Below are 72,089 nucleotides of genomic sequence, written 5' to 3'. Positions count from 1 at the left end.
TATTAGATTTTTTAAACATTCCTGTTTATTTTAAGTTTTTTCATCCATTTACATGATTTTTTCGCTCCATGCGCTCCACTATTTTAGACCATGAGTACTTGTACTATTATCTATTCTGTGCCATGAGGTTATTAAAATAATATACTACGTAGGTACTTACTACTTAGACACTCTGCGTCTGCAGTATGTCCACACATAGGTACCTACTTAGATAAAATAAAAAATGTGAAAGTGTGAGTTTGCTGTATGATGCGCACTATGCACTATGCACTATGCACTATGATCACGCCCGCGTCACCCCGACCCTGAGTCCTGACACGTTTGTTTCTATCCGCGCGCTATCAGAATGGGATGCGACCTTGATGCGTCCTTGCCTGAGAGTTAAGACGCGCGCGAACAGCACACAGCTGCAGTTCTATTCTCGAGCAAACATCAAAACAGCCGTAATCGCATCGGCTGTTGCAGCCGTGAGATCAACATCGGTATTCACTTGCTTATGTGCAATTCTTGTATATATAAGTATGTATATATTTACAATTGGAATCTCGGAATCGGCTCCAACGATTTTCATGAAATTTAGTATATAGGGGGTTTCGGGGGCGATAAATCGATCTAGCTAGGAATAATTTTTAGAAAATGTCTTTTTATTCGTGTTTTATTGATAATCGATAAACTGAAAAATATGACTCTTCCTGACATCTATTGGCGAATAATAATACTATTTTGTGAGCAACTAATTGCTTTAACGACACAACAATAGCTATTCCAGCAGATGGCGTTGTTAAGTAACACGAAGACAATGAGTGTTTGCTATACCGAGCAAAGCTCGGTCATCCAGGTACTTATTATAATACAAAAATTATGTATAATTAAGGATTTTGTGAAATTTTAAATGCCTAGCAGCTAGCTGTTACCATTATTGATTACGAGCAAAAAAGGCCAAAAAAAGATAGACTTTACACGGGGGAGAGCCATGCTTCGGCACGAATGGGCCGGCTCGACCGGAGAAATACCACGTTCTCACAGAAAACCGGCGTGAAACAGCGCTTGCGCTGTGTTTCGCCGAGTGAGTGAGTTTACCGGTGGCCCAATCCCCTACCCCATTCCCTTCCCTACCCTCCCCTATTCCCTTCCCTACCCTCCCCTATTACCCTATTCCCTCTTAAAAGGCCGGCAACGCACTTGCAGCTGAAGAGCTGTAAGCACCAGAAGTGGTGCTGCGAGTGTCCATGGGCGACGGAAGTTGCTTTCCATTAGGTGACCCGTTTGCTCGTTTGCCCCCTTATTTCATAAAAAAAAGACAGACAGACAGACAGACAGACGGACGGACGGACGGACGGACGGAAGTACAGAGCAGTTGTTTGGAAAAAAATTAAAGTTGCGGAACCTAATTTTTTTTCTTTTTTTTTTCCCCATCCCACCTCTCCCACACCCACCGCCCACGGCCTGCCAGCACGCAGATTATCAGAAAAGGTTGTTCAGGGAAATAGCTAACGGAGTTTTAATACAGCTGAAGCCACATGACCGATTTGGTCGCCGGCTCTCCGTCGACAATAGGTGGAGTTCAGAGTTCAGTCACGACGGGTGGCGCGCGGCGGGCAGCGCGGCATCCGCCAGTCTTTCTGAATAATATGGAATACCTACCTATGCAAGTTACAAAACAATTTCTGAGCTTCTTATGACATTGGCTGCTTATATTCATAGTAGAAGTCAAGTCGGGTCACCTCACTCACTAAATACCTACATTTTTATGGACCCAAGTAAGGACCCCCTTTTTTCCACGCAAGCGTAGACTCCTGTCGGGCCCCCGCGGACCCCTAGGGGGTCCACCTCGACCACTTTGGGAATTAATGGTCTAGACAAATGATTTTTTTATACAATACTAGCGACCCGCCCCGGCTTCGCACGGGTATAAAATATATATTACCTAATAGCTGTCACTCACTGAAATAACGATTAAAATCGATTCAGTAGTTTTGATTTATATTCATTACTACCCATGGGCCGCCCGTGGCCCGCATTAATGGCCGGCCGGCGCGGCGGTACCGCCGCAAAAGCTACGTCTCGCAATTTTAAATCTGTAATAACTAATAAGTAATATCTTCAAAAATACTGTTACGTGCTAGGGTTCGAGGATTTGGAGAGAAAGACCTGGTGACTCTCTTGAAGACTTTATTAACACTGCACTAAACACTAGGTCACAACACTTAGCACTAAGTCCAAACACAAATCACTAGGTCCAATCACTAAGCACTATCACTGTCCTAGGTCGTAGCCAAGTCGCAGGTTTCACTGGTTCACTCACTATTGATCACTTGCGTTCACTCCGAAATCGCCTTGATGATTGCTCGAACCGAACTAACTTGCCGGGCCTGCCTGCGGCTCTTTTTATATGGCGAGACGAATTCCAGAAATTTCCCGATTCACGTAAACAAGTAAACAACCGTGGGAAATTTCTAGGAGGCTCGGGCATGTACCACAATAAAACTGCCGTCCTTGCGATAAGTGCAGTAAGTTGAATTTAATTTAGACCTTATGGACTCAGTCGTAAGGTCTAAATTCAAACACGCTAACAAATAAAGGGTAAACACGTAAACAAACATTGGACCTTTTTAGAAGGTTCGAGTATGTACTTGCGCACCACGTGTCCGTATACCATGTACCGTAACACTACTCCCCTCTTAGAGATGCTCGTCCCGAGCATCATTGTTACTGCCATGGTAACGCGCCACGCTGTTCCTACGACTACTCCTGGTCTGTGGTCCCTTTACAGCAGCGCAAGTAATACATCTGTGGCACCAATCCTGCACATCATCTCTCCAATGCAACCAGAAGAATCGTTCTCGCACTTTCCTTAGCATCCTCTTGACGCCTAGATGACTCCCTGATACGCCCTCATGTATCTCGCGGAGAACATCTGGTACTCTTGCCCTTGGGACAATTATCTGAAAATAGAACTCTCTGCCGTTAGCCTTCTGCCATTTCCGGTAGAGTAGTCCGTCCTGAAGTATCAGACTGTCCCATTGCTCCCAGTACGCCTTAGTGACAGCGCCAGTGGGTGCAACCTCACTCCAGATTGGTTTTATGTCACCCCGTTTCTTCCATGTGATGATGTGCCGAAGGTCGTCATCTCTTTCTTGAGCCTTTCTCATAGCTTCATTCACCATGTGCCCCAAATTACTTGTTCTCTTTGTTCCGCTCCGTGCCTGGGAGGTAACAGTTACCGGGGCTTTCTCCGCGTCATCCAGTACTCGCCCCTTAGTTCTGGATTCTATTCGTTCCCCATGATTCCGGGTAGGGGACGAAACCGCTTGCTTCTTCAACTCCTCCATTTGTTCCTCGATCCTTTTTATCCTTGCCATCTGGGTCTTCTTCTGCGGACAGTTTAGCTGAAGATGGCCCCTCTCACCACACTTATAGCACATGGCTTCAAGTCTTTTCCTCGTAGAAGCCTTAACTTCCTTGACTTCTTCAGAGACCTTGTGGATCTTATGGGTCTGCCGTATGTCATGGCGCACAGCCTCGACTTCCAAAGCATGCGCTAATGCTTCCTTTAGCGAGGTATGGTGACCAAGTCTTACTGCAGCCCTGACCTCCAAGTCTTTGATTCCGTCGACAAATCCTTGAACAATATTTGTGTCGACCATCTTGGTGTCGGCTCCTGGATATGCCTTCCTGACGAGTTTTTCAATTTCCAACGCCCATTGTTGAAGTCCTTCTCCTGAACGTTGGACTCTGTCACGCAGTTGGGCACGGAACACGTGCTCCAGGTGTCGCTCCCCGTATCTGGATTCCAGTGCCTCCATCAGGTCTTGGAAACCATTTCCCGTATGTGGCAGTGCCTCCAGAACTGACACAGCTTGCCCTCTGAGTGCAACAGTGAGAGCGGTCAAACATTGCTCCTCCGTCCATCCGTTTGCGGTAGCAACAGTCTGAAATTGCCGACGATAAGCGTTCCAAGAAGTAGTGCCGTCGTACGGTGGCACCTTTACTCTTGGTCCTTGCGCCACACCAGTGACTCCACTAGACACCGCAACTCCCGTAGTTTCTAGGCGCACTACTACTCTCTTCTGTAGTTCTGTGAATCCGGTTTTCAAATTTTCCACAACCGTCTCTAACCCAGTAACTCGTTCTTTCATTACGTCGACGTCTTTACGAAGCTTATTCACCGTGTCACTAACATCCTTTATAGCCAAAAGCGCTTTTTCTTGGAGGTCCTTTTGTTGCTCTTGTGACTCCTGCAACGCGCTGAGCTTACGGTCTTGTGCCTCTTGCAAAGCACCGAGCTTGCGGTCTTGTGCCTCTTGTAAAGCGCCGAACTTGCGGTCTTGTGACTCTTGTAAAGCGCCGAACTTGCGGTCTTGTGATTCTTGCAGAGCCTGAATTAACTCAATTAGGCTTTGTAATTGGGGAGCCACTTGAGGGGCCGCAGAAGCTACGGGCGATGCTTGGTGGCTGGAGCCAGTAGGCAGGGGTTGAGCAGACGGAGCTCGGTGGGCGGAGCGAGTGGGCGTGGCCTGAGTGGGCGTGGCCTGGTGGGCGGAGCCAGTGGGCGTGGCCATGCCCAAAGTGGGCGGAGCCTGAGGGGCGTGGCCAATGGGCGTGTCCCGGTGGGCGGAGCCAGTGGGCGTGGCTTCAGCCAAAGTGGGCGGAGCCTGGTGGGCGTGGCCAGTGGGCGGAGCCATGTGGGCGGGGCCAGTGGGTGGGGCCTGTCCCTCAGTGGGCGGAGCTTGGTCCCCAGTGGGTGTGGCCTCCGCAACTCCTCTCTCGGAGTCAATGGCAGCAGCTCGCTGCGCCCTTGTCCTGACACTCCCCTTGAAGTCCTCTCTCGGAGTCAATGGCATCTCCAAATCGCACTTCTGACACCAGTTGTTACGTGCTAGGGTTCGAGGATTTGGAGAGAAAGACCTGGTGACTCTCTTGAAGACTTTATTAACACTGCACTAAACACTAGGTCACAACACTTAGCACTAAGTCCAAACACAAATCACTAGGTCCAATCACTAAGCACTATCACTGTCCTAGGTCGTAGCCAAGTTGCAGGTTTCACTGGTTCACTCACTATTGATCACTTGCGTTCACTCCGAAATCGCCTTGATGATTGCTCGAACCGAACTAACTTGCCGGGCCTGCCTGCGGCTCTTTTTATATGGCGAGACGAATTCCAGAAATTTCCCGATTCACGTAAACAAGTAAACAACCGTGGGAAATTTCTAGGAGGCTCGGGCATGTACCACAATAAAACTGCCGTCCTTGCGATAAGTGCAGTAAGTTGAATTTAATTTAGACCTTATGGACTCAGTCATAAGGTCTAAATTCAAACACGCTAACAAATAAAGGGTAAACACGTAAACAAACATTGGACCTTTTTAGAAGGTTCGAGTATGTACTTGCGCACCACGTGTCCGTATACCATGTACCGTAACAATACTCATTTAAATCATATGCTTTAAAGGGCCATCTAGATCTATATTCAATCATCAATGTATTTAAAGTATTTCATTGAATAAGGATTAATGTCGTATTGGTTAAAATCGCTTTGCAAATTAGCCATTATTTGTAGTAAAAAGTAAATGACAAAAAATTGTTATTGTGGGATATCCATAAGAGATAGACATACGCCATCGCGGAGTTTTCTGTAGACCTTTTCAGTGTGTACAATACTTAGTAAGTACATTATTTTGATTAATCTCGTAGGGTTCGTTGCGTTTGCAATGTGAGCGGAAAAAAATGCAATTATTTATGACATCACATTAGAAACCTCAAAAATAACAGTATTTCTCCACTATTTAATGATTGTTATTATACTATAAACCTTCCTCTTTAATCACTCTATCTACTAAAGAAAACCGCATCAAAATCCGTTGCGTAGTATTAAAGACTAAAGGGAACAAAGGGACATGAGGATTGAGGACAGAAAAAGCGACTTTGTTTTATACTATGTAGTGATTGGGATCTGATAAAGCTATGCGGTATGCCTCTACGTTCGATTTTTTCTACTAATGAGTAAATAAAAAAATTTGACCCTTCAAAAATCGCAAAAAATTGATGCCCCTTACCCCGCCAATCAACCGACCATAAAACGAAAGATCCTTAAGATAAAATTAAAACGTATCTAGGCAAAGACTCACTCTTCCTGCCTACCTAGCATACGCCAACAAGATATCTCACTCTACCTACATGTTTTCTCGATGTTTGATGGTTTGTGTCTTCATCTCTATTCACCCTAGCATGACAAACATTTTTTCTCGCGTAGATCTATCATCGAAATAACACATTTTTATACAGTTTGGTCGAGATAATGTCGAGATTTTGACATTATGAGACGAGTAACTACTCGTCTCATAATGTCAAAATTTAATTATCTCGAGAGTGAGATATCTTGTTGGCGTATGCTAGGTAGGCAGAAGATATTAAAAAAAACTTGAGAGGTGTCAAGGGACACCCGAATGGAACGAAGTTATTTCTTATGTTCAAAAAACCTGTATACATTACGCTCTATAGCTGTATACACTCAAAAATATATAAAAAACGCCATCTATTGACGGCCAGGAATACTAACAACGCGTCGCTGTTTATTCTCAAAAACGCCATCTAGTTGACGCACAGGAATACTATCAACGCCCTCTGCTGCCGGCATAGTAGGGGCAGTTCCTACTATGCAGGTACTAATAAAAAAGTGTCGAGGTCAAAATATATCGTTCTGTCTAGCCTCCTTTCGCAACGCCGAACGCGCCATAAGGAACTTCCTTTCAAAAATTAGATAGGCTCTATTTTGATCAGATCAGATCAGAGGACTACGTTACTTCGATTTACTGTATCTGTCTCTATCACAATACACGTGCCGGCGCAGGGTGAAGCGTGATGGCAATAGTTTCTTCGTTTAAATTCTACTGCACCCGCGTTCCCTTGTAGTTTATTTCGGTGGAGCACGTGTTATTCCAGATGCAGATGTAATAACAGTCGCCATCGGTAATTGACTACATATTATATGACTGTACTGTATAGTGTTAGATGTTGCTATTAGCCGTGCCAGCCCTTCCCAAACTCATTAATGGCGTCTTGTTTTTGTCGACGGGAGTGTTCGTAAAATAGCTAGTAATTATGCTAGTATGCAGAATGCTACATTTCTCGCCGCGGTATACCTTAGCTTAGGCTCGATTTACACCGGCGCGGAATGGAAACATCCATTTTACTTCATGACGGGGGAATTCGCTGGAATGCTCGAGCTTTCCCACGAATTCCCGCGTCATGACGTCCCGTCGTTTAGTCTGTCTCTTTTAATTGACTAGTTTACGCCACTTCCCGCGGATTCCACAGACGGCACCGGCGAATTCACGAGAATTCCGAGGAAAAGGCGTGCCCAATTTTTTGGCTCGTATTTAATTTTGACGACCTCTGTGGCTCAGTTGGTGGCGCGTTGGTAGCGCAAGCCGGGGGTCGCGGGTTCGAATGCCACCGGCGCGCGATGGTACAAAAAGTTTTCAAAGTTCCTGGGTCTTGGATGTGTATTAATTATGTGTATTATTAAACCTCTATTTATGTACATAATCTTCATTACTTTGAAGTCGGTACCAGTCTTAAATATTAAAAATATTTTGGCCAAAAAACTCAGCATTCTTAGCTGGTACCGTCTTCAAATTAATGAAGATTGTGTACAGAATTAATGGTTGAGGTTTAGGGTCAATTTATACTAGCGCAGAGTCGAAGCGCATCGAAGCCAATTATTAAAACTGAATATAACAAATTCAACCTTAAATAATTAATTATACACTTTCCTTGCACTTATTCCACTTTATTTTAATATATTTATTACAAAATTGTTAAATACACGACCGGTTTCGAAAAAATCATCATCAAATTCAACCTTAACACCAAAGCGACGCACTTTATTACTTCTGAGAATTTACTCGTAACACGTTCTCTGCCGGTAGTACAAACGAGAAAAATTAAAAAAAAAATTGTCGAAATATAATTATGTATTAGGTCAAGACTTAAACTATGATATCATTTAGCATTCGATAGGGTGCAGGGTTCCTGAGATATAATAAAAAGCCCCTTGAGGTCACATGTGACCTACGCGGCGCTGTAGTACGGAAAAGTACTCCGGTCACGTCTCCGGGCACCGCACCCTTCAGTCACCGTTGTGTTGTCGCGAATTTTCCTGGTTTTTGGTGACGAACCATGGATTTACCCAATTTAGATATTGAGATGGAAGACTTGAATATATCACTAGAAGACATACTTAATATTGAGCTACTTGAAGCTGTTTTTTTTAATGAAACAAGGAATTTAAACCTTTATGTCTAATATGTTTCTACAAACGTCATCGATATGCAAAAGTTTATTGCAACAATGTTTTTTAATTTTTTTAGGGTTCCGTACCCAAAGGATAAAAACGGGACCCTATTACTGAGACTTCGAAGTCTGTCCGTCTGTCTATCCGTCTGCCCGTCCGTTTGTCTGTTTGTCTGTTTGTCTCCAGGCCGTAACTCAATAATCGCTATAGCTACACTTCTGAAATTTTCACAGATTATGTATTTCTGTTGCCGCTATAACAGCAAATACTAAAAATAAAATAAAATTAATACTTAAGGGGGCTCCCATACAAGAAACGAATTTTTTTTGACCTTTTTGGCTCGTAATCAATAATGGCAATAGGCACTTGAAATTTTCACAACATACTTAATTTTATATGTAGTGTAATAATTAATAATAAAATTAAAATAAAATAAATATTTTAGTGCGACTCCCATACAAAAACACAATTTTTCGCCTATTTTTTCTCTATAACCGTACAGAACCCTTCGTGCGCGAGTCCAACTGGCACTTGGCCGATTATTATTTAAAACCAACTTAATATACAACATAATACTGATTAAAAGATAAGTGAAACCGTTAATAAAAAATAAATAAAAAAATAAAAATCATTTATTTTCAGACCATTGATCCATAGTGTTAGTAACAATTTGACTTAAAAACTATGTTAGTAGTACACTTATATAATTCACAATTTAATAAATAAAATTATATAGAATTAAGTCTATGATTGACAAGTTCATTGAGACTTCATAACATGAAGTTCAATAAACCTGCCCACCAAGACTGAATCTAGGCTTTCACTAACCATCCTCATACCATTATTGGTATGAGGTTAATACCATTATTGATAAATGAACAAGAAGTCATAGAAACAGTTATTTTTTCCAGTCCTTTGCGTTTCTGCATTAGAATTTTCCCATACAATGAACATAGGTGAATACCATGTTAGAGTATTGCTCTACAGCGCAGCGCCGCACCGGTCACATACTACAGAAAAATGTGCGATAATGTGTCCTATGGCCTACGAGTTCGTTTCAAAAACAGGTCTGCTCTGAGGTCACCGGTGCCCTACGCGGCGGCTTGATACAGGTATGGGTCCGGTTACCGGTGACCTACGCGGCAGAGAACGTGTTAAAAAGGCGCGCGCATCCGCGCGAATTTGCGTCGATGCACCCGACCAACGCTGATTGGCCTCGCAGAAGTAATGTATGCGTTACGCTCTGGAGTTAAGGTTGAGTTTTCTGTGTTCAGTTTTTGGGAATTCGCTTCGCTGCGCTTCGACTCTGCGCTAGTATAAATTGACCCTTAGGAGAATTACGCATAAGGCACTTTAAAGAGTAAGAATTATTATTTAATACTAATAATAATTGTTTTTACCCTGGAAGTCGGTTTTATATTTTACCTATTGCATTGCGGTTATCGGCTCAGCCCATGCACCCGACGCGGACGCGACGGGAAGCGCGAAGCGCGAGCGCAATTATAGATAAGGATTGCACGCGCGCGTTATCGCACGAGTCACTCGCCAGTCGCCTGACATTGAACAATCAGCTGCCTATAATATTATTATTATGCCGACCATAAAGTTAATATACCTAGCGGAATAGAGAAACAAAGGCCTGAGCAAGAGAGATGGCACTATCAGTGACACTGCGTGTGCACTATCGATGTTACACACAGATGAAACCAATTTAGGTTTCGTTTGACAGCTCGAGATTGTTGCTCTATTCCGCTAGGTAATTAACATTATGATGCCAATTGCCAACGAAACGAAAAACGAAAATAAATACAGAGTTATAGGATGCTGTTAAGCATTGGTGTGTCATCCCACATCGGACTAGTTTTGAATAATCGGCGTTTTAAGTTTTTTTGGAATAAACTTTATTTTCTGCTTATTTTAAGCAAAAAAATGTTATTGTGCGGTATATTTTTTTTTGTTGAAATGCGTAGATTATGATTATGAAAAAAGAAATTCATTTTACATTCGTTTTTAAGAGAAAAAGTATAAAAATGGTTAATGCTATATTGCTATAGGGCTTATTACATATAACAATAATGTCCTATTATATAAAATTACCTCGTCACGCCCACACCGCTGAACCGATTTTTCCGAAATTTGGTATGGAGATACTTTGAGTCCCTGAAAAGGACATAGGATCCTTTTTATTCCGAAAAAATGTACGGTTCATAGGCATTCAATAAAAATTATTTCTGCTTATACCGCTACATGGATTTCAATGATATTAGGTATGTAGGTACGTTCTGTGTCGGGAAAGGACATAAAATACTTTACATCCGGGAAAAAGGTACGGTACCCGTATGATAAACAAAAATGATTTGCGCCTAAAAACGTCCAAAATCACTTTTCCAAGGGTGATTTTGGACGTTTTTGGAAAGCCACTAACACTTTAAATGTTAAATCTGGTCTCCCTGTGAGCGTCGATGGTATTAATGACCCCAAAGGTATTGCAAATCTTTTTAAAAATAAATTTAATATTAAGTCTCGTTTTGGCCAGTCATTAGGATCACTCGATGCTGGACCATCGCGAACAGGCCACCTTGTCACGCATATTAAGGCAAGGGCTATTGAGTCCATAACAAAATCAATGAAAAAAGGTAAGTCGCCTGGGCACGATGGTCTCAGCATTGAGCATCTAAAGCACGCTGGTTTTCATCTACCTAGGGTATTGGCATTGCTATTTAATTTGTGTTTAGTTCATTCTTACCTGCTCGATGAGATGCTGAAAACTATTGTAGTGCCAATAGTCAAAAATAGGACGGGGGACATATCGGATGGAACTAATTATAGGCCAATATCCCTTGCGACTGTCATAGCCAAAGTATTTGACAGTGTGCAGCTTAATTCTCGGTTGGACTCTTTTCTTAAATTACATTACGGACAACATAGCTTTAGGCGTGGACTGTCAACAGAGAGCGCCATCCTGAGCTTGAAGCACACTGTCAGATACTACACTGACAGGCGTACTCCTGTGTATGCCTGTTTCCTGGATTTATCGAAGGCATTTGACCTGGTTGCTTATAATCTCCTATGGAATAAGCTAGAAAAGACGGGCTTACCGACAGATTTATTGGATGTCTTTAAATACTGGTACGGCAGTCAAGTTAACTTTGTTAGATGGGCGGATGAGCTTTCTGAGCCTTACAAAATGGAGTGTGGGGTGAGGCAGGGGGGGTTAACCTCGCCAAACCTCTTCAACCTGTACGTAAATGAGTTGATCGAGGAGCTCAGCAGGACACATATTGGTTGTCACATTGGCCACGTAGGTATGTGTAAATAATGTAAGTTACGCAGATGAAATGGTGCTGCTGGCCCCCTCGGTAAGCGCGCTCAGGAAACTTTTAAAAATCTGCGAATCATATGCAAATATCCATGGACTTATGTATAATGTCGCAAAGAGTGAATACATGGTGTTTAAAGCTGGTAAATGGTAATAAGTGTCCAAATATCATACCTCCAATAAATCTATACGATAAGCCTCTAAAAAGGGTTAAGCAATTTAAATATCTGGGTCATTATGTGACTGAAGATTTAAAAGATGATGTTGACATGGAGAGGGAACGCAGGGCGCTTTCGGTAAGAGCGAATATGTTGGCACGCAGGTTTGCTCGATGCTCAATTGCAGTTAAAGTAACGCTTTTTAAAGCATATTGCACATCATTTTACTCGAGCAGTCTGTGGGTCAAGTACACGCAAAAATCATACAGTGCCTTGCGGGTCCAGTATGCCTTCAGAGCACTGTTAAAGTTGCCTCGTTTTTGCTCACGCGGACGTAGATAGCTTTAGCGCCATCTTACGCAAAAAAGCGGCGTCATTGTTATATCGCATAAGAGGCAGCAGTGACGGTCTTCTGAAGGAGATAGCAGATGGCGGGAGCTGTCCGTTTATTTGCAACTTAATTAATATTACGAAGTCCTTAGTTAAATATGAGTACTAACACAACTAGAATATAAGACTATAAGTACTAACATTTTATTTTTAATATTTAATGGATCTTGTTGTCCGAAAATAAACATTTTTATTTTTATATAGTTCAAACTTGGGCCCGTTATTATTTTTAATTTTTGTGAATGATTTGATGAGTTTAATAAAAAGCGAATGCCTTGCATACGCAGACGATATCAAAATATTTTGACGCATTTTAGATTTCTCTGACTGCGAGGCCCTTTAGTCTGATATCAATGCAATAGCAAATTGGTGCGATGAAAATCTTATGGTTTTAAATATTAAAAAATGGGCCGGCTCGACCGGAGAAATACCACGTTCTCACAGAAAACCGGCGTGAAACAGCGCTTGCGCTGTGTTTCGCCGAGTGAGTGAGTTTACCGGAGGCCCAATCCTACCCTATTCCCTTCCCTACCTTCCCCTATTCCCTTCCCTTCCCTTCCCTACCCTCCCCTATTAACCTATTCCCTCTTAAAAGGCCGGCAACGCACTTGCAGCTCTTCTGATGCTGCGAGTGTCCATGGGCGACGGAAGTTGATTTCCATCAGGTGACCCATTGGCTCGTTTTCCCCCTTATTTCATAAAAAAAAAAGGTAATAACGTTCTCCAAGAGCAGCAAAAAACCTCATCAAATTTAATTACGTCATTAGAGGCGTAGATGTTGACAGAGTAAAGTTTGTACGTGATCTCGGCGTTACGTTTGACTCTGTTTGACTCTGTTCTATCATTCAGGTAACACTACGATTACATGTGGAGTAAGGCTAACCGTACACTGTCATTAATTTGTTCTGCGTTACACCAGACCATTCAAGCAACCGCAAACTTTACTAATGTTGTACTATTCCCTGGTAAGGTCTATATTGGAGTACTGCTCATCTGTGGTCTCCAATTTATAACACTCACAAAGACCGTATAGAATCGATACAAAGGAGGTTTGTCAGATCACTGTGTTCGAAATACGATCTAAGACGCAAATTACCAGACCAGACAGCGACTCACGCACTTCCACACGATAAGCCTTGAAACTAGAAGACTAATCAGTGATTTATGTACCTACGTTACATGAAATAGTTAAAGGTAACTTCGATTCTGAATTGTTAAGCCAATTACACTTGAAAATTCCCACGCGATCTGTACGCACTCCGAAAGTATTTGATGTTCTTTTTAATAATAACAATGTGTCTATGAATAGTCCACTAATCAGAATGTGCAACCAATATAACACAATATGTCCTGAGGTAGATGTGTTTTTTAGTAACATTAATGGGTTTCGAAAAGATCTGTATAAATTATTATAAACATTAACAACTTTTGCTTGTCTTTTTAGGGTTTTGTTTGTTCTATCCTGCTTGATTTTTTCCTAATTTTTTCTTGTGTTAAAAAGTGTTAGGTAGCATGTAGCAATAATTATGTATGTAATAAAATATTCAGTTATATAGAGTTGTCATACAGTTACAATTGGACTGCAGATTTCTATAAGTTGTAGTGTTTAAAAATATGTTATGCTAGTTATAGTCTGTAGCCTGTTACTGTATTTAATAAATAAAATAAAATAAAAAAAATTAAAGTGTATGCTTGAACCAATCTATGTACAAATTTTGGAAGCTTAAATCACTCTCCTCTGTTGGCAAAATAGGAATCCCTTATAAAAGTCGACCAATTGTGTTATTTTTTATTTTATTTTATTTAGGAAAACAAACAGTACAAATTTACATATTATAAAATTTCTAGGAAAGTTACAATAGACCATTTACATGTTTTCACATGTATGATTCTAAGAAAAAATAAAACTTATAGACAAATGATAGAAAATAAACAAACATAATAATAATTAACAAGCTGATGCTCAAAGTCTGCTTATATAATACAATATTAGGTATGTATATTTGACAAATATTTAAACTTAAAACAAGTAATGAGTTAAATTATTTTTTTTGTCTTTGAATTATGCTATGGGTAATTCAAAGACAAAGACATGATGAATACTGACAATGAACTTTAATTTCTTAGCTTTAGTCATTGCTGAGAAAAATCGATATCGCTACAGCCAAATTATCAAGGCGTCACCTTAACCTTAACTATTTTTGTCCTAAATCTTCATTATTTTGAAGTCGGTACCAGATAACTTAATAATTGTGAGTTCTACCGTCTACGACAGAATATCTGATTTTTTTGAGACTGGTAGTAGCTGGTAGCAGGTAGTAGGTACAATGCTGCGATGCGCGATGCTGTGAAAAACGCATACTTACTTAATTAACTATACAATATATATATATTCTAAACAGCAATGATGACGAAAGGCGTACTAGAACGTCGTAGGTACTTAGGTGACCTGGGTGTTCTTAGTAGATAAGGGTAGATGAGTTTGTAATTCTGTGAAACTATCTTGCGATAAAATACAGAGATAAGGGTAAGCGTGTGCATAATTCTATGAATCTATCTTGCAATAAAATACAGAGATAAAAGTAAGCGTGTGCATAATTCTATGAATCTATCTTGCAATAAAATACAGAGATAAGGCTAAGCGTGTACATAATTCTATGAATCTATCTTGCGATAAAATACAATGTAGTTCGTATAAACACCTAGGTTATCAAATCGCTGAATTCTGTCCGTAGTGGTCTAATCAAATAAAATCAAAATAATTTATTCACGTAGGTCACACTGCACGCACAGTAACACTTATGAACGTCAAAATAAATAGTTTATACCATATACATTAACAGCCATCTTTAAAACTACGCAACGGATTTCGCTGCGGTTTTCTTTAATAGATAGAGTGATTAAAGAGGAAAGTTTATCTTATCTATACTAATATTATAAAGCGGAAGAGTTTGTTAGTTTGTTTGTTTGTTTGAACGCACTAATCTCAGGAACTACTGGTCCGATTTGAAAAATTTTTTTTACTGTTAGATAGCCCATTTATTGAGGAAGGCTATATGCTATATTTTATCACGGTAAGACTAATAGGAGCGAAGAAATAGAGGAAAATGTGGAAAAAACGAGGGGAAATTATTTGAAAGGGCTTACTTGAACGCGCTAATCTCAGGAACTACTGGTCCGATTTGAAAAATTCTTTCAGTGTTAGATAGCTCATTAATTGAGAAAGGCTAAAAGCTATATTTTATCACGCTACGACTAATAGGAGCGAAGAAATAGAGGTAAATGTGGAAAAAACGAGGGAAATTATATGAAAGGGCTTATTTGGACGCGCTAAGCTCAGGAACTACTGATCCGATTTGAAAAATTATTTCAGTGTTAGATAGCCCATTCATTGAGAAAGGCTATAGGCTATATTTTTATCACGCTAAGACTAATAAGAGCGAAGAAATAGAGGAAAATGTGGAAAAAACGGAGGGAAGTTATTTGAAATTGCTTATTATCTTAAGAACTACTGGAGCAATTTTTATGTTATTTGGTAAACTTTTACGAACTCTTAAACTCTACGAACTCACGTTAGGTTCGTAGAGTCCACATCCTGAGGATGCTCCGGTGTTGGGGCGAAACGCGCGTCGAGGTTTTCAACCTGCATGGTGGTGAGGGACCTTGCACGGATTTGCCAACATTATTGCTTGTGTCGTGGTGGTGTTTGCAGGTTCTTGCATGCGAGTGTACGCATAGGCATTGTGGGAGGAGGGAGGTGCTGTACGCATGCCTATGCGTACACTCACTCATTTACTTAAAGGTGGAAGTTTATTTCGCGGAATATTGCTAAAAATAACAACAAATTAAATTTTAAGCTATGGATTTCCGCAAAGTAACGCCTGATTCCATTAACTAGAACAGTGTGAGTTATACGCGGCTTGAATGTCAATTTTTACTTTTGATCGCAAGGATCTAAAGTCGGAGTAAGTGAGCTCACAGCGTGTACGTTTCCATTCAGCGTGCAAACGATTTTTTATGCGAATACTATTTACTATTGCTGCGGTGAACCAAACTGGATAACGTCTATTGCCTGAGACTCGCCTCTTTTTCTTAGGAACTGATGTATCAAAAGAGTTGTACAATAAGCTATAGAATTTATCAGTAGCCAAACTAACGTCCGTGTAATCTAGGACCTGGCGCCATGGAGTGGAATTCAAGGAGTGATATAGCTGGAGAAAGTCAGCTCTACTAAAATTGTAATCCCGAAGTCCATCAATGTTGCTAAACTCTATGGTCTCTCTAGATTTGCTTGAGATAGTATTAACTGAAATATCAAGGGGTGGGTGGTAGAGGTCGATCGGAACCAGTTCCATTCCTAGGACGTAGTCACAACCCGCATCAACACCCTTCTGCACCAACACCACATCTAACTTGCTCCTATGCCAGTGTTGCCAACTATGGGGATTTTAGACTATGGGAAAAAATAAATTTAGTGGGTTTTTTTAGGGGGTAAAATATTTTGGGGATATTTTTGGGGATAACAATTTTGAAGAATGGAATATTTTTTAATAACAACCTTAAAGTGGCTCGGAACTTTGCCGCGAGTGACCGCGACGGACGAAAATTCAAACGAAATGCCACTTTATGACATAGTGATACCTATATTCTATCATCTATGTCATAAAGTGGTATTTTATTTTAATTTTTACCGGTCGCGGTCGCTCGCGGCATAGATCCGAAAGCCACCTATAAGATGGAATTGCCCCACAAAGCACATGTCGCTACTCGCTATAGTCTTTTGAGTCGTATCAGCTGACAGTAGGCTGATAGATTATTATATTTGTTGTCGTTGTATGTAATGAAAAAAAAAAAGATTGAAGTATGCATTTAAAAACTGCTGGCCTGTTTGTTTGTTTGGCCTGTTGAAGGTGTATTTCAGCGTTTTGACTTTTGAGCGCTTAGTAGGACATACCCCAAGAAATTTTAAATATTTTGATTTTTTGGGGAGTTTTGGTTGAAATTTAGTGGGTTTTGAAGTTGCTTTAGGGGGAAAACGTTTTGAGTAGTTGGCAACACTGTCCCATGCATGTTCATCATATCATTCACGTCAAATAAATTACAAAAACTTAGAAAATAACAGTAATAATTTTTTATAGATACCGAGGCACTATTTAAATTTAGCTCACCTAAAATAATTATAACATGGCCTTTTATATTCAGTATAAATCCTTCAACGTTACAAAACCATGTCATATAATCGTTGTCAGTCGCAGATGGCTTCATGTAAACTACACATATATGCACTGAGGTACCATGATAGAGGAAGGAGACCCACAGGTCTTCACCATGGTTCGTTTCGAGTTGATGACATCTTGTTAGTGTGATTCCGGAACGCGCCGCTAAAAGAACGCCACCACCCAACGACATTCTATCCCTACGAAGTGCGCACCAGCCGTCAGGACAGATCTCAGAGTCGTCAATTGACTTATCCAGGTAAGTTTCTGTTGCGGCAACTATATCATGTTCCGTCAGCAACAAATTCGACCGCCATGTTGATAGTTTGGTTTTGATACCTCTAACATTTTGGTACATGATATGCAGATTTATTAGATATATGGCTTGATGCAGATGTTTTCAGTCCAATTTTGGGGAGCCATTATCTTGACGGCCAATCTCGATGGTACACCTAATTTAAAAGACGCATAGTTACCTCGAGTGTTGAGAACTTCTACTGTGCATGCATCTTTTTCATCCAGGATATTATCTAGATGTGCACGTATTTCAGCTTCAGATGTACCTTTTTGGACGTAGAATAAGTGTAAATACTGCCACTTTTCACTAACTCGTAGACCAGCTGCTCCTGGTGCAGCAGTTCCTCGCAGCACGGCGTTCAATGATGGCCGAGACCGCTTGTGCCGAACTTCGGTCCATTCGGTACTCACCAAAGATTTATTGATGGGTTGTTCAGTTGTTAGAGGTTGAGAGGAAGTGTCATAAGAGTTGGTAACATCCTTTCTAACTACTTTAGCCTGGCCAGAGAGACTTCCTGGCTCAGACTTATTTACGCCAACAGCAGTCGAACCAGTTTTACGCCCAGATGTTGTATTGGCAGCTGGTACGGGCCGCGCACCTTTGTTCGTAGCTGTTTTTACACGAGATGCAGTGACACGATCACCGGAATCGGATTGGATTTTCTTTCCAGGTTTAAGGTGTGATAACCCATGATATAATTATGGTTGTGATGATGATGATCAATCAAATTGATGTGTTGGCTTATGCTTTCAGTTGTTTAAGCAACGTCGAAATCCCCGGACCTGTATCTATAAGGATTCAAAAGTTCTGTTCGGTACCTTCGGGTCCAGGGTATAACCCGATGCGAAATCTTACTTTTTGGTAGCATTTACCTCGAATGCTTCTCAAAAAATCGAAATCACTATTTGTTTTCATACATATTTCAAGGAGTCACCTCGATTCCCCATGGATCCCATCATCAGATCACCACTTTTGTGAACATGGTACCAACCTCGGATTCAACCCTGTACAACAACAAAAGAATCATGAAAATCGGTCCACAAACGGCGAAGTTATGGTTGAACATACAAAAAAAATATAAACAGACGAACATATATCCTCCTCCTTTTTGGAAGTCAGTTAATAAACCATGCAATGTTTTTCATCGTCACTCATGATGTCTTGAATTATTTACGTGTCAGTTTTCGTGTCAGCAAGTGTATTTCTTAAGTTTAGAATATATTTTTCTTAAGCGATAAAAGGTCTCATTACTCCAAATGGACAGTTGTTACAGCAAGGTGGTCATAGTGATTGTTGTTTCTATTGAGGGGACCTGTCCAGTGAAATGTATCTTTTTGCTATTGGAGGGTGGTCCCAATCTGCCCAATGTCTTTTAGTATATGAGGGGTTTCGGGGGCGATAAATCGATCTAGATAGGAACCATTTTTAGAAAATGTCATTTTATTCGTGTTTTATCGAATACCGAGCAAAGCTCGGTCAAATAGCTAGTTAACATTAACACTGAAACTTGGTCTGGGGATCCAAAAATGCAGAACCGCTTCGATTTGCCTCCTTAGATCCGTCAGTAAATATTTTATAATAATTATTGTACAATTTATCTAAAGATTCCTCACAACTCTGAGACATGAAGCTGTATAGTTACGTTTACCCTTATCTATATGTAGTAAATCACAATTAATTTCGAGATCCACGTTACTAATACATGTATCTAAAGAAAAGAGACCCGATAAAACGTTATTACTCGTACACACATTTAAATTACAAAATTTCGTATGAATTTCGACCAATAAAGGAAGTGTTTTGCGTCGCCAATACGAATTATTAAGGTGTTCGAGAGAACCTAAAAGTCTAAAACTTTCGTTATCATTATACCTACACTTTAACCAATACTTTCCCGCTAAAAAGTTCCTTCTAACAATAAGATAGAGGGATAAATAATTCATTTTCCATTACATGGATTGGAATTTGGAGTAGACTTAATAAAATTGCCAAACAAACGTAAACATTGATTTTGTAACTTATCATTTTTATATAGATTAGTATTAGAAGTATTCGCATAAAATATCGACCCGTAGTCAATTCTACGTCGCAAGTGGGACGGACGGACTTAAGAGGATACACCTGGGGGCCTACTACAACCTCTTAAAGCAGTATTATTTTAATCTTACTTTATGATTTCGTACCATCACCTCTTAAAAGTAAAATTACTTTATGATTGTTCCGTCAAGACGTTTTGTGACGTCATGTCCCGATTCATTCGCTCTCAGCGTACCATGAGCTCCATTTTGACACCGTTTGACAGATGAGCAAGATTAATTTAACGTCAAACTAGCGATCTTAAATCCGCTGTGAAATATCAACTTTTTTAAGATTGTTTTGCATTTTTTACTGTTTTTTAGTAAAATTATATTTGAAAATTGAGTACGGTACGACTTTAAATTACGCATATTATGTATTAACAACAAAATTCTTAACTTTATTTGTATTTAAAGTTAACCATGTACATAAAAAACGCCGTTTGTTTTGAGATAACCAATGTATTAAATATTTACTAAACGTACCTTCTATTTACCTTATAATAGAAAATATCGAAACAGTCTTCAAAGTCGCGCAACTCACACACCACTTAAAACTTTTTTGTTTTAGCGTACCACACCAACACTTCACGTCTTAAGTATTTGGGTTTCAGCATTGGTTTTTCAACAATTTCACTATTTGATTTAATTCTAATTGTTAACAATTTAGCGCTGAATCGGTTTAATTTATTGAAATATTTTGGTTTAGTACCATTCAAATTCTCTACAGTCACTAATAAGTTTTTTCTACGTTTAGACTAATTAGACACTTCATTTGTTTACACAATCGTGTGAGAGTGACAAAAAGCTTTATAGCTGCTATCTCGCTTCCACCCATGACAATTCATTTGTTTATACAATCGTGTGAGAGAGACAAAGCGCTTTGTAGCTGCTATCTCGCTTCCACCCATTGATAAATGTAAACAAATAATTTGATATCGTTCGTTCTTTCCCATCACTTAGCAGGAATAAAACAAGATTGTTTTCATACACCTTAAAAAGTTCATGGTACGAATCAAAGTAAGGTTATTGTAATCTTACAACAAAGTGTTCTGGAAACATGATAGTTTTAGGAAAGGTCGTGGTAGGCCGCCAGGGGCTAGAGAAATGAAAAAAAAGCACGTGTAATATCTATAGCTGTCTCCCTTACCTCAAGCCTATACCGCAGAACGCGATAGAGACAACTGCAGAAAATCCAGAAAATCAACGATTCGTTGTCCTCTGATTCCTTCTCCAAAACTTAACCGATTTAAGTACTTTTTTCATTAAAGATTAAAAAAGGCTTGAGCTGTGTTCCTATGTTTTGCTTTTTTGTATAATCTAGCCAAATATGGTTTTCTGGACGTTTGAACACAGCGGAAAATCTGGCCATTTTTTTGGGTTTTAGAACGTTCATATCTTATTTAATAATTAAATTATGAAAAAAAAGAAAACATAGGGACATCGTATTAGTGGCCGTAGATATTCAGGAAAAAAATTATAACTCTACTAGCATTATCCAGGGAGGAAACAGGGGACAACGTTTGTATGGAAAAAAGGGCGGTGTGGACTCCTCTTAACGGATGGGGCGTACATCCGTTAATATTTGTATACAGCTGATTAATTTTTGTACTCTGGTTACGGTTTCATTGATGTGTTTAGTCCACTTTAAAGAGCTATCCAACCAAATACCTAGATACTTAACTGCTGGTTCGGTTTATAAAATACTAGATGTCCTACACGGCTTCGCCCGCATAAATTAGGAATTTTACGGAAACCGTACATTTTCCCATATAAAAAATAGCTATAATCCCTTCTACTCTATATCTGTGCCAAATATTGCCCTAAAAATTGCTCCAGTAGTTCGTGAGATAAGCCCTTTTTTTATTAAATAAGGGGGCAAACGAGCAAACGGGTCACCTGATGGAAAGCAAATACCGTCGCCCATGGACACTCGCAACATCAGAAGCGCTGCTGGTGCGTTGCCGGCCTTTTAGGAGGGAATACGCTCTCTTCTTGTAGGTTTGCAGGTCGTATTGGTCCGGATATACTGCTGGTATTGGTATTGGGTCATTCCAGAGTTTTACAATGCGTGGCAGAAAGTTACTCTACGCGAAAAACGCATGGTGGAAGACTGCCACTCATCAAGGTGTTGACGATGGTATATTTACAATCCAAAGGGTCCAACCTATTTGAAACACTATGGCAATCAACAATTCGAGCAGCCCTTGGTTGGATACGATCCTGAGGGAGTAGTTGGTATTTTAGCGCTCCTGCCCAGAGAATATGAGAACAATATTCCATATGAGGCCGAACCTGCGCCTTGTAGAGTTGTAGGCGTTGGTCCGGACTGAAATACTGTCTCGCTCCGTTAAGAACACCAAGCTTTTTCGAGGCTAACTTGGCCTTACCCTCTAGATGACATAGGAACTGGACTTTGCTCGACGTGTTTACAGCAAGTATTTCAATGCTGGGGGAGATTGTTAAAGAGGTACTCTCAAAACGAGTCTTGGCGGGATTGAATTGGACTAACTTTCTCCAATGAATTTTCTATTTTAGACACAAGATCGTTTCGACTCTCAATGTCATTTAACTGAGAAATATAGGGGGAGCCGGCATATAGGGCACCACCTGTACTATCATCCGTATAGCAATGAATGCCGTTGGTCTGTAACATGCCATTGATATGCAGTATGAATAGGGTAGGCGATAGCACACAGCCCTGAGGGACACCAGCATCAACAGACTGAGTTTCAGAGCATTCACCGTCAACTACGACCTTTATGATTCTGTCTGCTAAGAAACTTGTTACCCATTTGCATAAATATTTCTCGGGGAGCTCATAATATAATGGAAGCTTTGATAGCAGCGCTTTGTGCCAAACCCGATCAAACAACATTAACTATTTATAAAGAAATCGCAGTCAGGAACCTTGCCGCCTGGCACGATTTTGTCTATAGATTTCATTACTGTTTAGAGATAATCAAGCAGCTCCATCGAGACTTGGCTATGTTTTTTTTACAGAATGTTTTTATTTTTGGATATTTATATTGCAAAAGCCGAGCACCTTGCTTTGTTGTAATTCGAATTTCGACAAAATATATAACAAGAGCTCCAGATGCTACACAAAATGTATGCAAACTGAAGTTCTTTTTACGTTGGTCATAAAGCGCGCCCGTGTGCAACGCACACCCTGCACATAAGGGAAATACGCCCCTGCATACATCCATACATCCAAACAAACTTTCGCCTTTATAATATTAGTAGGATTGTCATCAATTTTAACTTTAGTAACTTTTTCTTTGTATCCTTTATTAAAAAGACATAATTTAGTTTTAGTACTCGATAACTCCAGACCCACTTGCGATAAGAAGCTTCGTAATTTATCAATAGCGAGTTGTTAACTTTTGTGAGATCTCACCAATGTTATTACCAGTGTAATATATGATAAAATCATCGGCGTACTGGGACATAAAAACTGAAATAATATACCTACATATCTTGTATGTTGCCAAATTAAATAGTAAAGGCGATAAGGGGTCCCCTTACGCTTAGCCTAAGTCTGCGCATCGTGAAATAATAATTATATTTAATAACTCCCATTTTTTAATTTTAGCAACTGAGGAAATTCCATAAATATAAACAAAATTTGGAACCCAATCCGAGGTCATCTAGTATTCTAAGTAGGGAGGAAATATTCACATTATTATAGGCACTCTATGTCGACAAAACAGGCCGCTGTAAATATATTATTTTCCGAAAAACCTGTTAAAATTCTAGAAACTAAACTGCTTACGTTCTCGTAACAAGAAAAACCTTTTCTAAACTCTGTCACACATTGAGCCAAAAAACCATTTTTCTCACAATACTACTCGATACGAACTTTTAAAATAATATAATATTATAAAGGCGAAGGTTGTTTGGATGTTTGTTACTCTTTTCGAATGAATTTTAATGAAACTTTACAGTAATATAGCTTATACATCAGAATAACACATAACACATAGGCTATAATTTTAACCGACTTTCAAAATGGGGGAGGTGTTATGTTCATTTTTATGTTCAACGATCACTCCGCCGTTTGTAAACCGATTTTCAAAATTTTTCTTTTGGTGTAAAGGGTATCATACCAATTTGGTACTATATTCACAAAAGTGGTGACCTGATGAAGGTCCATATAAAATCCATAAGTAATCGAGGGAACTCCTCAAAATTTATATGGAAACATGTGGCGACTTCTGTTTTGTGAGAAGTATTCTAAGCATAATATGCTACCAACAAGTAAGATCTTGCACCAAGGTATACCTACCATGGTTCGGAAGGTGCTGATAGAACTCCTGATTCTTTATAGATACAAGTTTGGGAGTTTCGGCGTTGTTTTAAGAATGGAAAGCATATACGCAAATTACATTCATCATCATCATCACTACCATATTATATTATGCATCGTCCCATAATTATTCGAGCGTATTATGACCGTGTTATTGGTACTTTTCATAGTATAGTCTTTTAGACTGATACTCGAGGTTGTCAAGCGATTTAAAAAAATCTATACTTTAATACTATAAAGCTGAAGAGTTTGTTTCTTTGTTTGCTTGAACGCGATAATCTCAGGATCTGCTGGTCCGATTTAAAAAATTATTTCAGTGTTATATAGCTCATTTATCGAGGAAGGCTAGGCTATAAATTATCACGCTAAAACTAATAGGACCGAAGAGACAGAGGAAAATGTGGAAAAAAACGGGGAAAATTATTAGAAAGGGTTTATCTCACGAACTACTGGAGAAATTATTAAGGGCCTGTATTCCCAGAAACGGACGATTTTCAAGATTTAAAAGTGACAGTAGACACAAAAATATAGTAATTTAAATTCTGAAAAAAAAAAATATGTGTTAGTTAAGGATCTAACACAGTGGAATTTACATTCCATTACACAATATTGTTACGGTACACGGTATACGGACATGTAGTGCCATCTAGCGTCAAACCAGCGAAACTTATCGAGGGAACACCGACAACATAAATTAAATCCCCTACTCAATACTAGATGGCATGAGGTGCGCAAGTACATACTCGAACCTTCTAGAAAAGTCCAACATTTATTACGTGTTTACCGGTTTATTTTTGTTTACGTGTTTAGTTGTTTATGTTTATTGTGGTACATGCTCGAGCCTCCTAGAAAGTTCTACTTGTTTACTTGTTTACGTGAATCGGGAACTTTCTGGAATTCGTCTCGCCTTATAAAAAACCGCAGATAGACGGCCCGGCATTCAGTTCGTTTCGAGCTATCATCAAGGCGATTTCGGAGTGACAACAAGTGAGTGAACCAGTGAAACCTGCGACTTGGCTACGACCTAGGACAGTGATAGTGCTCAGTGATTGGACCTAGTGATTAGTGTTTGGACTTAGTGCTAAGTGTTGTTACCTAGTGTGTGCTTGTGTGACCTGGACTTAGTGAATAAAGTCTTCAAGAGAGTCAGCAGGTCTTTTTCTCCAATTCCTTCGAACCCTAGCACGTAACAATATCATGAACTTCACTCGATAGAAAAAAATCCCAAAATTACCTCTTCTTTTAACGAAATTTCCATACTATGTCCAAATTATTTGGAATTTTCAGATAATTTTTGCACTGAATTAAAGACAAAGAATATATCTAGGGCGTTTCGTTTTTTGACTCGTTTTAATTGATGTATAAAAAAACGACGATCAAAAAACTATAAAATAGCAGGCGCAAAGTGTGTGACTGAAAGCGTACCAGATATACTTAGCTGAATCTTCAGTCTGCCAGAATATTTGAAACTTTTATAACTGGCACCGACTTCAAAATTATGAAGATTGAGTACCGAAATAGTTGAGTTTTAGCCGAATTCGGCAAAAGGCACTATTAGATAGGAAAAATTATTTAATACTTTTTAGTTTATATTATAAGGATGCTATTATTGTTTTTACCTTGGAAGTCGGTTTTAATTTTTTGTTAAAAATAATAATTTCACTCTTTTTAGTTACCTAGTAAACTATCGCGTACTATACGTAGAATAATACACCTGTATAATATTATTCTACGTATTTCATTACAAGCTCACCGGTGAGCGAGACACAATAGAATAACAATAGATTTCCAAGAATCCACGATCGAAGGATTAATAATATAATCAGTAAAACCGTTTCGGAGGAGTAAGGTAACTAAACTAACATTGTGACACGAGAATTTTAAATAATTTATGAAGATAAGAAGATATACTTATTTATTATATTAAATATGAATATTATAAGGCACTTATTTAAAGGGGCAGTTGTAAATTGCAGTTTTGGTAAGTTAAAAATTATAAATGGCACGTTTAATAACTAGTTTAGCAGTTAAAACTAAGCAGTAAAGTAAACAAAAAACCGGCCAAGTGCGAGTTGGACTCGCCCAATTAAAAGGTTTTTGATTTATTTTCATATTTCAGTTGATTTAATGAAAGTTAAACTAAGGTTTACCATTTATGACGTATAAAAAAACTACTGCCTAGATCTCGTTCGAACCAATTTTCGTTGGTAGTTTTTGTAGTAATGTACATCATATATTTTTTTAGACTTATCATGCCCCTACTTTAGAAGTTAAAGGGGGGGGGGGACACACATTTTACTACTTTGGAGGAGTGTCTCTCGCAAACTATTCAGGTTAGAAAAAAAATGATATTAGAAACCTTAATATGATTTTTGAAGACCTATCCATAGATACCCTACACGCATAGGTTAGATGAAAATTTTTTTTTGTTTCATTTGTATCTATGGGGACCTCTAAAATGGGTGAATTTGTGTACGAATTCGGACATCTACCGGTCCCTAGCACTTGTATGACTCGAGCGATCTTTACACGAAATATTTTGAGTTTGAAATTTTGAGAATGCACAAACTATTCGCAACAAATTATATCGTGCAGGAAACCGGTCTCGAACGCTTCAACTCCCAAGCGGCCACATGTGGTGTACAAATTCGGACATGTATAACCGGTCCCACTCGTTCGACTCGAGCGATCTTTGCATGAAGTATTTTGAATGTGAAGTTTTGAGAATACACAAACTGTGTTACGCTCGTAAAAATCTCATAATTCGGTATTTTATTCGAAGATGAACTTTTCTCACATCCTGAGAATTGGGCTCCAGGTGCGCGTGGCAATGGCGGTTGCATACTAAGGTATCTATGACTATCTCGATGGCAGCCGCGGCCTGGCCGCTGCGGCCAGGGCCATTACTCATTGTCTACGCGCAACGCGAGACATCACTAGCGCGGCCATCCCTTCACTAGCGCGTCGATCCCAAACTCTAGCGCCGCCGCGCCGCCATCTTGTCAACCAATCGAAAACCTCAAGAGTCAAGAAGATATTTTTCAATACGTGTAAATCTTACATATGAATAAAAGTTGTGATTTTACTTGTAGACTGGTTTTTGTGTGCAAATTAGTGTTTCTACATAATCACGCTTCCTAAGAATAAACATTTAGCGACCGTTTGGATCACGAATCTGCAATCTCGGGAACTATACCTGACGCTGCACGTCTACTATTGGCTTTTCGTTGATGAATATCAACCTATATTGTGGAAGGAGCCTGCGTGTATGCTGCCCGGCCAATAAAAAGCTAAGTCCTATCCTATAAAAATATCCAACTGTCCTACTTCTACACCACCTCGTGGCCTATCATAACCTAGCCTTGTTTTTTGCCTATTACATGACATAATTCATATAATTCCGTTTGGTAAACAAATATTTGTCTGCATTAAATATTATTTCATCGAATAATTTAGCTCTTAAAACAATGCACGCCATTTTACAATACATTCTTGCAATTTGACATTTTGACATTTCTTTGGGTTTGTTTCAAGTCTTGCATTTTGTTTGCGCCCCCGAGTGTTCTGCCTTTGCACTGCCTTGTTTTGCATGTTATATACCCCGGTTTGGGCCGACTATTTCAGCGCAAGAGGTGCCCGTGCCTATCTTTGTGGCCAGTGCCCAGAAAGGAGTACTGTGCCTGCCCACGAGTCCCGAGCGTGCTTCCCACACCCGACGCTTCACGTCGCACGCCGCTTGCTGCCTCCGTGCTTCGCTGACGCCGATGGAGTGACGGTAATTGCAGACCAGAGGAGCGTGAGATCTTTTATTTTATTGTCTGTCTATAGAGTTACAATTATTTCATATTCAATATACTCTAATTCAAGTGTTATTTAATAATTTAAATTTCACAATGTCTGCCAAACTCACAGCATTAATTACAAAGCGCGCTAGTATAAGAGGCAGATTAACTAAGTTTGAAAACTATCTTGATTTAATGGTAACCGGTGGTAGGCATCATGTAGGACATTCTGAAAACATATTTTATTTTAAATTTATTCAGAAATAAAACAATTTTGATTTTGATTTTAGTACAAAAAATGCCAACTTTAAGTGAGTTGCAAGTGAATTAGCTATCATTAAAATTACAAACATTTCATGATTTAAAAACAGAATTCAGTTTGCTGCAAGATCAAATCGACCAAATAAATTTTGATAATATTGATGATGAAGTTGATGAAAGGGACAAGACAGACTCACATTTCATAAAGGTGATTGCTTTAGCGGGAACTATTTCTGACAAATACAAAACTACACAAAGGCAATCATAGTCTGGCCCTGGCTCATTTCCTAGTGTTCATCGGCCACATCATCAACCAAATTTTAAACTTCCGCAAATACAAATTAGTAAATTCAACGGAAACTATTCCAGGTGGCTTGATTTCCGGGACACTTATGTATCTATAGCTGCATTATAATCTGTGGCGGCCGGATCCGGCCGCTTGGGGATAAAGAGGTTCATGAGAACGACAGCTTGTTGCCTGTCCACAAATTTCATTATCTCAATTCATATTTGGGGGGTGAAGCGGCCAGAGTCCTATCTAATCTTGAGGTCTCCAACGCGCACTATCAGGAAGCTTGGGACCTGCTATGCCAACGTAATGATAATAAACGCTATCTGACTAATAACCATCTCAATTCTTTATTCAATATAGAACAAGTGCAGCGGGAATCAGACAAGTCATTGAGATCTTTAGTCGATCAAGTTAATAAGGACCTCAGAGCGCTGTCCAGTTTAGGCCATCCTACTCAGCAGTGGGACACTCTGATTGTCCATATTATCACAAACAAACTGGACTATCATACAAAACGCGATTGGGAAGAGCACCGCAATACTATCAGTGATATGCCTTCTCTCAGCCAGTTGACTAAGTTTTTACATGACCGAGCCGATGTGTTAGAATCCTGCCATACCAAAAAACAATCTTATAATACAAACTATCATGCTATAAACAATACAAACAAAAACGAGCGATCTTATAAATCATTTTCGTGTACCACACAAAACAATAATGATAATGGCGCGAAAATTCAAACACCCTGGGTATGCAATTATTGTTCGGGTGACCATAGTATTTACAATTGTTCAAAATTTCTATCTCTATCAGCAGAACGACGAAAGATGAAAGTAATGAAGTTGAAGCTTTGCCTAAATTGTTTAAAAAAGGTCATTCACTCAGAGAATGTCGTCGAGGTCCATGTCGTGAATGTCGTAAACGACACAACTCACTGTTTCACATTCCACTTTCGCAGCCTGGAGGCTTGAGCATCTCTGCGCAGTCAGCTCTCGCCGCTGACGACAATGATGCCCCCGCGCAGGGTGTGTCTGTCAATTTTTTCAGCCTCGCAGACTGCCTATTAAGTTTTACTGTCCACGGCTATAATCAAGGTAACCAATCCTCACAATAACAAGCAATCAACGGTGCGCCGTGCGATGCCTCTTAGACTCAGGCAGCCAAGGCACATTCTTGACTAAGGCGTTACAACAAAAACTATATAGAACAAGAATCTAACCCCACAGTGCCTATTAAAATTATGGGTGTTGCAAACATCCCATGCGGCTCCATTTCAGAACGAAGTGTAGTTCGGCTAAAATCTCTCTGCACTGACTACAATGTAACGCAAGCCTGCGGCGTACTACCTGAGCTCACCGATAATGTACCTAAACAATTTATCGATAAAAGGTATTTCAATCTCCCGCCTAAATTACAATTGGCCGATCCTACATTCAATATCTCTGCCCCAGTCGAGATGCTTATAGGCGCAGAGCTATTTTGGCAAATTGTGGGCAACAAACAGCGGTGTCTCGATGCTAACTTACCTTACTTGAGAAGTTCACAGTTAGGCTGGTTAATATCTGGCCCTATATTTAGTAACGGTGAACCAAGGACCATCATATGCAATTTCTCAAGGACCGACACATCTGACAATCTCAATGAGAAAATTTCTAGATTCTGGGAGCTAGAGGAACTCCCCAAGAGGCCACTGCTCAGCAGCAGCGAGAAGGAATGCGAGCAACACTTCAATACACACACCTCTCGCCAAGAAGACGGCCGTTTCATTGTTAAGCTGCCGTTCAAGGACTCACCGGACAATTTAGGCGATTCCTACTATCGAGCCAGGCAAAGATTTCTATCACCAGAGAGAAAATTTCGCAAAGAGCCAGAACTCAAAAAAGCTTACTCTGAATTTATAGTCGAGTATGGGGAGCTGGGCCACTGCTCGCCCGTGGAGGGCCGGCCACCGGATGCTCGCCGCCACTACCTGTGCCACCACGCCGTGCTGCGCGCGCAGAGCGAGTCTACCAAGCTGCGCGTCGTGTTTGACGGCTCCGCGCCCAGCGGACGTACTGGCCGGCGATATAGGCAAATTCTTCCGCCAAGTCCTTGTCCACGAAGACGACAGACAGCTACAGCTGATTCTATGGCGTGATGATGAAAATAAGCCATTAAAGGCGATCAGACTCAACACTGTCACGTACGACTTTGCCAGTGCAAGCTATCTAACTACAAAATGCTAATGGATACTAAGAGAAGAGTGTCGAGATGCAACAATAAAACAAATCATACAAAAGGATTTTTACTGCGATGATATGTTGACCGGCAGCGACACGAAAGCAGATCTATTACACATTCTGAATGCAGTCACCACTCACTTAAAATCGGGTTGTTTCAATCTGCGGAAATTCAAGTCCAATGCACCTGATATTTTCCCCATCTCGACGGTCGACTTGCAAGGAAAATTGAGCTTGAGTGACGCCTCGAACGCGCTCGGCTTAGGCTGGAGTCCACAATCAAACGAGTTATACTTTACTATCGAAGCTCCGACCTCCGGCTTGCAAGAAAAAATTAGAAAGCGAACAATACTATCGTCAACATTCAGTATCTACGATCCACTCGGCCTCCTGTCGCCGTGCACCGTTCAACCCAAACTACTCATGCAGCAGCTGTGGCGGCGAGGGCTGGACTGGGACGAGCCGGTTCCTGACGATCTACAAAAGGAATGGAAGAAAATCACGGCCAGTCTCTCATCGCTAGCGAACATCACAATCCCCAGGAGAGCCTTGTCTGCAAAACCTGTCGAAATACAGTTACATTCGTTCTGCGATGCATCAATGCATGCCTACGGCGCATGCATCTATCTAAGATGTAAAGACAAAGAAGGTAACATATCAGTCAATCTACTATGCGCTAAATCGAGAGTGGCACCTACCAAGCCACCCCTCACGATACCAAAATTGGAACTACTTGGAGCGCTACTCGCCGTTAACCTAACCAAGAACGTTCTCGAGTCACTGCGCTGCTCTATATCGTCGTGCACACACTAGTGCGATTCCAACGTCGTACTCGCGTGGCTCTACAGCAGTCCTAGCAAACTGAAGAGCTTCGTCGTAAACAAGGTTGTGGAGATATGCGAGCACACCGCGCTGTCAGCGTGACGCCACGTGCCCGGCGCCGCCAACCCCGCCGACGTGATCTCCCGCGGTGCGCCCGCCGACCAGTTAGCCGCGCACGAGCTGTGGTGGCGCGGACCCCGTACCTCGCCGCGGACGATTCCCAATGGCCGCAAGCTCTATCTGAAACAAAGAAACAAGATAATGACTTACCTGAGATTATAGTCCTCCCTTCGACGAGCTCCGACTGCGACGATCTATCTATCCCGTTTGAAAATTTCTCTACACTAGGGAAACTTCAGCGAACTTACGCCTACGTTCTACGACTAAAGCACAACCTGAAAAACAAAAACAATAAATTATCAGGTCCACTCTCTGTGCAAGAGATTAATAATTCATTTTTATTTCTAGCAATACGAGCACAAAACAATCTTTCGACAAAGAATATCATGCACTATCTACAAAGTAAAGATATCACTTCAAAAAGCAACATTCTATCACTCAACCCGTTCCTCGATAAGGAGGGAGTGATGAGAGTAGGTGGTCGACTGGACCGCTCCACCTATAGCCATGAAAAGAAACACCCAATTATTTTAGATTCTACTCACCATTTTACGAAATTAATCTTTCAGCATGAACACGTCCGCCTGATGCACGCAGGTCCCCAGCATCTCCTATATTCTATTCGTGATTCAGTATGGCCCGTGTGCGGAAGGAGGCTAGCTCGCACCACTGTTCATCGCTGCGTAACTTGTCGACGTCACCAAGAACAAACTCTGACGCCCATGATGGGTAATTTGCCCCAACAACGTGTCACACCCGCACTTCCTTTCCAGACCATCAGAATGGACTTCGCAGGACCATTCAATATTGCAAGTAAGAAGGGTCGTGGCGCTCGCCTCTCCAAATGATATCTGTGTCTATTTATATGTCAAGCCTATAAATGTGTACACCTAGAGGCGGTAAGCGAACTATCTAGAGACGACTTTTTACTCAGCTTGCGTCGATTCATCTCCCGGAGGAGGAAGCCACTTGAAATATTTTGCGACAATGGTCGAAACTTCACTGCAGCTTCTAAAGAAGTAGGTCAATTTCTTAAAAACAATTCTAATGCTGTATCTGATCTTGCAACTAACTTACACATAAAGTTAAATTTTCATCCCCCTTACGCTCCACATTTCTCTGGTCTGGCAGAGGCCGGCATAAAATCGGCAAAGCACCATATCAAAAGAGTTATGGGCAATTCCAATCTTACTTTCAAAGAGTTGTCTACACTTTTCGCACAGGTCGAAGGCATAATGAATAGTCGCCCCCTATCCCCACTATCTTCCCATCCTACAGACTACCTTCCTCTCTCCCCTGCCCACTTCATAATCGGCCGGCCGCTACAATCGGTACCGACGCCCGCCATTGACGACGATTGACAGCCGGTCCCGCTATGAAACGATCGAGAGGATGCGCCAACAATTCTGGCAACGCTGTCAACACGAATACATCAGCGAGCTGCAACAGCGTACAAAATGGAAGCGAAACATGAATACGCTACAAGTAAATGGCATGGTCTTGATACAAGAGGACAACGTCCAGCCCCTCAACTGGCGCCTCGGACGCATTGAGAAACTTATTCCTGGAAAGGACGGAATCTCGCGTGTCGCTGATATTAGGACAGCGAGAGGAACAATACGCAGAGCTCTCACTCGTCTCTGCCCACTACCAAATGGAAACTAAATACTAACCTGACAGCTTCAAGAAGCTCACTGGAAACCTGCAATAAACTCTACTACTTAACTACAGCAAACTATATTCTACAACTACTTTCTACAAGATAACTAGATACGAACTTACTTTTTAACGATGACTACACCTACACCTACCCGCAGCACCTGGAAAGAAACTCACCTGCTGCCTCGTCACTTCAACCCGGCCCGGAGTATGTCTACGCGCAACGCGAGACATCACTAGCGCGGCCATCCCATCACTAGCACGTCGATCCCAAACTCTAGCGCCGCCGCACCGCCATCTTGTCAACCAATCGAAAACCTCAAGAGTCAAGAACATATTTTTTAATACGTGTAAATCTTACATATGAATAAAAGTTGTGATTTTACTTGTAGACTGGTTTTGTGTGCAAATTAGTGTTTCTACATAAATCACGCTTCCTAAGAATAAACACTCATGGTTCCCATCATCGGGTCACCACTTTTGTGAAAATGGGACTAAATTGGAGTGAAACCTAATACAACAAAACAAAAATTTCGAAAATCGGTTCACAAACGGCGGAGTAATCGTTGAACATACAAAAAAAAACCACAGCCGAACATATTATAACCTCCTCGTTTTTTGGAAGTCGGTTAAAAAAGTATGGAATTTGACATTAGTATTCGCTAGCGAAGCGATGTATATGTCAAATCGCATACATTTTGTTAGCGTTTACGATAAACGCTTGTCACTTGTCTACTAGAGCTGGTTCACTCACTATTGATCACTTGTTTTCACTCCGAAGTCGTCTCGAATATCGCTCAGACTAAACTGAATTGCCGGCTCGTTTACCTGCGGCTATTTATATGGCCCGAGACGAGTTCTGGAAAGTTCCTTTCTGGATTGTACCTAATTCGTGTAAACAAGGCTTGGACTTTTCTAGAAAGTACGCGCAGGTATAGTCTGTTCACTAGGAAATGTCCAGATTCCACTCGAGAAAGGATAATGTTTTGCTATTGTTTGTTGAATTGCCGATAGTAAAATCACTTTGCCGTCACTTAAGAGTTAGAGCAATCCAGCAGTGTTGATACTTGATGAAATTTTCATGTAAATAAAACTTTAATAAAACTTTGCTTATTATACTAAAAAAGGATTGATTCCTAACACTCGACTTACTCGTAAGATATAACAAATATTACTGACTAGAAAAGGTTTAACTTTTCTTGAAGCGCTCGTAGGTAGAAAATGCATATGAAAAGGATCAAGGTCAGTCGTTCCGAGTATTGCAGATGCACGTGGTCGGCGGCAAACTGGTTTTACTATCGGCAATTCAACAAACAATAGCAAAACATTATCCTTTCTCGAGTGGAATCTGGACATTTCCTAGTGAACAGACTATAAACATATACTTAACGCCATATTCTAGTATTGAGTAGTGGATTTATGTTGTCTATATTCCCTCGATAAGTTTCGCTGGTTTGACGCTAGATGGCACTACGTGTCCGTATCAGTAACACTATTATAAATTAACTTTACTTAAAATAACAGTCAGTTTTAAAGAGTACACAATTTTATTAAAACGGCTTTTTCTCAGAACTGTCATCATGTGTATATATAATTGATTGTACTGTCGCGGTCGGTTCTTGGTGGAAATTCATTTTAAACACAAATAAAACACAATACTACTTGCACTTTTTCCACTATATTCTAGTCACTAGAATATAGTGGAAAAAGTGCAAGTAGTATTGTGTTTATAGTATATCATCATGTGGGTTGATTCTGGTATGCATAAGTAGGTCCAATTGTACAAAAGTAACTTGAAATTAATTAGATTTCTTTGAAATTGTATTACTCGGGAATCGATTGCTTTGTGTAATATTCCTATCCTTTGTAGGGTGTGCTCAGGAGACGAGTAATAAGACCGAGAGTTGCAATAAGACTGTTTATTAAAATATAAGACATTGGGTTATATACAGGGTGTCCCGTAAATCGACGATAAGCCTTAAACCAGTGATAGGCCAGGTTACAACAGTTCTCAAAAAAATTAAAAAAAAAGTCCAAGTAATGTGTCCCAAAAAATACAAAGATTTAAAAAAAATCGAAAAATCGACATCTTGTGGCGGTTTTTTAGTTCCCGGCACTACAAATTTCTACTTTTTTTGTTTTTTTTTTTGTATGTAATCCTGAATAATGCTTTAGTAAGCTGGTACCTAAGATTTAAATCAAACGACTCCGACTTGAAAGGAAATGAGGCTTTTTGCCCAAAACAATTATTCGAATTAAATAGTTTGCTCGACTTTAACCGACTGTACTGAAAAAAAAATGTACCACGCTTGTTTGGCAAGTAATTTTAAAAGTTGGCGCAGTTAATAAGGATTCCAAAATGGTATGACACTTGCTAGATTGTTTCTTAAATTTTGGACAATATTGATTTTTGTAAAGGAACTCAGTTTTCGACAATTTTTTCTTACTTACTTAAAATGATTCAAGTGTACCCAGGACTTTCTTCTAAGTGATATTATGATTTGTATGAGAGGAGAGAAACATTCAATGAGTGTAAGAGAGACAGATAGTGACGCCACAAGTACGCGAGACGGGTAGACACAATGCTACTAGTGTGAGCGAGACAGATAGTGACGCCACAAGTACGTGAGATGGGTAGATACAATGCTACTAGTGTGAGCGAGACAATGTCACTATTGTCCATGGTCCCGACGTACAGCACACAAAGTACAATAGATCAGTACGTTACTCTACTTCGTTTACTGCGCACACCGTATTCGTTCGTCTTGATTTCGTACATACCCCTTTTTGCTTTGTTTATTGGACTCGATTGCTTGTGATTTGGTTTTGGACTGCTTAGTTTCTCTTTCAACGACCTTTGCTTTCTCCTGGACTAGCGTTGATCGTGTGATTGTGTAGTACCACCATGTCAGTGTACACCGCACAGGAATATGCCAACATGCATCTCATTTATGGTGAATGCCGATGCAATGCCAATGCTGCAGCTAGGCTTTACCGCCAAAGATACCCAAACGCTGCTCGTCATCCCGATTATCGAGAGACCGGGATTCTAAACGGGAGAATCATCGGACCTTTTGAGCTGCCAGAAACCTTGAATGGCGTCATTTATTTAAACTTTTTAAGAAATCATTTACCAAATTTATTAGAAGACGTACCTCTGCACATTTACAGAGACATGTGGTTCCAGCAAGACGGCTGTCCGGCGCACTATGCCCGTCCAGTGCGAGATTATTTAGATACTTAATATCCAGAAAGGTGGATAGGGCGGTCTGGTACCATTTCGTGGCCAGCCCGTTCACCTGATTTAAATCCGCTAGATTTTTTTTACTGGGGAGCTGTGAAAGAAAAAGTGTATACAAAGCCAATTGAAAATCTAGTTGAACTGCGACAACAAGTAACGCGAGCAGCTGAATTAGTTAATAACGGCAGATTTGCCCGTCTGATACAGCGGTCTTTTTTAAAAAGATGTCGAGCTTGCATTCATGCTGGTGGGAGGCAGTTTGAACATTTGTTATAATGTAATAAAATATTTTAGACTCCAAAAATTTGTTTCAATTAAAAGCTTCCTAAATCCTAAAACACCTTTCCTAAAGTTAAAAGTAATGAGACACTATGGCCCCCGTGGCCCGTGATATTCTTTTACTTCTTAGATTTTATCTCCCTTACACTCGTTGAATGTTTCTCTCCGTCTCATACAAATCATAATATCACTTAGAAGAAAGTCTTGGGTGCACTTGAATAATTTTAAGTAAGTAAGCAAAAATTGTCGAAAACTGAGTTCCTTTAAAAAAATCAATATTGTCCAAAATTTAAGAAATGATCTAGCAAGTGTCATACCATTTTGGAATCCTTATTAACTGCGCCAACTTTTAAAATTACTTGCCAAACAAGCGTGGTACATTTTTTTTTTCAGTACAGTCGGTTAAAGTCGAGCAAACTATTTAATTCGAATAATTGTTTTGGGCAAAAAGCCTCATTTCCTTTCAAGTCGGAGTCGTTTGATTTAAATCTTAGGTACTAGTTTACTAAAGCATTATTCAGGATTACATACAAAAAAAAATACAAAAAAAGTAGAAATTTGTAGTGCCGGGAACTAAAAAACCGCCACAAGATGTCGATTTTCCGATTTTTTTTAAAGCTTTGTATTTTTTGGGACACATTACTTGGACTTTTTTTTATATTTTTTTGAGAACTGTTGTAACCTGGCCTATGACTGGTTTAAGGCTTATCGTCGATTTACGGGACACCCTGTAGATATACATACTTCTTATTACACTACTACACCTTATAGTATTGGATCCGACCGTAAAATCCTGCATGAATCGTTTTTTTCGATCAAATATATTGTTACGAGCTAGGGTTCGAGGATTTGGAGAGAAAGACCTGGTGACTCTCTTGAAGACTTTATTCACTAACACTAGCTCACACAAATCTCACACTAGGTCACAACCACGTCACAACACTTAGCACTAAGTCCAAACACTAATCACTAAGCACTATCACTGTCCTAGGTCGTAGCCAAGTCGCAGGTTTCACTATCACAATCACTCACTATTGATCACTTGTAAGTAGCCTCGAAGATCGCTCAGATCGAACTGAAATATCGGCCCGACTGTCTGCCACTATTTATACGGGCCGGATAGAATATCAGAATTCTCCGGAATATCCCAGAATAAACCCGATATGCGTAAAAAAGTATGGGATATTTCTAGAAAATACTCGTAGGTACACCTAACGCCATCTAGTATCGAGTAGGCGATTTATGTTGTCTGTGTTCCCTCGGTAAGTTTCGCTGGTTTGTCGCTAGATGGCACTACGTGTCCGTATACCGTGTACCGTAACACTGCTCCCCTCTTAGAGATGCTCGTCCCGTGTATCATTGTTACTGCCATGGTAACGCGCCAGACGGTCTATGTGTACCACTTTGAATGTCCCTCTTGGTTGCTTTTGAATTCTGTACGTCACATCATTCAATAGGGTTGCCACTTTGTATGGGCCGTCCCACTTGGTCTGCAACTTTGGAGATTTGCCTTTTCATCGAGTCGGGTTATGCAGCCACACCAGTGTCTCTTCTTCGAAGCCGCTTGTATTCGATTTCCGGTCGTGTCTGGTCTTCATGTTCTCATTTGACTGTAACCCATTTTCCCGAACCATGGCGTGTATATAGCGCATTTTTTTCCTGAAATCGCAGACATAATCTGGTACGGTCTTTGGTTCTTCCGGTGATCCTCCCGTTAAAAGGTCTACTGGTACTCGTAGTTCTCTACCGTAATTGACATACGCCGGGGTAGCTTTTATGCTCTCATGCTCGGCGGTACGGTACGACAGAAGGAGGAGTGGTATGTACTTGTCCCAATCCTTTTGTTTATCATCTACCAATTTCGCCAAAAGCCTCTCTAGGGTCTGGTTAAACTTAACCATTCCATCAGACTGTGGATGGTACGGTGTGGTCCTCGTCTTATGCATTCCCAAAATTCTGCACACTTCCTGGAAGACCTGCGATTCGAAATTCCTGCCCTGATCAGAATGGATTTCCAGAGGCACACCAAACCGAGATATCACTTCTTCGACTAACTTAGAAGCGACTGTTGTAGCTTCTTGGTTTGGTATGGCGAAAACTTCGGGCCATTTGGTGAAGTAATCCATGATGACCATAAAATACTTGTTTCCCGATTCCGTCACGGGAAATGGCCCAGCTACGTCAACTGCAATTCGTTCTCAAGGTGCGCCAACGTTATATAACCGCAGGTTCCCACGGCTCCTGGTCTGTGGTCCCTTCACTGCAGCGCAAATAGTGCATTTGCGGCACCAATCCTGTACATCGTCTCGACAATGCAACCAGTAGAATCGTTCTCGCACTTTTGTTAACGTCCTCTTGACACCTAGATGACCTCCTGATACGCCATCGTGCATTTCACGGAGAACATCTGGTACTCTCGTTCTTGGGACAACTATCTGAAGATGGAACTCTCTGCCGTTGGTCTTCTCCCATTTCCGGTAGAGTATTCCGTTTTGAAGTATCAGACTGTCCCATTGCGCCTAGTACGCCTTAGCGCGACAGCGCCAGTGGGTGCAACCTCACTCCAGATTGGTTTTACATCACCCCGTTTCTTCCATGTGATGATGTGCCGAAGGTCGTCATCTCTCTCTTGAGCCTCACTCATAGCATCATTCTCCCATGGACTCAAAGGACTTGTTCTCGTTAACTTTAATGTTACTTCATTAGATTCCTGCTTAACACAATGTTTGCAGTCTTCTGAACATGGCCTTCGTGAGAGTGCGTCGGCATTCCCATGCGCCTTTCCGCTGCGGTGTTCGGTCTTGAAGTCATACTCCTGGAGCTGTTCAATCCATCGAGCTACTTGACCTTCTGGGTTCTTGAATTGTAGTAGCCACGTGATCAGTTCGCAGTAAAAACTGTCTGCCGATGAGATACTTGCTGAAATGTTGCAGCGTCTTTACGACAGCCAAGAGTTCTCTTCTTGTCACACAGTAGTTTCTCTCTGGCTTAGATAAAGATTTTCTGAAATATGCAAGTACAACTTCTCTTTCACCCTGTTTTTGAGATAACACCCCTCCAATGGCCGTGTTGCTTGCGTCCGTGTCTTCGTCCGCGTCTTGCGTCCGTCGTGACTATAAACTGACCTTCAGGTTGCGGATACCCCAGGATTGGTGTTTTACACAGATGTTTCTTCATTTCTTAAAAATAATCTTCAGAAGAAGAAATAATCTTCGAATAAACGTTTATTTATTTATTTAGAAGTCTCGTCCCAAATAAACTGTCGTTTATCTTCTGTCAGCCGATGTAATGGCTTGGCTATATCTGAGAATCTCTTAACAAAACGTCTGTAGTAGGAGCATAGGCCGAGAAATGCCCGCACTTCGGTTTTTTTCTTAGGGGTTGGCCAATTTTGAACTGCTTCCAGTTTCTCCGGGTTCATCAGGATTCCATCACTGGAGATAGCATGGCCGAGATAATTGGCCTTACTCCTGAATAAACGATACTTTTTCGGGTTCAACTTTAATTTGGCTCCCTCTATTTTGGCGAAAACTCGTTCTAAGTTTCGCAAATGGTCCTCAAAGTCACGGCCAACAATGATGACGTCATCTAAGTAGATTAAGCAAGCCTCTCCAACTAAGCCTGCCAGTACACACTCCATGAGTCGCTCAAATGTGGCAGGTGCGTTGCACAATCCAAAGGGCATGACGTTAAACTGCCATAAACCTTTACCGGTGGAGAATGCTGTCTTCTCCTTGTCTTTTGGATGAATTTCCACCTGCCAGTATCCAGATTTAAGGTCCAGGGTCGAGAACCATTTCATGCCACTCAAGGTATCCAGAGTGTCGTCGATTCGAGGTAACGGATAACTGTCCTTCTTAGTGACATAATTGAGATGCCTGTAGTCCACACAAAATGTTGTGCTGCCATCTTTCTTCTTTACTAATACAACAGGTGAGCACCACGGACTTGCAGACGGTACAATAATCTTATGCCTTCTCATGTCCTCCAAAAGGCCTTCAACTTCTTTCTCCTTTGCAATAGGTATCCGTCTTGCTCATTGACGAATTGGGTTCTCGTTTCCGGTATCAATCTTGTGCTGAACCATCGATGTTCTTCCAAGGTCCTCTTCCTGAATGGAGAAGATATTCGCGTGGCGTTGTAAAAACTTCTTAGCTTTCATGCTCTGCGAATATGTCAGATTACTCTTGCAGTCATCGAGTAGCCCAGTCACTAATCCGTAATTGCTGCTGTTTGCTGAGTCAGCGCCTGTCATCGAACTACACTTTCTCATCCAGACAACTTCCGCGCATTTTCCAATGACGTCACCTTTGTGCAAGCAGATCTCGCGATGACCAAGTTTCAGAACCCTGATTTCACTCCAATTTGGTCCCATTTTCACAAAAGTGGTGACCTGATGATGGGAACCATAAGTTATCGAAGGAACTCCTCGAAATTTATATGGAAACATATGGTGATTTTGGTTTTATGAGAAGCATCCTAAGCATATGCTACCAAAACGCAAGATTTTGCACCGAGATATACTATGGTTCCAAAGATACTAAGAGAACTCCGGATTCCTTATAGATACAAGTTTGGAGGCTTAGGCGCTGTTTTAAGAACTGGAAACATATGCTACTGTGCAAATTACATTCAACATCATCATCATCATCATTACCACGACAGGGTCACCAATGTCACCAAAATTGAACATAACAAATTAAACCTCAACTCCAGAGCGTAAGGCACACATTTGACATTACTTCTGAGAAGTAAGTTACTTCGATAATACAAGTAAGATCACCTGTCTCACTTCCATACAAACGGTGCGAAATCGCCGAGATATTTACCTAATTTCAACCTTTTACATTGCGTTTAGCGTTCATAGTACAATAACTGTCTGCCGTCTCGCTTCAATCTGCCAGGGCTGTCCAAGCGTGAAGTGTCAGTTCCAAAAGTTTCAAATTTTCTGTTAGAGAAATGAAGATTCAGCTATATCTGGTACCGACTTCAAAATGATGAAGATTGAGTACAGAAATAGTTGAGGTTTAGCCGAATTCGGAAAAAGGCACTATTAGATAGGAAAAATTATTTAATACTTTTAAGTTCATATTATGAGGATGATTATTGTTTTTACCTTGGAAGTCGGTTTTAATTTTTTGTTAAAAATAATAATCCATTGTGCGATATGAACGACTCCAAATAAAAAATAATCAAAAACAAATGAAACAGTCAGTTTTGGTAACTCAAATGTATCAAATAAATGAAGATAATATGAATTTGGAATTCTTAATCAAAGAGATATTTGAGATCAAAGTGGCCTGTACAACAAAACGCCAATTTCATATGTAAGGACCTAATATATACCAACAATTTTAAAGTAATTCAACTACAATGTATTAAGATACAAATGTATTCTAAGTTTGCAATTAGATTAATAATTACTAATTAGATTAACGTGTATTTCAGTTTGTTCCAGAAGGTGCCCCTAATGTCTTCGGAAGCAGAGATAGCTCAGTTTTTTGAAGCCGTTGAAAACAATAATATAGAAAAAGCTGATGAACTGCTATCTTCGACTGTGGACGTTAATGTACGATTTGTTGAAGTGAAGAATCGCACTGCCCTGCACGTGGCGGCCCACGCGGGCCACTACGACCTGGTAGAATTGCTGGTAGATCGACACGGAGCAGACATCAATGCACCAGACATCGAGGGCGAAATCCCTCTGCAGCTCGCCACAGACGGTCACTACATGAAGATAGTCAAGTTCCTCGTAAACAGAAACTCCAAAAAGCGCGAGTACGCGGCGCGCTTTCTAAACACTGACGAAGTAGAAGAATTCTTCCAAGCAGCCAAAGCGAATGACATCCAGAGGGTGACGGAGTTATTAGACACTGGTGTGGATGTGAACTCGGTAGATTTGTCTGATCTACATCGATCAGCGCTGCATGTCGCGGCTCGGGAAGGTCATTGCGATCTAGTCCGCCTGCTCCTTGATCGTGGTGCTTATATGCAATACGAAGACGACACGGACGAGAGCGCGTACCACGTAGCTCTGAACAACGACCACGATAATATAACCAATTTGCTTTTAGAAGCGGGCTATATTCCCGACCCGCGCGACGAGACCTCTTCAGGCAGTGACTCTGATGTTAGTTTAAACGATTTCTTCCAAAATACTTTTAATTAAGAAATATCATATTTTGATAGCATCATTTACCTACGTTTTGTTAATTTTAATGTGTCATGTAATTTGGTGGTTAATTTATTGAGAATTTATTATGCTAAGAGCTCGGAGCTATTAGCGCTATTGAATAAGTTAGTGTATTAAGCTAGTTATAGTTTTAGGTACTGTAATCGCTTTAGGTCCACATCAAATAGCATAAGTTTAATAGCCAAGTCACCTTTTTTGTTTGGTAACAACAGCTGTGGTTTTCTTTCCACAATGTCGACTGTCATGTTTACAGGAAATGTCCCTGCAACTTTAGATTTAGATTCATTGCAAAAGATTCACGATGAGTTAAAAAAAAACACTACAAACTCCACAAATTCAAACAAGCGAGAAAATAATGCTAGATCTGTGAAAAATAGTATCGAGGGCGACACGATAGCTTCTTTAAAATATACAGCTGTACAAACGTGTGATATATTTGATAAAGTACTACAAAACAAAAGTTACGCTTTGCGATGCTTAGCTCTAACATCTGTAAAATTGACTAACGATTTTTACCAACACGTTTTAGACTCTATCTCTGATATTATTGAATCAACTGCAAAGAGAATACTTAGAAATTATATAAAAACGTCTACAAACGCCAAACATATAAATTCTATTCTTAATACCCTCATGATTTGTTTGATGGAAAGTGAGATGGAATTCTCAATTTTTGAAAACTTTGAGCCGCACGAATGGCGGATAGAAATGCTTACATATTCACTGTTTAGTGCATGGGACGTCGATTTTAACACAAGAAAAAATCTAATAGACAAAATGAATAATATGGAGTCAATCAACTACAATAAACATAGCACATATTCCATAGAAGACGTATTGGATATTATTCTATCCAGTGAAGTTGACGTTTATTTTTTTAGTGATCTTCTTAATCTGATGGAGCAGAATCCGGATTGCTTGGATGTGATTAGGCAGAATATACTGTTAACTAAGTTTCCGTTACTTCAATATGAAATAGAGAAAATGAAAACGCACTATCTCTCTGAGTATTTTAACCTGTTCGACAATACTGATAACAATATTGATCTTAAATACCTTACTAAATATCCTTGTGATGTACTGAACATTTTATTGAGTAAAACACCGAATGAACTGAATGACCTAGAACGATTACTAGAACTCAGTTTAATGGACATGACAAAACGAATCAAACTTCTTCTCAAACTAAAGAAAAAAGAATCTATTCTGAAATGGAAGTACGAAATAGTATTTGAGATAGTAAAGGAAAGAATTGCGATTATATTTTCATCTTACAAAGAATACCTACAGTTGCAGCGTAACGTTTCCGAAAATTTATTTTTGCCGTCGCAATTTACAATTTCGTGTACGTGTTATATTTCAGATTGTCGGTTCCACAAAACTACGGAATGTTGTGACCTATTGTATAACTTGAACTGCTCAATAGCGAGAGTGATGTTCAATTGCATGGAATTATCAGAGTGCACTATTAATTTAGTGGACACATTGATCTTAAAATTCATGAGTTCAGAAAAGATTATTCAAGTCATCAAAGCACTCGATATTGTTGAAGACTACGAAATTAAATTTAAAGAAGAAGAATTAGACGCACTTTTTTCAAAAATTTTCAGTTGTACGAATTTTGATCGTGAAGTTCATGAATACGTTGTTCAGAAATATTTTACAGGTTCTTATGAAAAAACAGTAGATCAACTGCTTGGTGAGATAGAGAGAGAGACGGACTCTGTGGTCGATATGTTTGATAAAGTGCAGTCTTGTTATAAAAAATCATCTGTCCTTTTTCGTGAGGAAGTTCCAATAAATAATTGGGATGAAAAACAATTAAGGATGTGGAGTAAACTGGCTAGGTGTCAGGAAAATACGAATAAAATTCCCGATGAAGAAATATTAGCAGTTATTAAAGCTGCAGCTAAAAATACTTTAAACCTTCAACTTCGGCACATTCAACTCATATCTGTGATTTTGATGATAAAATCTAACAAAGGAAAAGGAAGACTGAGTCAAATCAATACTGGCGAAGGTAAGACTCTTATAATTGCAATATTAGCTGCTTATAATGTATTGAAAGGTCATACTGTAGATGTTTACACAAGCTCGGCTTTATTAGCCATCCCCCAATCGAAAAAGTATGGAAACTTCTATTCTGTTTTAAATATAACAATTACACATAACATTGAATATAATTCCGACTATGACAAAGATGTGATTTATGGTACGAACCATTCCTTTCAACGTGATGTACTCCGCGATGAGTTCAGAAAATCAGGAGTACGAAAAAACCGTAAGTTTGATATTGCCATAGTCGATGAAGTAGATAACATGCTTATAGATGGCAACAATTGGACCCTGAAGATGAGAAGCGATATGCCTGTGATGGATTATTTAGAAGTGTTGCTTGCAGCTATTTATATACAAGTGAATGAAGCTGCTCGATCTTTGATTCAGAAAGACGGAAAAACATATTATTTGGTACAAGAGACTCCATTAAATGACGATGGTTCTGTAAAACCAAAAATCGATGTTGAAGAGGTGGAAATTAAAGGATCGATAAAAAGTTTTATAATGGAATGCACCAACAATCACATGCGAAAGTTGATTCGAGATGTTGAACACTGCAAAAACATAGAAAAAGGCTACCCCGAGATCAAAATACCAAATCATTTAAGAGAAGTAATTTGTAAAGTCCAGTTAGAGAAATGGATATCGAATGCAATAAGTGCAAGATTTCAATATGTTAAAGACGAGGATTATATTTTAAAAAACGGCAAAATTATAATTGTGGATGCAGATAACACAGGTGCATTACAGCTTAACAGTTCGTGGTCAAACGGTTTACATCAATTTCTTCAAATAAAGCATGGAGCCAGAGTTGAACCGGAAAATTTTACATCTAATTTCATATCAAACGTTGCACTTTTTAACAGGTATGTTTCAAAAGTGTATGGATTAACAGGGACTTTAGGAAGTGCAGAAGCCAAGTCATTTTTACAAAATACTTACAATGTGGACTCTGTAGTCGTACCACCTTTCAAATTGAAACAACATAAACACCTAAAACCCATTATGATAAATAATAAAGAAAACAGGTACGAAGAAATTGCTAAGAGTTGCATCAGAAAACTGAGTTATGGTCAAGCAGCATTGATCATCATAAAATATATACGAGAAGCTGAAGAACTTAGGGACATCTTTCTGTACAAATTCAATTACGACAGTTCGAAAGTAAAACTTGTTAAGACAGATGACGATTCTGAAATTTTAGAGAAACTTTTAAATTCAGGAGAAGTAATAATAACGACAAATATTGCTGGTAGAGGCACTGATATCAACTTAAGTAAAGACGTCGAACAAAATGGAGGATTACATGTATGTCTTACATTTTTGCCGTTAAATTCCAGAGTGGAGCATCAAAATATAGGTAGAACTTCCAGAAAAGGTAATAAAGGAACTAGTCAATTAGTCATCCATGATCCTCAAGGATTTGGTGAAATAAAGGCTATAAGGGCTTTGCGAGATAAAAAAGAAGCAAACGCCATGTCCCAAGCCTCGGAAACTGTAAAAAAAATTAAAACTAAAGATACAATTTTTCGTAGTTTTTGTGAAATTTTGAATAAAATTGTAGATCCCCATAATGACTTACAAGAAACATATCAGACTGCTGCTGAGGAACGCTTTGCAATTTGGTTGGTAATTAATACAGAACATGGCATTGAAAAAGATGTACATGAACGATTTGAGACTTTCAAAAAAGAAATATTGAATGATTATCAAAACAATTGTTTGATAAAAAATCCTTGTATGTATATAAACCTTGGCAATAAATATCTTGCCAAGAAAGAATACGAAAAAGCTATTCTAAAATATAATCAAGCTATTATTTTAGATAAAAATTTTTCTGAATTTGCATATTACAATCGCGCTCGCTCTTATTTAGCGAAATACGGAAGCGATATGAAAGAAAATGAGCATTTTATCAATGAGGCAATCAAAGATCTAGAAAACACCAGGAAACTTATAGTTGAAAAAGAATATGCCTTGCATTTATTACAAACTGCATCGCAAGGTGAAGTATTTTCAGAACAAGTAAGCCACAAGCTAAATCTTTACAACTATATAAAAAATACTATAGACCTTGCAATCGGCCCAGACGTAAAAGCACTCAATGAGCAAACAAAAAGAATTACAGAAGAATTAAAAAAGCCTGACTTGGAAACAGATGTTAAAAGTAAACTGGAAGAAAGTTTGAAAGAGCTAAATGAATACAAAAAAGAAACTGGAACGATTGGAAGAGCAAAATGTAAAAGCTTTAATATAAGTGTAGATTCCATCGGAAAAGATTTCATCCCAAGCTCTGATTTAGAATCACATAAACAGGAGCTCCAAGAATTGAAAATGAACGGTTGGTTGGATGGATTTAAGGTTACTGAAATTAAGCCCATTGATTGGTATGCCGTGACAGGTTTACTCTTCATAGGATTGGGACAATTAATTATTGGAGCTGCTTTAACCGTATTTACCCTCGGCGCCGGAGCAACGATTGGTATGGGACTTATAGGTGAAGGAGTCAGTGACATCATAACGGCTGTAAAAGATGGCATCTTTAATCGAGATTTTGATTGGGCGACTTGGGCATTAATGAAAGCGATAAGTATAGCAGTGACTGTATGTTGTGCTGGATTAAAAGCAATTAAAGATGTAGCAAAAACTGCTTATGCAGGAGCTAAAAATGTTGTCACAAGTGGTGTCAAATGTGTAACACAGACTACAAAAGAAGGGTGGGTGTTCGTAGCCAAAAAAATTGGTCTTGATTTAGCAAAAGGTGTAGCTAAGGAAATAGTAACTGACTTGGTTGCTTACAGCATCGACAAAACGATTTTACCGATGATAGAAGAAATTCTTATAGACAAAGTTAGAGAACCTATTCAAGAGGCTTTACTTAACAACTCTAAAGTAGCTAAGATGTTACAATTTGATGTTAAAAATGGTAATCACAATTTTGAAAATGAAATAAGAAGCATAGCACAGAAACTGTTAACCCCTAAAGAATATTCTAAACTAAGAACAATAGCGATGACAATAGTTACTCAAGTTGAAGATAAAAAAGGTCTGACCATATCTAGACAAGTATGTACGGGGCTTGAAGGTATGTATGAGTTGGCAACATTCACAAGTAATTTCATTAGTAAACTTCTGAATGAGATTAACAGTATAAAAGTTGACTTAGAAGCAGATAAGAATGATGTCGCACATATAAACAAGACACAGTCAGAAGAAACTGCAATTGAAGTATATCATCATAATAATGAATTCAAAGATTCCGAAAATTACATAGACTTATCAAAAGCTCACCAAGCAGAGGAGCAAATAAAACTAGATAAAAAGCCTCAATCCACAAGCAATTTATCAAGTGAAATAGCTGGAATGGTATCAAGCAATATGATACAAATTCTAAAAGGAAAAATTGTGACGCCAGTAGTCCAGATGGGCGCAAATTACACAATTGATCAATTATCGTCAAATGTTAGTAGATGTTTGGATGGCGAAATCGAAAATTACAGGTCTATGAAAAATATTATAAATAGCCAAAATAAATTGTCTAAAAATAAAAATAATTCAAAACCAGCACTTAGCAAACAAGAAGAAAAAACAGTTGATAAGATAATCGACGACCTAAATAAAGGAGGACCAGCAGGACTAATACACTTAGGAGCAATCAGTACTGTTACCGATCATCCTATTGAAGTTTATGACGAAAAGGGCCGACACAAATACACAATTGGGGATGACAAGAAATCTAAACCAATCCAAATTCAATATAATGCTCCAGAAGACGGGTCTGACGTTGGTCATTTCACATTGAAAGGTCAACGCGAACCTTCCCGTAAAAGTGACGCTGATAATATGTGTTTATTCAATGTTATAGCCGAGCAAACAGGCAAAAACCCAAATGATTTAAAAAACGAAACTCTCAATGTTATGAAAAACAACAAAGTAGAAATTGCGAAACAAGTAAAACACATGCACCGCCTGCAAATGTATGATAGATCCAGATTACTGGAAGGCGGTGCACAATACAATGGAAAAAGGCCTAAGGACGCAAAACATTTTATTAGAAATTCTTGTGGAGTAAAAGGATTTAAAAATAAAAATAAAGGACATGCTGATATCCATTTTTCCTTTGAAGGTAAAACACAAGGTATTCTTGATATAATTTCTGAAGAATCAAAACATCCAATAGAGATTTATGACTCAGAAGGTAACCTATCATATACTGTTGGAGAAAAGAATGGTAAACCTCCAATTAAAATACGATACGATAAGCATACAAGCAAAAATTCTGGCGGCTTCTGTTCTTTAGACGGCAAGGTCAAGTATAACTTGCATGATCTTAATGACATGAATTTTTATAAAACCGTTAGTGATCATACTGGCTGCGATGCCAAAAATTTAAAAAAGACTATATCTAGCAATATGGATGCCAAGCCAGCACCTGCAACAGGATTTCTTTCAGACGCCAACGGAGAACTCGGGTTTCACTATCTATACAGCAAAATGGATGCCAAGTCAGTACCTGCTTCTAGAAATTGTGTTGAAAATGAGAGCCTAAAGTGTCCAAAAACAGGATTTCTTTCAGAGGAGGACGGAGCACTCGTGTTTCACTACGCAATGCAGACTGAGAAGGCTAAGAAAGCTATGGAGGAGCTCAACAAATACGGGCCTGGTTCTAATAAAATCACTACTCATAGAAGACAAGAGGTCTTGATAGCTGCCAAAGATTTGAACCTACCAAGTCCGGTTTATGGTGGATCTTGGGAAAATGGAAAGCTTATTGTGTCTTGGCCAGTCACAGACGTTATGTTAGTTTTGCAACACTACGATGGACATCAATATAATAAAAATGCAAGAGCTCATATACAGACGTTCTACCCGTGCAACCCTATGAACTAGGCCTTCGGTAAATATACGGCCAACGTCAAATAGACTACCTACGTCTAGTCCACGCCACTTCGAGTGAGTTTCTCAAGCGTCTTGTACCTACCGAAATTAGCGAGCGTTCAGTCATTCGGTCAAACGGCTTCGTATACCTCCGAAAAAGGACGGGCGAAAAACCTATTAGTGTCTAAACACACTATGCCGAAGTTACGCGGCGGAATTCTTTCAGATTCCATATTGTGTCCAAACGAGTACGGAAACTCATTAGTGTAATGCGAAATATACGCAATGCGGTCGATGGTAATATCTTATAGAAATATTAAATTTCATGAAAATCGTTGGAGCCGATTCCGAGATTCCAATTATATATATTGGAATCTCGGCTTGGAATTGGAATTGGAGCTCCAACGATTTTCATGAAATTTAATATTATATATATATATATATATATATATATATATATATATATATATATATATATATATATATATATATATATATATATATATGTATATGTTGCGTCTTTTCAAAGTCGAACCCTATGGCGTCTACCATTTCCAATGACATTATTATATAGTTACATGTGAATTCTATTGTCGACGAGAAATTTTGTTTACGTACGAAAATTAGATATTCAATTTCAAATAATTCTCGCTGGTTTTTTTGCTTCCGTTCTCGATGGAAATCATGTGACACATTGTATATTTTTGTATTCGTTCCATGCATTTAATCGTTTTTCCTACATCCATTTAAATGTATGGATATATTGATACCGTAAATTGTACTATATTAATTCCATGCATTCTACTAATTAAATGACTCCTTACTATATTTGAGATTATATCGGTACCGTATATTATTTTTGTATGTACGCCATAAACTGTTGAGTTTGTTGCTTCCTCCTAACCTTATATGTTATATCGATACATACATAGGTACCTATAGAATAGATCCCAATAAATTCATTGCGTGATGTGGTCTCTGTCTACCCCAATGAGGGACAGGAGTGACGATATGTATGTACGAATAGAGAATCATCCCTCTTTAGGAAGTCGATTAAAATGAAATACTTATTTCTATAACTTGGAGTACATAACAGACATTAAAAACAAGTTATCCCTATATTACATAGATTAATTAAATTTTAAATTATAATTAGGTAAGTCCGCTAGACTAACTAAAAAATATTAAGGATAATTATGATAGATATGATGTGGGAGCATTTTATTTATGTGAGCGTGTTTCTTCTGAACTTAAGTATGAACACAAAATAAAACAATTGTTTCGGTAGTAGGTATTTTTAAGTTTTATTGTTTAAAATCAAGTAGGTACAATAATAAACCCATAGTCATAATAATCAAAGTGTCGGACAAATCAAATACACCGAAATAGGAACATAAAAGTAATTTAAGAAATTAACAATTTTAAGAACGACCAGTTGAGAGGCTAATTTACTGTGACATTGACTATAATTAACTTGTGTATGTAAGCAATACTAGTTTTCTTTCTAGTAAAAAAATAAAACAAAAATGCTTAGAAAAATATTAACCTGAAGAATCACATATCAGACATACCTATAAGTACAAAGTCTCAAAAAAAGGCCCTTTAGGCGTCGAAAAGAAAAATAAAAACGCTTAAAAAATTATTAACGTACCTATCAAAAATAAGATAAATCAGTCCAAAATCTCAAAAAATTACACAACTACACAAAAATTACACAACAATATATATACTTTGTAAATTTAAATTATGGTTATTATCTATAATAGTACCTATTATTTCTGTTTATTTGTTTTGTACAAAAAGAGGACGGTATTTGATTATAATACAAGTTCACAATAATAATAAATTTTTTCGTAAGTAGTAGGTTAACGCGCGCGCGTAAACAAACACGACGCGACGTTGCGTTCTGTGCTGTGATAGTCATAGTCAATCATGGTTGTCGTGATTGATGTAGATCGTTTTTTTAAAAGAAGTGATTTTAAAAACTATTTTAAAGACAAAATAAAATGGCCTTGGCCGTCGACCCATTTTGTAATACAAAAAAAAATAAAACCTACTAGGTACTTACCTATTCATTATTTTGAATATACTTAATGGGATACTTACTTACAAATGAGAGTATCCTAGCATTTCTTTTCATTGTGCCTGTTATTTTACTTCCACTGGGTGAATCTACTCAAAATGTTATTTTAGGCCAAAAATTGTGTTTTTTAAAAAACCCTTAAATATTGCTCTGTATGTTTCTGGTGTTAAAAGACACCGAAATAGAATTCCCATTCTGTAAGAGTCACGAAAAAAAATTAAATAATTTAAGAGATATTTAATATTAAGTAAAAACTGTTGTTCTGATTTTTGTTGACAATGACAAAATTTGTGGAAAATGACGTGTTTACTTAGAATAATGACAATTTGTTGAGAATAATGATTATTTTAAAAATCTTATCCATATTCGTGCTGATTATATTATTATTATTATTATAAATGTCTCCGTTGTCCAATGGTCCAGAGCGTGACTCTTGACTCAGAGGTTTGATTCCCGCGTTGGAAACATATTGTTAATTGTTATTTCCAAGTTTAGTAAGGACTTAGGACATTGCAAGCTGATCACCTGATTGTCTGACACTCAGAACAGGAAAATAAGGTCTGACAAGTAAGATGATCCATGCGTCGGATCACGGATGGGCATGTAAAAGTCGGTCCTGCGCATCTCTCGCCAGTCGTGTCGGTCGTCCGTCCCACTGGGTTATGAGAGTTAAAAGGAATAGAGAGTGCTCATGTGTATTGCGCACACACTTGGGCACTATAAAATTACTCCTGCGTAACTGGCCTGGTTTCAATGAAACCAGCCACCGTCACCGAAACCGGTGTGGGGGTTATTATTTTTATAAGTAAAAAATAGGATTTTCAATAAAATTTGTATGTTAGTAAAAGTGTTGATTTATTATAAAAATGTATTTCCTAAAATATAGCTAATACCAAAATCTGCCTTTAAAAAAATATATTCTACCTTTTCGAGTCACCTGCAATAAAAAATGTACACCTGTTAAATAATAATAATTCTGATACCTATTTATTATTTCTCAAATAATATTTTATTATCAAACGTTCCGCGCGGCTTCGCTCGCGTAAATTAGATATTTCACAGACAAATTTGGGCACAAAAAATAGCCTATGATCCTTCACGTGGTCAATTTCTTAATTCTTATCAGTTATCTGTACCAAATAAAAGGAAAAATTGCTCCAGTAGCTCGTGAGATAAGCCCCTTCAAATAATTTTCCCTAGTTTTTTCCATTTTTTCCTCTATTTCTTAGCTCCTATTAGTGTTAGCGTAAAAAAATATAGCCTATGGCCTTCCTCGATAAATGGGCTATGTAACACTGAAAGAATCTTTCAAATCGGACCAGTAGTTCCTGAGATTAGTGTGTTCAAATAAGCCCTCTTTCAAATAATTTCCCCCCGTTTTTTCCACATTTTCCTCTATTTCTTCGCTCCTATTATTCTTGGCGTGATAAAATATTCTTTATAGCCTTCCTCGATAAATGGGCTATCTAACACTGAAAGAATTTTTCAAATCGGACCAGTAGTTCCTGAGATAAGCGAGTTCAAATAAGCCCTTTCAAATAATTTCCCTCCGTTTTTTCCACATTTTCCTCTATTTCTTCGCTCCTATTATTTTTAAGCGTGATAAAATATTGCTTATAGCCTTCCTCGATAAATGGGCTATCTAACACTGAAAGAATTTTTCAAATCGGACTTGTAGTTCTTGAGATTAACGCGTTTAAGCAAACAAACAACCTCACCTGCTTTATAATATTGAAGTGTAGATAACATTTTTACTACTTTTCTTACTATTCTACTACTATTTTTCAAAAATTTGTCAAATAACTACCTAATTGTAATATCGACATTGCATCGATTCGATATATTTGTCCCTGTTTTCCTGAAATACAGTTACAGATTTGATCATTATTCTGAATGATCGTCATTATGTTTTTAGGGCTATTCAGGAAAAAGACGTTCAGGAAAATGAGGAATTCACTAAATTCGTTTATAATTCAGTATTGATATAAAGAAAACTAAGAAAATTATTAAGAACTTAGAAATGTTGCGGGCCTTTATAACTTGGTATAAAAAAAAGTAGTGAAAAACAGACAAAATATGTTGGCACACATCGAGAAATGTAAATGACGAGCATCAAAGCAATGCGATCAAATAAAGTGAGCCAGTAGATTTTATCGCAAAATAGGTTTCAACCCGTCACGTTGAGTATATCGGCAAGGCATTCAAAATAAACAATGCGCAGGACAATGACGCGAATTTTATGAACATTTTAAAAATATAATTTTTAGTTATTTAATGTAAGTTGATGTGTTATTTGTTGGTATCGGATAGTTTATTAGTTCTTTATCTTCAAATTAACATTAAATTTTTAATCCTTTCTAGCTCATTTTTTTTATAAATAATAAATTGTAAGCGGCAGTATCGAAACGACACGCAAAAATTTCATAATTTGGTACTTTTTTTATAATAACTTTTGAAATATTAACTCTACTTTCAAATAGTTTTAGCAGCATTTTCGTAAGTTATTAGACATTGAAATGTGTAATGTTACATCAAATTTACGAAGGCGTTTTGAACCCAACTTCGAAGACATGAATTTAGTCTCTCTCAAATATTCGCCCCACTACACAATATTTATACCACAAGCGTCATTACGTCCGCGCTGGCCGGCAAAAAATATAAACAAAAACATGCCCTTGCATGTCGCGTGCAAACTCCGCCCCCTCGCCTCTGTCACCCCCGCGTCTCCTCTGGGACAATGTCGTTTTGTGGGACGTAATTAAATCACACATTAGAATTGATAAAAACTTTTATTATATACAGGAATCCACATTATCGGCGTGTTGTACGTAAACAAAGTATCGAATATACGCCACTGATATACGGTGCACAGTAGCGACCTCCAAAATTCGCGCGCCAAATAGCGGAACTAAGAAATACGCCGAAAAGCACTCCGGTGACAAAACAACGTCCATGCCAATATTTCACCCAGCCATTGTACTAACCTTAACACTACTTCTGGCTGAATTTGAGAGATGGTCAATCTTGCGTCCGTATACAGGATGCAACAAGTCAGTCGGACGCAATATCATCGGTAAAATATATATATATATATATATATATATATATATATATATATATATATATATATATATATATATATATATATATATATATATATATATATATATAATTACAGTATAATATGTCAAAAACAATTAAATAGTACAGAGGTATAATTATTATTAAACTAATGTCAGGCCCACAAGAGTCATATTCACATATATGTCGGTATTATTTCATACTATATCAATAAATTAATTCTATGCTAATAATTATAATGTCCTATTATCGGTAAAATAAAAGATAAAAATATATAATATTAATGTCATAAATTCATCCTTAGCCTTAAAAAAAAATAATCTAGATCCAATCAAATGTTGTCATATTATATGTCATATACCTATTCTATATATTTAAAGTTAGTTTAAATTTATTTGCAACTGCTATATCGTTGAAGTATTCTTGTACTGAATAGTAGCATTTTTTTAATAGCCACTCAAATAGATCCTTCTTGAACTTATTATAACTATTATTGTCATTTTTTAAATTGTCTGGTAGGTTATTGTAAATTTTAATTGTCATACAGTAAGCGTTTTTGCTATTTAATGCTGATTTTTGTGTAGGTATATTTATTTTGTTTTTTTTTCTTTTGTTTCTGGTTTCTTTATTGTCTTTATTTTCAAATAGAAAATCATGCTTCTTTACAAAAAGACATGATTCTAGTATATACAAACATGCTAGTGGAAGGATTTTAAATTGCTGAAACAGCGGTTTGCAATGAGTGAACTTGTCTACCCCTGCCATGGCTCGTAAACATTTTTTTTGTATTATAAATACCCTGTTCACATCCACCGAATTGCCCCATAGTATCAGACCATATCTTAGAGATGAAGAGACATAACCATGGTAAGTTACTAAGGTGGCTTCCTTCGATACTATATTTTTAATTCTTTTAAGCGCAAATATGAATCTATTAAGTTTATTACAGGTAATATCTATATGCATTTTCCAATTCAGGTTTTTATCTATATGTATCCCTAGGAAAGTAGCTGATGATACACATTTGATTGGCGTTATTTTATTTTCTAAATTTTTATTTTCGTCAATATTTTCTTTATAAAACTTAATAATTTTTGTTTTTTCTAAATTTACCGTAAGATTATTAGTTTGTAGCCAATTTGTAACATTTTTAATTTCATTTTGCAATTCCTCATTTAATATATTTCTTGGGCATTTTATTAAGAGAGTGGTATCATCAGCGAACATACTACAGTCATATTTTATTATTTCTGGCAGATCATTTATGTAGATTAAAAAGAGATTTGGTCCCAACATGCTACCCTGCGGCACTCCGCATTCAGAATCTTCATATTCTGATCTATGCGAAATTTCTTTGTTTTGTTCAAGTTGACTTATTTCTACACACTGCTTCCTACCTGTAAGATATTATTTAAACCATTTAAGTACATTTCCCCGAATACCGTATTTTTCCAATTTATCTAATAATCGCTTATGATCAACGAAGTCAAACGCTTTACTTAGATCAAGAAAAACAGCAGCTACAGCTAGTCCTTGGTCAATAGCTTGTGTGATTTGTTTAACCAGTGAAAAGCAGGCCATTGTCGTTGATTTTCCTTTCGTAAACAAATTGTTGCTTACATAGTAAATTGTTCCTATTAAGATAATTAACTAATTTAATTTGCATGGCCTTTTCAAATATTTTTGAGATTACTGGTATAAGTGTCACCGGTCTGTAATTTGACATGTGCTTTGCATTGCCCTTTTTGAACAGAGGCTTAAGAGCGTTTACGCCGTTCACGCTCAATTTGGCTTAAAACTGTACTTTTAAAACTTGAATAAGTCATCAACCACTTATCTTTATAAAAATGTTGATTACTTATTTTTATAGGAAATTTCACTGTCCTTACAGTAAGTAGAGAAAAAAATACGATTTTTAGAGTATTTGTACATTAAATCTCGATACCTTAACAGAGGTTTTCTTAAATTCCGTTTTAGTATCAGTTTCGAAGCTTTTAATTTACGAAACCAGCGACAGATCTAATAAGAAAAAAATAATAACCTATTGACAAGATCTTTAAGCAAATAGTTAGGAGAAAAATTTTTTTCATTTTGTTATATTACTATAAGAAATTTCAATTCAAAGAATGAGAAATATCAAGAATTTAAAACCTTATTTTTACCTATTGAGCTTACTTATTTCAATATAATAATAGCTTCATATGATAGAAGAACACTTTAATTAAAAACATACATTTTAAAAATCAACAAATATTTTGTCATTTTTTTTCTATAAATATTTTAAAACTACTATAAATCGCTGCGCGCAAAGCAATTCAAATTAGTCCGCCGCGAGGCTTGCTGAAGGAAGGACGTATCGCTCCGTGCTGCGCATGACCTTTGTTGACCCTTGTCGCGCATACCAGACTGGTGAACATTTATAGCGCGATCGAAAAATCTTGGTTCTTTGGTAAGAAAAATATTTTATTTTGTTGGTAAGTAATATATTATATTTTATGTATGTATTTTTTATGGCGGAAAATAATGTTACTATTAAAATACATTACATTACAGAACTAATGGGAAACAAAATGAAGATGTTTTTAGCAAAGAAAAGAAAACGCAAAAATGTAGAAAATTTGGAAAGTTTGGAAAAGGCAAGAGAGGCCAAAATGTTGCTATAATTATCACTGTTATCCTTACTTCAACTTATTTTTTCATTTAATTACTTACTTAGTCTTACAAATAACATGTTTTGTGTGCTTTCTGTCTGTATTTCAGGCAATATAAAAGTAAATCAACTGAAGAAACAATAACGGAAAAAGATGAATGTGAAAACCAACACGCAGAAAAGGTACCTTTCGTATTTGAATAGCAGTATTTTGACCGACTTCCGAAGTTTAGTACAGTTAATAGAATAATATGTGCTAGTTTCATGCCTAAATCATATCTATCTGCAAAGCTGAAAGCTATAAGAAAACCTGAAAGTTTGCCTGTTTGTGACCTCTACAGAGAAAAGAACGACCAACAACTATGGAGTTTTGGCCGCGATTACTTAAGGAGGTATCCAGTTCTGATGGTCTACCTGACCTTCGAGGAAGAGTAAAGCTGAATTTCATAGCTTATATTATTTACAATAAGTGTAGCAATCACTTCTTTCAGTGCCGGACATTTTTAACCGACTTCCAAGGAGGATGTTATATGTTCGGGTGTGGATATATATATTTTTTTAATTTTTATTTGTGTATGTTCAACGATTACTCCGCCGTTTGTGAACCGATTTTTGAAATTTTTGTTTTGTTGTATGAGGTTTCACTCTAATTTGGTTCCATTTTCACAAAAGTGGTGACCTGATGATGGAAACCATGAGTAATCAAGGGAACTCCTCGAAATGTATATGAAAACATACAGTGATTTTGGTTTTATAAGAAGCATCCTAAGCATATGCTACTAAAACGCAAGATTTTGCACCGAGGTATACTATGGTTCCGAGGATATAAAGAGAACTCCGGATCCCTTATAGATACAAGTTTGGGGGTTTAGGCGTTGTTTTAAGAACTGAAAGCATATGCTACTATGCAAATTACATTCATCATCAGCATCATCATTACTACGCTGTCGTAGTAATGATGATGCTGATGAATGCCGACTTCAAAATGAAGATTGAGTACAGAAATAGTTGATTTTTAGCCGAATCTGGAAAAAGGCACTATTAGATAGGAAAAACTATTTTATACTTTTTAGTTCATATAATATGGATGTTATTATTGTTTTTACTTTGGAAGTCGGTTTTAATTTTTTGTTAAAAATAATAATTAACAGTTGTTTCCCACTGCCAGGCACCCTTAAACCTTCTTAAAGTATTAGACTTTGAGTCATGAGGGTGTCTGGCAGTGGGAAACAACTGTCAAAGATGTCCAGCTCTGGAAGACGAGATTTCTCAACTAACTGCGAAGAATACAAACTATGATATTGAGCTTTACTCTTTCTCGAAGGTCAGGTAGACCTTCAGAACTGGATACCTCCTTAAGTAACCGCGAGTCGCGACCGAAACTCCATAGTTGCTGGTCATTCTTACCTCTGTAGTGGTCAGAAACAGGCAAACTTTCAGCTTTTATTAAATGACAAAAGTCTGGCTGTCGCTAGCTATTTATGAATGCTTCACGACACATCAGTCTGGTCCCGTAATTGAGTATTTCAGAAAAAAATAATTATTGATTTTTTTAATGTATTTTAAAACCTTATTATTAATTATATTGATATTTAATGCAAAAAGCTTAAAAAATGTTTACAAAAAAATGTTGTCAAAATACATCATATAAATTCAAAATAACCATATGTTCCTATTTGAATATCAAGGAGTCACCTCGATTTCTCATGGTTTCCATCACCAGACCACCACTTTTGTGAACATGGTACCTACTCGGAACAATACAATGTGCAACAAAAGAAAAAATTTGAAAATCGGATCACAAACGGCGGAGTCATCGTTGAACATACATAAAAAATATATCCACAGCCGAACGTCTAACCTCCTCGTTTTTGGAAGTCGGTTAAAAATAATTGTAAAAAAAATATTATGATATTTTATGATATGTATTTAATTGAAGAATAAAATATAATAAGTATACTATGTGTGTTGTTTACTTTCAATGTAAGGGCTGATTTACCAGATAGATTTTACCTGAGTAATAAATAAGTAACTTTATAATGTGTTATGTGTATATTATTTACTCCTATAAGAACCTCATGTCATAACATATCCGACGATTGAAAAATAATTCCAAACGAAAATGTGTATCTACTTTTCAATCGTCACCTTTTTTTGCCAATTAAAATTTATGATACCTAATTTGAAATATAAAAACTGTCAAAGTTGCATATTATTTATTTCTTATAGAAACTCAGGTAAAATAACTCGAACGGACTATACTATCGATAGCAAAATACTATACTATCGATAGTAAAATATACATCACTAGCACACGCACACATTGACAGATCGAAAATGGTCACGCATTTTCGGGTTATCAGGTGGTCTATACGACAGTATATACCTATTAAGTCTATGGTAGTAATAGTATGCTAAAATGTAATAGTAAATCATAATCAATAATAATAAATCGACTCGCATCGACATTGCATCCGCATTCCGCACGGATCAAAATCTTTTGATTTGACTATAATGAACCAACTCACGCACACAGTCGCACTTGCTTCTGTGTGAATAAAAGTGCACTGAATTACATGAAACTTGAATTTATGCGTACGACGTAAACGCTCTTAACACTGATATTTTTAATTGCGACGGGAAATGTCCCTGTTTAAACGATAAGTTGACTATGTGACATAGCGGGTAGCATATGTACTTTGCTGCTAATTTTATTATTTTTGTACAAATATGATCATATCCAGTTGCTTGTGTGTTATTTAGTGAAATTATAATTTTATAAATGTCATTAGGAATTAAGGGAGATAAATATAATGAATTAATTGGATTATTTTTAATATTAATATTGGTATCATTAGAATAATTATTTTTTGTAATTTCAATAAAATATTTGTTGAATAATTGCGCAATGTCACTAATTTTTGTGTATATTTTATTATCTACTTCTATGGCGTCAATATTCTTACTTGTCCTTTTTTCATCTACATTCTTTCTTATGAGTGCCCATGTGGCTTTACATTTATTTTTTGATTTTTTTATAAAGTTCGTATTGTTTTTTATTTGAGATTCATATATACATTTATTAAGTACATTACTATAACTTTTGTATCTTTTTAGCAGTTCTTTTTTATTAGCAGTCCCGTATCTATATTTGTAATACAATAAACGCTTACTAACTGTAGATTTTTTTATGCCCTTTGTAAGCCAATTAGTTTTTTTCGGGCTGTTGTTTATTTTTACATAAATCATTGGGAAGCAAAGATTATAAAATAATACAAAATTTTCATAAAAAGATCTAAAGCTTTCTTCCGTATCCTCAATATTAAATGTGTCGGAGAAAGTTAGTGCAGCCATAGCTTTTAAAAATTTTCTTATATTATCTTTATTAAAATCATGCCTTTCAACAAAGTAAAATTTCGCCTTCTTTCTCACTTTTATATGATTCACAGGAAATTTTATGGATTGTCCAGTCTCATGATCTGATAGTGCCAAATGATGTACATTTGTTTCATATTTTTTTAAGTTACTTGCAATTTGGTCAATACTGGACAGTCCGCGAGTTGGTTGATTTATATTAGTTTTTAAGTTATGGTTAGCTAGAATGGCTTTTAACTCTCTATGCTCATTTGTTTCCTTTAATACATCTATATTCCAGTCACCGCAGATTATTATGTTTTTATTATTAGATCTATGTAGTTCATTTAAAGTGGCATCCAGACTATTAATAAATATATTTATGTTTTCTTTAGGAACCCTATATATACATAAAACTATCGTATTGTATTCAGTTATTTCTATACCACAGCACTCAAATATAAAGTCTTTTGCATACTTTTTTGTCAATTCAATTTTTCTAAATTCTAATTCGTTCCTTACTAATATGCAAGACCCCCCTCGTTTTTTATTTCTAGAATACGTAGCAGCTATCTTGTAATTAGGTAATGTCAAGTTTTTTTCATTATTTTTCATTAAAAATGTTTCCGTCAAACAAATAACGTCAATTGTTCCTATTTGTAAATTTAATGTAGTTGATAATGCAATTTGTAGTATGTCTAATTTGTTCAAAATTCCGGCTATGTTTTGGTGAAATAAAGTCAAATATTTATTGTTTTTTATAAAAAAGATTTATCATTATTTTTTAGATTTTTATTTGTTACTTTTTTTAAATAATGTGTTATTTTATTTTTATCTTGTTTTCTGTCCTTTTTAATTATTGTTTTTTCTACAGAATAATATGATGAGCCATTTTCAGTGTTACATTTTTTACTATGTATAAAATTGTTATTTTGTTTTAAACTATTTAAGAATGTTTTTTCATACTCCCGACTATCTATTTCAAAATTGATTTGATGACTCATTTTCTGTAGTAACGAGCTGTGATTGTAAATATTCTTTACCACATTGAGCAATTTAACATTAAGAAAGTCCTTTAAAATGTATTTCAGTCTATTTGTTATATAAATGGGGTTCGAGTAATTATTGTTTATATATGGCGATATTATTACATTTGTCTTAGCTAGTTTGGGAAGTGATAGAATAAGACTATGCGCAAATGAATTGATACTATTTTCATTAATATTTGTAGCTATTATAATATAATCTGATGTTGTGAATTTACTAGTCATTTCTTTTGATATGTTAAGTAACTGTGAGTAAGTTGCATTTGATTTTATAAAAGATGAAATCAAGAATTTGTCATTCCATTTATTATTAATGTTTTTAGAATTTTTTATAATTTTTCTGAGTCCCTTAATTGGTTGATCCCCGATGATATACATCTGTGGTTTGTTTTTCAATTCTATTTTATTGTACTTTGCCCACTGTTTTCTAAGTACTCATTTTTACAAATTTGATATTGTAATTTTGAGTAAATTTGATTGATAAATGTGTTATAATTAGATTTTACCTGAGAATTAACTAGTTGAGGATGTATGTAAGTACAGTTTGCATAATTTTTGGTCAGCGAATATAAAGTTGTATTGAGAAAATCTGTGTTTAAATAGGGGTTGTTCTTTACACCTACCAGAAGTACTTGTGCAATTTTTAATTTGCTAAGTGCATTACAAATGTCAGTAAACAATTTATATGGGCTTTTATCGTTGCACCCGACTCCTATGATTACAATTGTATTTTTTGACAATATCTTAGAATTATACAAAATGTCACAATAACTTAATACCTGTTCACTTGTAGCATATTGCTTAATAAAACCATGTATTGTAACCTTATGTCTAAAGTCTTTCATATATTTAAATTTATTATAGATGCCTACTGATAACTTCGTCATTTGTTGATCACCTAGTATGTAAACATCGTATTTTTTCCTCGAGCAGCCTTCAGTCTCGGCTAGTCCTTGGGGCAGCGCGCCGGTATCGATTGCATTGATCGATGGGTCGATAAGGCTATTATGTGATTCCGTGTTTGTTACCATTTGTGAGCTTTGTGATAAACAATACTCCGTAGATGTCGATATAATTTTTGTATTCTGTTTATTTAGTCTAAGTGGTGAAAACAGTCTTGAAGTTTTAATTTGTGACAGTGATTGCCTTTGGGATTTAGGAGTGCTAATAATCTTTTTCGGTGTGAAAGTTGAATCTTCCGTGAAAGATTTTAAAATAGAAATTTGTTTTTTGGACCCTTCTAGTTCTCTTTTTAAAGTTGTAATCTCCAAGTTTAGGTTCCCTATCTCTTCGTGTGCACTGGTGAGTTCATTTTGTAATCTATACACTTCATTTTTTAAATTCGAAACCTCGAGACTTTCCAATATATTTGGCTCACTGGTAGTAGAAATATCTAATTTAGACGTAGAAAAAGAGTCGTCTTCTTCCTCTGAAATATAAGTAATGTTTTGGTCCGAGTTTGATTTTATCATTTTCTGTCTTCTGAAGGTTATGTTATCCAGGTATGAACAATCCATGACTAAATAATGTCAATATATTAGTAGTAAATAAGTTCAAAATAGTTTTCCTTCGATTAAATGCTGTTTAATTTAGTTCTTGTGTAGTTTATTCAATTATTATATTTTCATAATGCAATTTCCTCCAGAAGTCTCATAATAATAAATGTTCTTAATTTTGTTCATATCATAGTTTCATTAATATATTGTAGTTGTATTATACTTAATTATTTTATAATTTCTCCGTTTTTTGTATAAAATTGCATTGAATTCATTTATTTTTATATTATTTATGAGGTGTAATTGTGTTCCAAGTTTTTGTCTCTTATTTTGCTGATTACTCACATAAGATTTTGAAATATTGTTAATTTTATTTTTTATTTTTTACGTGTCTTGTTCTATTGTCCCACTGTATTATTGTATTTTGTCACTTTTTCCTTATTAATTTAGTTTTATACTTAAATTTTTGTCACAACGGTCACTTTTTTTTTTGTAGTCCTTTTTCTACTGTTAAAATTCACTTATTTTTATTAATTCATTTTGTCACTGTTACATAACATTATAAAGCTAATATTTACACTTATTCTCAATTAATATAATAATTATAATATATTTAATACAATTTTTTCACGGACTCGATTTAAATCGTGGCACAGTAGCGCCCTCTCTTCCTTTCATGATTTTGAAGTATTATTAGAAAAATATGCCACCACCGTAGACCACACAATAATCATGGGCGATTATAATACTTGTTTAATAAACAATGATTATTTACACTCATCGCGTGCAAACAAACTTCGCACCATAATAAATTCTCTCAATCTTAATATCCTTCCCCTTGATCCAACTCATTATTTCCCAAATTGCGCACCTTCCCTTTTAGACCTTATAATTGTTTCCTCTCCTGATCACGTTACCGCACACGGGCAATTCAATGCCGAAGCGTTTTCCTATCACGACCTAGTTTTCCTCTCTAACAAAATTCGATGTCCCAAACCTAAACCACGTATCGTAATGCAGCGTAATTTTAACACAATAGATACGGAACTGTTAAAAGATGAACTCTGTTCTATTAATTGGGATGCAGTCTACCGTGCTCCGACTGTGGATGAGAAGATGGAAGCGTTCAACACATTCATTGTACAAGTATTCGATCGTCATGCTCCTCTTCGACCCATTAAATTAAAGCACCTACCGGCGCCGTGGCTCACTGATGATATTAGGGCTATAATGAACAAAAGAAACGCAGCAAAAGTTAGATTTAGAAAAAATCCGTCTGACTTAAACCGCGAAAAATATAAGGAGCTCCGTAACAAATGCAGTAGAATGTGTAGGGACGCACAGCGTCGCCACATTCATTCGTCTGTTAGTAATGGCGATCCGGCTAAGGTGTGGTCATTTTTTAACAGACTAGGTATTGGCAAAACGAAGACCGCCGTTTCTCCTAATTTTGACCTTGACGCCCTCAACCAACACCTCACCACAACATACAACATCCCAGCCTCTATCAAAAAACAGACTTTACAAGATCTTTTGCAGTCTACTTCTTCCGATTCCTCAATATCTCCTTTTACCTTCAGATCCATCTCTGTGCAGGAAGTAGAGAAAACAATTGCGGCTATTAAGTCCAATGCCGAGGGTGTTGATGGCATTAATCGTAGAATGATTACTCTAAGCTCATCAGTGGTTCTTCCTGTCATTTGTCATATCTTCAATTTTTCCCTTAATTCCGGTACCTTTCCCAGCTGTTGGCGTAAAGCTGCGGTTATCCCTTTACCCAAAGTCAAATGTCCTACACTGCCCTCTCACTTCCGACCTATCTCCATTCTCCCATTCCTATCTAAAGTCCTTGAACGCATTGTATACCATCAACTTAGTTCATTCATTAACACCAACAATTTTCTTAGTTATTACCAATCAGGTTTTCGCCCCGGCCATAGTACTGTCACAGCCTTAACCAAAGTTGCTGATGATGTGCGCCTGGCTATGTCCTGTCAACAACTTACAGTTTTAGCCTTATTAGATTTTAGCAATGCATTCAACACCGTAGACTATGATATCCTGATTGCTATGCTGGGAACGCTACACATCTCAGATCCTGTGCTTAAATGGTTTCGGGACTATCTTTTTGGGAGGCAACAATGCATTATATCTTTTTGGGAGGCAACAATGCATTAGGGCCAATGATCGCACATCTAAGTTCTGTAATATATCTGCCGGTGTGCCACAGGGTGGTGTTTTGTCCCCTCTCCTCTTTTCCATTTTCATTAACTTCCTTACCCCGCTCCTATCCTGTTTGTTCCATCTTTATGCGGATGATCTTCAGATCTACACTCATGCCTCTGCTAATGACATTGATGACGCAATTCTGGCAATTAATAAAGATCTTGCGACTATCCTTCAATGGAGTCAATGCCATGGCTTGAAGGTCAATCCTGAAAAGTCGCAAATCATAGTTATTGGTGGGACTAAACAAATTAACCGGCTGAACTACGATCTTATGCTGAGTGTAAAATTTGACAATATCACTTTGCCTTTCAGTAATGTGGTTAAAAATCTTGGAGTCCATTTTGATTCTACATTTAAGTGGTCTCACCACATTACTGAAACCAGTCGTAAGATTTTTGCTGCATTGGGATCGCTCAGGCGCTGGAAGAACCTACTTCCTGTAAAAACTAAAGTCGAGCTTGCGCAGTCTTTACTCCTACCTATTTTAGACTATGCTGATATCTGCATGACCGATCTCAATGAGGAATATCTCAATAAGTTGGAGAGACTACAAAATGCTTGTATTAGGTACGTGTATGGACTGCGCAAGTTCGATCACGTCTCAGAATATCGTAAACGACTTGGTTGGCTGCCCATCAGACTCCGTCGGGATGAGCATGTCCTCGGATTGCTGTACAATGTTATGTGCGATCCTCGCTGTCCTCCCTATTTGAAAGAGTGCTTCCAATTTCGGGACGATGATCAAAGTCGTTCACTGCGTTCTGGCTATAGTAAGAAACTCCACGTGCCCTTCACTAAAAGTGACTATTTCAGGGGTTCTTTCATTGTGAGAGCTGCACACTTGTGGAACGATTTACCATGTGACATTCGAGAGTCAAGGTCACTAGCTATTTTCAAAACAAAGCTGCATAACCATCTTTTGAAGAGTCGCTCACTAAATAATCTGTAGCATGTAAATATATTAGATATTAAGTTTAACTGTTGTCGACTTTTTGTATTACCCTGCTTATAATTATGTAATATCTCCATAGCCACAGGGTTGCCTGGAAGAGATCGCTTAAAGCGATAAGGCCGCCCTTGCCCACATTTTACTGTAAACATGTTAAGTTAGTCGAACTAGTTATAGTACCAATTTGTGAGCAATAAAGAGTTATCTATCTATCTATCTATATAATTTTTAGTTATTTAATGTAAGTTGATGTGTTATTTGTTGGTATCGGATAGTTTATTAGTTCTTTATCTTTAAATTAACATTAAATTTTTAATCCTTTCTAACAAATTTTTTTTATAAATAATAAATTGTAAGCGGCAGTATCGAAACGACACGCAAAAATTTCATAATTTGGTACTTTTTTTTATAATAACTTTTGAAATATTAACTCTACTCTCAAATAGTTTTAGCAGCATTTTCGTAAGTTAATTAGACATTGAAATGTGTAATGTTACATCAAATTTACGAAGGCGTTTTGAACCCAACTTCGAAGACATGAATTTAGTCTCTCTCAAATATTCGCCCCACTACACAATATTTATACCACAAGCGTCATTACGTCCGCACTGGCCGGCAAAAAATATAAACAAAAACATGCCCTTGCATGTCGCGTGCGAACTCCGCCCCCTCGCCTCTGTCACCCCCGCGTCTCCTCTGGGACGATGTCGTTTTGGTGGGACGTAATTAAATCACACATTAGAATTGATAAAAACTTTTATTATATACAGGAATCCACATTATCGGCGTGTTATACGTAAGCAAAGTATCGAATATACGCCACTGATATACGTAGCACAGTAGCGACCTCCAAAATTCGCGCGCCAAATAGCGGAACTAAGAAATACGCCGAAAAGCACTCCGGTGACAAAACAACGTCCATGCCAATATTTCACCCAGCCATTGTACTAACCTTAACACTACTTCTGGCTGAATTTGAGAGATAGTCAATCTTGCGTCCGTATACAGGATGTAACAAGTCAGTCGGACGCAAATCTAATGGGCCTTTTTACGATGCGGCTAAACGTGGGCCGCCTTATTGAAGAACGTATCGCAATTACAATATATATATATATATATATATATTGTGATTGCGATACGTTCTTCAATAAGGCGGCCCACGTTTAGCCGCATCGTAAAAAGGCCCATTAGATTTTTCTAATAAGTAAAATTGATTTTCATTTTCAACATTGTTTTATTTTGCAATCATGGTCACCCTATAACTTTAACTTTAGTAGGAGTACGAATTAAAGGGCCCATTCACGGCAGGACTGCACGGCAGTCCTGCAGTGAATGGGCCTCACTGATTGGTTCACACTCGGTGTTTCCAGCCGGCAACACCGAGTGCGAACCAATCAGTGAACAATGTTGAAAATGAAAATCAATTTTACTTATTAGAAAAATCTAATGATTGTTTTCACGATACTAGAGATCGCCCAATGGTCGAAATTCGACCTTACCTGCAACGACATTAGGACTGCTATCTATATTTTGTAAAAAATATTGACTTCATCATAGTTTTTTTTCAATTCTTGTCTCTGGGACTCAGCTGATCTCAGACTGGCCGTTTAAGCATTGTCTAATAGTATCTAAAATTAAATAAAAAAAACAATTATCCATTTTCAATTTGTCAACTTGTTGTCAACAGACTTCAACCATAAATAAAAGAGTATAATTCGTATGTATAGGCTTGTCACTCAAAAATCTGTCATTTTTCCTAGTAGTAGTGTCATAGTATGTGTAACGTTTTATTTGTTAAAAATATATATGATAAAAGCATAATTTTAAAATAATATTAGCTCGATGCACTCCTTCACCATATAAACTATAACTGCGAAATTTCATGCACCTACGTTTCCCCATTTTTCGTAAAAAGGGTTACAAAGTTTTTCTCTCACGTATTAATATATAGATTCCTTACCAATCAAATATAATTATGATAGTTACTTACTAGCTAAATAAAATATTTGGCATTAGACATTTTTATCCTCAATATTATTATTATTATTTTTTTTATGAAATAAGGGGGCAAACGAGCCAACGGGTCACAGTTTTTGCTAATATTACTAAAGCATCTTCCGTCGCCCATGGACACTCACAGCATCAGAAGAGCTGCAGGTGCGTTGCCGGCCTTTTAAGAGGGAATAGGGTAATAGGGGAGGGAAGGGATGGGAAGGGAAGGGAATAGGAAAGGGTAGGGAAGGGAATAGGAAAGGGTAGGGAAGGGAATAGGGTAGGGGATTGGGCCTCCGGTAAACTCACTCACTCGGCGAAACACAACGCAAGCGCTGTTTCACGCCGGTTTTCTGTGAGAACGTGGTGTTTCTCCGGTCGAGCCGGCCCATTCGTGCCGAAGCATGGCTCTCCCACGTATATATTATAAATCACAATTCACAAGGTACTGCTTAGTATACGTAGCTAAGTATTTACGATTAGGTAATCTTTTCCAAAATTTTGGTATGTAACAAAACGACAAAGGTAACATGAAATAAAATTTAAAGGAGATAACTCAAAACAATTAACTTTACCAAAGTTAATATCAGTAGTGGATATATGTACGTTCTGGCGCACTCATAAACCAGTGTAAGAAGATCTCTCTGTTGTGTGTATATGTAATGTGAGTGGTGTTTCATGTTATGTTGGTGGTAGTATAAAATAGGTTGATTTTTAATGATCATGATCAGCGTGAGCAGGTGTAGGTATGTGTGTGTGTGTACGGCGGCCGCTGCAGCGACGGCTGTGGTGTTGGTGCTGCGACCTCATGAGCGCTGTGTTGGTTGGTCACAGGGATGGTGTGTGATGATAATGATGTTTTCTTGAATAATTTTAATTAGGCAACCGGAGACTGGTTGTGTGTGACCTTGTGAGGTACGGTATTTTTTATTAATGTAGTTTAATGTTTTCTATGACGTAATAATTAGTTCGCGCTAGCAGTGTAACATTTTATAGTGGTTTTTCTTATCTGGTATGACGTGTGTGCTATTAATAGAGTTTTATAATATTACTAGCTGTTGCCCGCGACTTCGTCCGCGTGGACTTCAGTTTATAGCGCGCGATGTCAACAAAATTGGTGTCAAAAGCTTTTATAAAAAAACCCTGGTACCCCTTAAATCAATACAGCTGTGCAGTGTGCACACAATAAGTATTTCATTTTTTTATATTAAACTTTATATTTTATGCCAAATTTTAAAGCTTTTTTAGCCCTCCAATTACACAACTTTACCCATAAACTATTTATCATTGATAGATTTAAGGTTACGTCACTGCACAGATAAAGTACTGAGTTATTTAATACCGTAGAATAGATATAACAATCGAAAAAAAACGAAACTTAAATGTAAGATGATACCACGTCTTATAGAAAGACTTTTGAGCAAGCGTCAGCGCGATGTAGAAGACGCACGGCGCCATCTATTATGAATTGTTGGAACTAACTTAATTTGAACAAATTTACGCATTTTCACCCCCTTACAACCCTTTTTTCCAGTAAAAAAGTAGCCTATGTCCTTTCTCAGGCTTTAGACTATCTGTATACAAAATTTCATTACAATCGGTTCGGAAGTTTTGGCGTTTGGCGTGAAAGCGAGACTGACAGACAGACAGACAGACAGACAGAGATACTTTCGCATTTATAATATTAGTATAGATTATGTGCACACTGCACAGCTGTTTTTGGGTATTTTGATTAATTAAGGGCCGCGCTACACCGGAAGCACTTATCAGGGTTTTAAAAAGTTTTTAAATTTGACACAAATTTTGTTGACACCGCGCGCTATAAACTAAAGTCCATGCAGACGATGTCGCGGGCAACAGCTAGTTATGAATAAAAACAATATTATATAGTAAAGTAGGTATGATTAGTTCTGTTACAATAATAAAGTAAAAATTAAAACGCCATCTGTTTTCATATATTAGAATTAAAATGTTGATTGCATTGATATATTTTCTGGATGCAATATAGGCCAACACGGTACACTCGAACTCCTTTATTTTAGAGCGCCTTCTGTTGTCAACTTGTCACATATATTAGAAATGCAGTTGGAGGTCTATAAGATAAGATAGATTGATTATTATTATACCAAGTGATTATATTATTAAACATAATATTCTAACGTATTAAAAACTATAAACAAAAACATACTAACTAATAAGTATGATTATATTTCTTCGCTTCATTCTTCGATATATAATTAACCAGTAGTACCTTTGTATATCTGCTTGGCATACGCGTTTTTTTTAAAGATTTATGTAGGTAAGTTGAAAAATTACACGCTCGCTAGATCACACGGCGTTCCGACGTGCCTCATTATTTGTTAACGCGAGGCAACGCGAACACGTATACTTAGTAACCATGCCAAAGCGCAGCTGGTTATTATTATTAAGATAATTGAGTCAGTGTTGTAAGTAACTAAAGTCAATGTTATTTTATCGTGTAACAAGAAAATACATGTAAGTACTATTAAATACTTACATAAACGGCAGGCACTACCGAGGCCTAGATGAGCCAATTATATTCAATACTAACCGGCTTGTACTGCGACCACGAGTTAATAAACGTACAATGTGATGGGACTACGAGTCCTTAAAATACACAATCTATAATATTATGTATGCTTTATTTGTTCTATAAATAGAATTATAGAACTATAAATTATGTTTGCCGGATTGGGGGAAATAACTGCAGGTGATTACTGCAATTATTTAACTAACCGGCATGTACTGCGAACTGTGAGTCAATAAGTACAGTGTGTTTGGACCGCGAGTCCTTTTACACAATCTATATTATTATTTTATATGCATCGGAATTGATTGCGGATCTCTGACGATGTTTTACCTATTCTAAAAATAGAACTATATTATGTTTGTCCGATTGAGGGAAATAGTTGTAAGTTAATTACTGCAAGTGTTTAATTATGTTAAGTTATTTTATAAACCGCCATAATGTGTGGATTGACCGCGAGTCTCTAAACACAATTTATATGCATCGGAATTGACTGCGAGTCTCTGACGATGTTTTATCTGTTCTATAAATAGAACTATACGTTGGCTGGTTTGGGGGTTAACAGGGAGTTATTTTATAAACCGCCATAATGTGTGGATTGACCGCGAGTATCTAAACACAATTTATATGCATCGGAATTGACTGCGAGTCTCTGACGATGTTTTATCTGTTCTATAAATAGAACTATACGTTGGCTGGTTTGGGGGGTTAACAGGGAGTTATTTTATAAACCGCCATAATGTATGGATTGACTACGAGTCTCCGACAATGTTTAAAAATAAAACTTAGCAAC

The 72,089-nt window shown here is 37.7% G+C and overlaps 2 protein-coding genes across 2 annotated transcripts; both read left to right on the top strand.

Moving 5' to 3' along the window:
• Positions 1–17,519: 17,519 nt before the first annotated feature.
• On the top strand, positions 17,520–42,915 carry LOC121735159 (ankyrin-3-like; the record flags this gene model as incomplete). The annotated part of the gene is made up of 2 exons (XM_042125838.1): positions 17,520–17,641; positions 42,188–42,915. Coding segments are annotated over 2 exons (843 nt in total), but the record flags the coding sequence as incomplete, so codon positions are not given.
• Positions 42,916–42,927: 12 nt separating this feature from the next.
• LOC121735157 lies at positions 42,928–50,211 on the top strand. The gene has a single exon (XM_042125834.1). The coding sequence runs from the start codon at positions 43,164–43,166 to the stop codon at positions 49,878–49,880; it is 6,717 nt and encodes a 2,238-aa protein (XP_041981768.1). The 5' UTR covers positions 42,928–43,163; the 3' UTR covers positions 49,881–50,211.
• Positions 50,212–72,089: the final 21,878 nt, after the last annotated feature.

Source organism: Aricia agestis, chromosome 17 (assembly GCF_905147365.1).
Source record: "Aricia agestis chromosome 17, ilAriAges1.1, whole genome shotgun sequence".
Lineage (NCBI taxonomy): Eukaryota > Metazoa > Arthropoda > Insecta > Lepidoptera > Lycaenidae > Aricia > Aricia agestis.
The sequence above is the reverse complement of the archived record's forward strand: the minus strand, read 5'-3'. Positions and strand labels throughout refer to the sequence as shown.

Excerpts from the sequence above, each read along its gene's own strand:
- LOC121735157 (XM_042125834.1), top strand. The coding sequence starts at position 43,164 with ATGTCGACTGTCATGTTTACAGGAAATGTCCCTGCAACTTTAGATTTA.